Source organism: Punica granatum, chromosome 1 (assembly GCF_007655135.1).
Source record: "Punica granatum isolate Tunisia-2019 chromosome 1, ASM765513v2, whole genome shotgun sequence".
Taxonomy (NCBI): Eukaryota; Viridiplantae; Streptophyta; class Magnoliopsida; order Myrtales; family Lythraceae; genus Punica; species Punica granatum.
Window position 1 is genome coordinate 50,467,462 of NC_045127.1, and position 60,085 is coordinate 50,527,546.

A 60,085-nucleotide genomic window follows, 5' to 3' on the forward strand; every position below is an offset into this window, starting at 1 on the left:
AATCCCAACAAATTTTGTGATAACTGGGCAAGTTATCACAAAATATATTGAAATTATCACCGGTTAAACATAAGTTATCATTCTCAGAGATAATTTATCACTGAATGTGATATCCTCGATTTAATTAGTGATAACTCTAATATATTTTGTGATAATTTCTCTAGTTATCACAAAGTTTATTTGGACACCACATTGAATGATAGCTAAAGGATAATTTGTGATAATTAATAAGTTATCATAAAATGTACCAAGATTATCACTAATGACCCTAAGGCTATCACTTTTAGTGATAAGTTCTCACTGCATGTGATAACCTATTTACAATTCGTGATAATTTCAATATTTTTTATGATAACTTATTTACTCATCATAAATTACCCCTCATGTATCATTAGATGTCATAATCTCAATATATTTTGTGACAACTAGTCAAGTTATCACAAAATTAACTGAAGGTAGCACTAATTGAGCCGAGATTATCACAATAAATGATAAGTTATAGCTAAAAGTAACAATCTATTTTTAATTAATGATAACCTTAGTATATTTGGTGATAACTTGCCTAATTATCACGAAATATATTGATATTATCACAACTTATGATAACTAAATGATAATTTGTAATAATTTAACAAGTTATCACTAAATATATTAAGATCATCACTAGTAATAATTAGTCATCATAAAATATATGGAGATTATCACAAATTCTGATAACTATGTTCAATTAATTATAACTTGTTCAATATTGGAGTTGTCACAAAATATATTAAATTTATCACAATTTATTATAATTAATGGGTAATCAATGATAACTTGAAAAGCTATTGGTAATAATAAATTATTCTATAAATTTAATAAATCATGTTTTATAATTGTTAAAATACTTTTAATGAATATATTAGATTATTTTAATTAAAAATAAAATAATATTATCTAATTATTTTTACTTAATTAGTCACAGGTCGCGTTATGAGAATTCGCCACGTAAGCTTCTTAGTCGATCTCCCAACATATGCTTAATCCGCTCTTTGAATTCCTCTATATTTAATTTAATTACCAATATCCTATTTTTTATTATTAAAGATATATCATTTTCCCTATTTAACTCCCTCACGAATGGCAGAATTCAAGCCTATCTCTTGTTGCAACGTGGTTTATAAATGTATCACAAAGATATTAACTAACGAGTTGAAGGGTATTCTGTCAAATTTCATCTCTCCTATCCAAAGTGCTTTTGTGGATGGTAGGAGGATTGGTCATAACATCTTCCTTGCTCATGAACTGGTCAAGGGCTATTCGCGGGATAGTATCTCTTCCAGGTGCGCTATAAAAGCTGATATAATGAAAGCTTTTGATTCGGTGAGTTAGAAGTTTATTAGGAATATTTTAAAGAGTAATTAAAGTTCCTGAAGAGTTTGGTGATTGGGTGTTGAATGTGTCACGGGGGCTAAATTATCTATGGTAGTTAATGGAAGTATGCAGGGATATATCGAAGGTTCGAAGGGTCTCATACAAGGGGATCATCTTTCCCCTTATCTTTTTGTAATGGCTATTGAGGTCCTCTCGAAAATGCTTGATTCTGCAGCTCAAGAAGGAAAGATTGCAGATCATCCCCTTTGCAGTAAGATACATCTTACTCATCTTGGTTTTGCATATGACCTTGTAATTTTCTTGAAGGGAGATGTAGACTCTTTGAAAGTTGTTATGAATATCTTTGACTCCTTTTATGAGATTTCTAGCCTGAAGCTTAACCCAAGCAAATCAGAATTATTTTGTGCCGGCATGGATGAAGTTAAGGTGCAGGAAATATCGTCCATTAATGGCTTCAAAAGAGGGACTTTTCCAGTTAAATACTTGGGAGTTCCTTTGATATCAGGCAGACTGAGTGATAAAGATTGCAGACCATTTATGGAGAAGATCGCTAGTAGAATCGAGAGCTGGGCTACACAAAAGCTCTCTTATGCTGGTACGCTCTTTGGTTAATTTTTGGTGTAATACTTTTGTTTTGCCAAAGGTGTTGAGAGCAGTAGAGCAAAAGTGTAAATGTTTTCTTTGGAAGGAAAAAAAAAAAAAACTGTAATGCGAGAGGAGCTAAAGTTGCAAGGGAAGTAGTTTGTCTTCCAAAGAAAGAAGGGGGATTAGGAGTTAAGGATTTGGAAACCTGGAATTATGCTAGTAATTTAAGACTCATATGGCTCCTATTCCAAAAAGCTGGATCATCATGGATTGCTTGGGTTAGGGCTTACTTAATAAAAGGCAAGAGCTTTTGGGATCTTCAAATGCTGAAATACTGTTCTTACCCTTGGAGGAAGATTCTATAATTGAGGAAGAAAGCCTACCCCTTAATTCAGCATATTATTAGGCATGGCAAGAGCAAATATTTTTGGTTTGACAACTGGAATTATTCCAGTCCTCTCTTGAGTTCTACTGAGGGTGCTAGATATGGTATTGTTAAGTTCTGAATTGTTGCTGCTGCACTTACAAATTTTAGGGGGCTGAATAGACAGTGCAGGGACCAAAGAAAGCAAAAAATAAGAGATTTACTGCTGTGCACCAATCTTACCGATGGTGCAGATGAAGTGAAGTGGGTTGTGATTGTGAATAGGAAGGGTGTGTATACTATATCAAGCACTCGGGAAGCTTCAAGGAAGATGAACTCAAATATTGGGGTGGTACAAGCTAGTTTGGTTCCATCCATGTAGTCCTAGACATTGTTTTATTAGTTGGTTAGCAATTCAAAATAAGCTTTCCACTCTTGAGAAAGTTGCCACATGGGGGTATTGGTGTTGATACAACTTATTGTATTTTCTGTCATGAAGAAACTGAGACAAGAGACCATATATTCCTTTCTTACTCATTCACTAAGGATGTTTAGAGGAAGGTGTTGCATATGACAGGTCATGGCAGAGATGTAGGTAGCTGTAATCAAGAGTTTTCTCGGGCAATCAATACTTTTAAATTAAGGAAAATCTATTCGGGTTACTACTTTGAAAATTGCCTGGCATGCCTATTTCTACTTTGCTTGGAGATCTCTGAACCAGGTTCTACATGAAGGAACCCCATGAAGGCATATGGCAAGCTATAAAGACTGGGGTCGGCTCTTGGGGATTAAAATCTTCAAGCAAGAGTTAAAGACTCCACTCCAGAGGCAGCTCATTGTCAATTATGGTATTGAATTTTGACTCTTATTAGTTTATCTGGTTTTCATTCGAGGCATGTCTACCTATCGCTTTGAGCATGTGTACTCAATTTTTTGGCCTTGGACTTGTATTTTCGATCATTAATGAAGAGAGCACAACCGAATTTGATCGGAAAAAAAAAAAAGTAAATCTTGGGCTATAGACCCATTCTTTAGTTGAAGCAAATGGGCCTAGCCCAATCTAGATAGATATTCTTCTGTCAGATTTTGTACACGGGCAAAAATAGACAGGCTTTGCGCTTCAATTTTTGCAGAGCCACGAGGACTGTCAAGTCGGGGCTCGAACTAGCGTGGAATCTGGGCTTCCGCGGGCTCATGCTCGAGGCGGACTTTGAGGTAATAGCTCATAACTCGATCGATGCATTGACGGACATGGGCAGGACTACCACTTGCCGAGAGGGTAATGCTTGTACAGATTGGCCGGTGTCCCATGTTAAATTCACGTCCCCTAGAAAAAAGGAAACAGCTTAATTATAATCGAACATGCAAGTGAACATGAAAAGTTCAACGATAAATCTCTATTTTTTTACTAGGCCCATCATCCTCTTTGATAATAGTTCAATAACGACGGAAGTACCATATCCCCAAGCAATAAAAAAATATGCAAGCCCCTTTGAATCATCGCTTAGAAAATTGATAGACGTTGTGCTTCTTGATCGTATGCATTTTTCTTTTTTAAGCTCAATTTGCACATGTTATAATAATTCTTCAGTTGAAATCAAATTAGTGCAGCTAATCTTGTTCTGAGCCCCATGCATCATGTTAACGTCGACAATGAAGATAAGAAGGCCAAATATATATATATATATATATATATATATATATGTTTGTGTGTGCATAATAATGATTAAAAAAAGAGGAATTATAAGTTGTGTTGATGATTCCTAACAGAAATTGATAGCTCTCTTATTTTTAGGAAAAGTACAAAAACTCACATTGTGATTTGAGTTTGAGACAAATTGTATCATGTGATTTTTTTAGGGACAAATAATATCTCATGATTCACTTCGTGAGACATAATGGACCTCATCGTTAATTTTTCGTCACTTTTGGTCTTCAAATTTTTCTTTTTGCCATTATTATTCTCAAAGTTTCAACTTTTTTTCAATTTGATCATAAACTTCGAGAAAAAAAAGGGAAAGGGACCGGTGTCGTCGGTCGGCGACCCCAACCCCACCTCCGAGGTCGCATGCATCGAAAAAGGATGCCGACGACCGTGGAGGTGGGGTCGGGGATTAGGGTCACTAATCGGCGACCTCGACGCCACCCTTGAGGTTTCCAATGTCCTTCGTGAGTGTCGGCCACCTCGGTGGTGGAGTCGAGGTCGCCGATATGCAGCCCAAGCCCCTTTTCTTTTTCTTTTTTTCAAATTGTAAAAAAGTTAAAAATTTGAGGGTAATAATAAAAAAGGAAAGTTTGAGAATCAAAAGTGATGAAAAATTAAATGATGAGATTCATTATATTTTCCGAAATGAATTACATGGTGTTATCACATGGTGCAATTTATTCTAATCTCAAATCATAATGGAGTTTTCATATTTTTTCCCTTTTTAATATTATCATAATCATTGCACGGGATTCCACAATTTTCCCAGAAAATGTGGGGAAGAACAAGACAGGAAGTCCCGATAAGTGTAGTCAGTGCTGACGTGTGATCATGTGACGGGATCAAATTGGCACATCATTCTCCAATCCATGGAGATTATTACACGTGTCATGGAGATTATCCGGTTCACCGTTAAACTAATTGTTGGCTGACGCACATAGAAAATCGCTAGGTTATCGATTGTAAGAAAGAGAAGAACGTAAGAAGGAAGAACTGACCTAGGTGAGTTAAAATAATAGGACACTTTTACTTACGCGACAAGTCAACGAACGATAGGATCAAATCAGAATTTACGTGGTGAAATGAGTTAAAGATACTTACCCATCACACGTAGTTTGGGAGATGGAGACAATTTGCAAGCCCACACACATAATGAAATGATTAATTAAGTTAATGCATATTACATCGAAATACGTATTATTATTTTGGTAACAACAGATATTTCTGGATTAAATTATTAAATCTAAACCTCTTAATTACAAGTTAAAGTTGATCTCATTGTATCAAATTTCATTTTCTCATATATCGAATTAAATTTAGCAAACGATCTGTCCCACAAAATTAATTAACCAGTCCATAAGATGCCAATTGCCAAATCATCTGTCGGCTTTCGTGCGGAAATTTCTACACATCCCTCGCGCAGCCCTATGTATGAGTACGGGCTCGATGTTGACCTGAGTTGTTTCTTTTCCTTGATAGCATCTCTCTCCTAGTCCTTTCCAATTTTATGGCCCATCATTTTCTCCATGGATTTCTCAAATCTCATCCCTATCTCCATGGAAAGAAGGCAAAATAATAATGCGATTTCATGCTGATGTTGAGATGACATACTACGTCCACGAAGAGGATCTTATGTTATGCTTATCTTACTGCTATGAAGTTCCAAAACAAATAATGGCATTTGCACATCTCAATCACCGGTCTCGCATTATTGACCTAAAATTCGGATCGGATATCATTACTGGGACTTCCTATGCCTTTTATTTCCTCTTCCCATATCCTTATTAATTTTCTTTTTTTTTTCTCCCAAAAAATAGAAACTGAATACAAAATCTCATGATTTTCGATGAGAGTGATAGTATTAAATCCTCTTTTTCTAATACTCAGATCTTTAATTGACCATTACGTGATCTATCCTAGATTCTCTCACCTGGTAGCTCTTTTTTTTTTTTTATTAGACTAGATTAGAGTACGAATATTCTTCATCAATTGGCTGATACTAATCCCGCTGAAGTGTTAGTTCCTCTAAGTACCGAGTATTGGCAACCGTTTCTAGCTCAAAAGGGCAGGTGGTTAACAAGAGGTGCCTCAAACAAATCCTTCAGTAACTTCTGGTGATAAGGCGGTACCGTGATACCAACGACAGCACCGCAATCCGGATGAAGTGTTGGTTTGGCTCTGCCCACGAGTTATTTCTACTGGATCAAACCCTTTACCTACAAATAAATTCGGTCCATTTATAGCTCAATTTTCGTTGATTCTTTTAAAGTTTCCATGGCCAAGAGAAGAACTCATCAATAAACTCGATCATGGGGTAGTTGGACACACAAAAGCAAGCCTCTGCTACTGCTAAGGGATGGAAGCAAGTGGACAGAAACAAGTCACGTGAGAACTGAGACGTCTGCTTTGCTTACGTGGCCAGCAAGATTAGATAGGGATCATATGGACAAAGACATATGTGGACATGTTCAATGATCGATCGATATAGGCTGTGGACTCTTCTTTATAAGGGACCATGTGGTTCTTTCACATGCGCAGTGATGTCCGTACCGGTTGGTATAGTGGTGGAGTTTCCATATTATTTGATTGAGTCCCAATTTGTACCTCGAACCCTAATTCCCTAATTGATCTTCATGTTCTAGGAGATCAGGGTGCCTCGATTCCCCCTCAATGCTTAAATCAGACTCTGCTAAGGAGGGCATAATATTTCCTGGAATTAAATAACTTATCTTTAATGATTTATATAGAAGAGGGTGTGAGGTGATAGAATCCCGAGATATTTAGGATATTTGATATATTCCGGAGATATCCGGTGTGATCTTTCTCAAGATATATTAAGAAAGTATATATTATAAGAAATAGATATTATCTCTCACTTGGGTCAGGTGCACGAGCCTTATTTAATTAGAGTGGACGCATGCATTTCTGGACCTGCTTAGTGGACTACCAGCCACCAGGGCGGATTCCATCATTATTGTACCAGTCCATCATTTGCGACAAAGTCGTTTCTACAAGGAGAGTCGGATTCAGGATTGTCCACTTCTTCTTGATCATTTTCTTTTCCATCTCTCTGCCCAACAGCTTGCCCGGTTCAACATGTATGGAGTTCCCTCATTTTTGGAGCTCATAATTATGAACAAGATGCATCACAGTCAATCGATCCCACGGGAACAGTACATTCTTCTCCGCGCTCTATCGACTATTGCCGAGAAAAGTTCATTTGATATACCGTTTAACTTATACACGATAGACACGACAAATAGGAGACGACTCTGGTATAATTATGATCATTTGATATGTTTTTATCGGACAAAAAATTGAAATTAAAATGATTGCAGTTGTGCTTTACTTAGGTACATTTGTAACCTTATAATACTCAATTAATTAGACTCACTATATTCCTTCCATTCTCCCTATTAGATTAATTTTTCTTTCAACTAGCTAGACGAATATTTAATTTTAAGATATTCCGAATCCTTGAAATGGAAAGTTAGGAGTGAAAAAAATAATAATTAAGGAGTCCTTAGTAGTTCTGATGATATAAGTGATGGTAAGACCTTAATAAGATAAACAATGCATATATGCACACATAGGGACAACCATAATGTGCACTTTGACCTAAATCGAACACATGATTCGTTCATCTAATCTTAGTGTTCACATGTTGTGGATAGGATTGATCGTAAAAATCAAATCGTCTAATCTCATCCATATGCTGTCTTTGTAATTGACAATTCTAAAAGCCAATTCATCAAAATTTATGTCATTCTAATAGATTTATTTCATTTTATTTATTTTTCTTTTAATTATAAGTTAATTCAATGGACCTTATACATAAAAAAAAATCAAATAGAGCCGTATAAGTAGCGTCTCTTGCAAAATTAAATATGGAACCTCTCACCTATTTATTTAAGAACGAGCGTCAATGCGCTACATTCTTTTTTCCTAATATATACTAAATTTAAACATCAAGTACTCTTAATATAATCGCGAAAAAAACTACTCTTTCTTTAATTAAGGTGTTCATTTATAGAGTTCTCCATTCTTTATTTCTCCTTTTTGGCGAACCAACGGGGTCGAGGACCATTACATTATTTATTATTTGAACTAGAAGTAATTTTATTTTTTAATTTCCAAAAATTAAAAATATTGAAAATTAAATAAGGAATGCGAGGCAATTGAATGCCCCAAAAATTTATAATTAGAAAATGTGCAAAAATTCAATATGTGACGAGATGGAATACACCGTTGTTTACCAATTGTTTTTAGTTAATTGACGTAATTTTGCTAAATCTTGAAAATTTGCAAATTCAAAATCTGGCTACATTCATTGTACCTTCCACGATGATATGGCGATAACACCTTATTTTCTCCGAAAAGACGTCCACATTCACAGCACATATCTAAGCTGGTGATACAAGCCAATTCCAATGGACTTAACAAAATTCTTCTGTGCTTCCCATGAACAAGTATTCATTTCTTTCTACAAAGATGTGATGTTCTATGTAATAAAAATTTAATTTAACGCATGAGTTATATGTGGAAACACACGCACACACATAATATAAAATTATCTCTTATTTGATCCAATCCAAACTTGCGGGGCCTCCGCTTCGAAATTTTATCTAAATTAATTAAGGCGAATAAATATAACGATAATATAATCCGTACATGCTGGACCTACCCATACGCATTTCAAATAGTTAAAGCTAACACATACAAAGCACGTGCCTCAATAGAGCAAGATTGGGGCCCCTGTCGTCCCCACGAGAGCAATATATAAAGATTCCCACCAGAATTATATCTAATTCATGATGTAATCTTTATATATATAAACAAAGTTCGAGTCGAATTGTCACGTCGTCACATCATCAAAAATAAGAAACGGAACTTTCTCGCTTTGCCACATCATTATTTATATATTAAGAAAATTTTTATATTCTTTATCATTAATTATACAATAGAATAAATAGATTGTATACACATAACCTAACAAAATATATTCAAAGTAACAAAATATTCAGTAATAAGGGCATATAGAAATGAATATAACCCAATAAGGACATTATAATTTGAATGTAATTTACCATATACTATATCCATGGTGATTTCCACAAAATCTTTATATATCACCTTAAGTTAAGATATGATATAATATATTTATGTGTATACATATGTGTGCGTATATAGGCGAAGCAAAACAAAGCCAGATTCGAGTTCTCATGTTGCCACATCATCAAAAATAAAAAATAAAACTCTCTCGCTTTGCCAAGTCATAACTTATATATTGAGGAAATTTGAGTATTCATTTATCATTAATTATGCAGTAGAATGAATAGATTATGTACACATAGTCCCAACAAAATATAGCTAAGGTAACAAAATATGTAGTAATAAGGACATGTAGAATTGAATATAGCCCAATAAGGACATTAGTTATGTTTAGTTTTATAGTTAAATAGAGTTGAGTTTTAATTTTAATTAGATTGTAATGATTGTGTTGAATTATAAGAAAAAGTGTGAAAAAGTAATGAATAGTTGAGAGAAAGTAATGATTGTATTGTTGACTTCTTGTTTCATAATTAATGGATTCACGAGCTTCTAGTTCATTAGTTTTATTTATTTATTCTTAGCTTGGAACATAATAATAATTAATGAGAAATAAATGAGTCCAAGAAGTCATGTTTAAATTAGTTTCATTTAATTGACATTATTGATATTTTTAGGAAAATAGAATCGAAGGAAATGAATAGTATTTCACTAATAATTTTTTTTCGGTTGTATTTTCACTAATTAATTAATTCTCCATAATCTGCAGTAAAAATCATTCCACGACAGATCATATATTTTGCTATCAAGATTTCATCCATCCAGCCTTGGGTTTTTTTTGATAATTCAAATTAACACTACCTAATTAATTTTCTTAATTCAGTAACCCTGTAATTAGATTGTACTTGCCACAATATTGAATATTCACTGTGCCGTTCCCCTCCAAATTTATCGCTCTATCCCCTTTTTATATACAACTCCGGGCATCTCTTCTTCCCCCACCTCAGCCCTTCTCTGTCTCTGTTCTTCATCCCCCCCCCCGCCCCCCCGCGCCCCCCCAAAAAAGAAGAAAAAGAAAGAGAAGGTCTCTCCTCTCTCTCCTGCTTTGCTCAATATGGCGGAGACAAGGAGCCACAGCTTTGCCTACCCGGGCAGCGCCAAGAAGAGGCAGGGCTCTGACGACATTGACGGCGACGACATGATCGTCTCGAAGAAATCTCTGCTGTCGGTGCCCGGGGCCGCTTGGGATGACCCCGCCGCCGCATTGGCCTCGGCAAGGCACGAGTTCGGGGAGCATGGTGGGGTGAACATGTCGATTGAGGCGTCCGCAACCTTCACGGTGATGGAGCCGGAGACCATGCGCCGGATGTTCGCCGGGGAGCTTGGCCCCGACCGTGACTTCTTCATCTACAGCCGCCACTTCAACCCCACCGTTCTCAGCCTCGGCCGCCAGATGGCCGCCCTAGAGGGCACCGAGGCCGCCTACTGCACCGCCAGCGGTACATAATTCATCCACAAATTTACAATCTTCCTATACTCATTTGATATTCAATAAAAGATGAGGACCAAATTGTAATATTTGGCAAATTCTGGGGAGGAAAAAGGGGAACATGAGCTAAATTTTGGCTGGGGACAGGTATGTCTGCGATATCATCGGTGCTGATGCAGATATGCAGCAGCGGGGGACACGTGGTGGCATCACGGACCCTGTACGGCGGGACCCACGCCCTGCTGACGCACTTCCTGCCCAGGGCATGCAACATAACGACGTCGTTTGTGGACATAAGAGACCACGCCGCTGTCAGGGACGCCATCGTCGCGGGGAAGACCAAGGTGCTCTACTTCGAGTCCATGTCCAACCCGACGTTGACGGTCGCCGACGTGCCGGAGCTCTCGAGGATAGCCCACGATAAGGGCGCGATGGTCGTAGTTGACAATACCTTCGCCCCCATGGTCCTGTCCCCAGCTCGGCTCGGGGCCGACGTGGTCGTCCACAGCATCTCCAAGTTCATCAGTGGCGGGGCCGACATCATAGCAGGTACTATATGTACACTATCACACTGCATAAGCAAACATGTATCGAATAATAGCATGAGATACAGGTGATAATAATTATTTTCTAGTAAGATCTTTAATTAAGATTGGGTCTCCTAAAATGAGCGCCACATGCATATAGTAAATTAGGCCGAGAGTGGTCCACGCATTTCCAATGACATGCATTTATGTTTAGTTGTTATTCATGCACTCTCACAGGATACAACGTGTGTCATTCTCGATGCATGTTAGCCGGCTATTGCAGGAGATGACTGTCCAAATTTATCGACATCAATATTTCAGTCTTTGTAACTTGCTTTTTCTACCTAAGTATGATAGGGACTGCCATTATTCTAAGATGCTATAGATATAACTAGTAATGTCATTAAAAAAGCATATCTTAAATAAAGAAGATCAAGTGATGTTTGATGCTTAGTGGAATCTTTGCCCAGTACTAGCAATGTTGACTATAATAAAGCATCGTATGTCTTTATATCTTTTGGCTTCTAGCGAGAGGAATGGGCAATATTGGATTCTTGCTTTCCGATTGTACTCCACATCTTGATCAATTTTTGTCCTTACATTCCACGCTTTATCTTTGATATATAAAATAATATATCTTGTCCCCATATCGCTTGATTTTTCAGATTTTACTGAAATTACTGTGATTTCCGATCCAATTGCACCTGGTGTATGTTCGACTCAGGAATTTGCATATTATGATCTCTGTAAGCCTCAAATTCTGTGTTGATACTGACCGATCGATGGGTTTCGGTTATTGAATGGGTCGTATGGTCCACATCTATCAGCAAATTAGAGGGATGTCTATGTCTAGGGACTGGCCAAGTGAACGTTGCGTTCGTTAAAACTCGAAAGAGGATTTGTCATGTAGCTTCTTGGGTGCCTTACTCTTTCCTTTGTCTTGTCAAGCACATGCATATATGTGGGGGCAGCTAAATTTTGCCTGCTATATAGTCTCTGTCCCTCCATGAAAACATGACAGATTCTTACTCATCTCCGGATACTGGTCGTGAACGTGAATTTATAATCGTAAAGTAACTGTGAATGGTACGGCTGATAAAACTAAAGGAGTCTTTTTAGACCAAGTTAAAGCAAAACTAAGAGTCTTTTTATCTTTTTTCCTAGCATGGTTTGTTTGTTCAAGTACGCGCAAAGTCATAATTACGTATTTCCTTTGTTTACAATAAAATGAATTGGCAGGTGCAATCTGCGGGCCGGCAAAGCTGGTGAACTCGATGATGGACCTTCACCAGGGGGCTTTGATGCTCCTTGGTCCGACCATGAATCCAAAGGTAGCTTTTGAGCTCTCGGAGCGCATCCCCCACCTTGGCCTGAGGATGAAGGAGCACTGTGCCAGGGCCCTGGCATTCGCTACGCGGCTCAAGAAGATGGGGATCAGGGTCATCTATCCGGGCCTCGAGGACCACCCCCAGCACGACCTCCTCAAGTCCATGGCAAACAAGGACTATGGGTTTGGTGGGATCATGTGCGTAGACATGGAGACAGAAGATAGGGCCAACCGGCTGATGCACCTGTTGCAGAACTACGCTCAATTTGGGTTCATGGCAGTGAGCTTGGGATACTATGAGACACTGATGTCGTGCTCGGGGAGCAGCACGAGCAGCGAGATGAATGAGGAGGAGCAAGCCCTGGCGGGCATTTCTCCCGGGCTGGTGAGGATGTCGGTCGGGTACATTGGGACCCTGGAACAGAAGTGGGGCCAGCTTGAGAAGGCCCTCTCCAGGTTGCAGGAGCCTGGGCTATTTGGCAAGAACTAGAAGTGTCATGGGTGTTAAACCTAAGCTTGTTTGGTGGGAGCGGTGACGCGCATCCTGTAACAGCGTATTCGTGTAAAGATGGTCATCTTCAGTACAAGTTATGTTGGTTAATGGAAAATCTACAACTTTTGGTTCTAAAATCCTCTGAAGCAACTTGTTTCGATTAATTTGATTCCGGTTGTGAGAGTCAAAAGCAGATAATCCAATGTAAGAGCATCCAATATCGAAAATCAGTCAATATAATGAAATGGTAGTGATCACACATTCTCGCCTTCTCACACCAAAACCATATATCCACGCTAGTTACATTTTTGTTCTATCAGGACAGAAGAGAATTGGCACGCCACAAAAGAATTTCGAGCCGGGGCTATGCGTCATGTGCATAGCTCATCATTCTTCAATGAGATCTTATATGATAAGCATGTATCACTCATTGGACCCATGGCGTTCCTTAATTGCCGCTAGTGAAGGCTGCCATATCCCACTTCTTCTCACCTTTCTGTTCTCTCCATTCAACTGAACAACCTTAAGCCCTTTGCTCTTCTGTTCCTCCACAAAGTTGTTCACTTTCTTCTCGACATTTTTGGATGGGCCTTTCTTAAGCTTCTCCTCGACGCCCATGAACCTGACTTGCTTCCTAGAACCGTTCTTCCTTCTACTCATTATTATGCTAGAACCTGACATGCTAGACATTCCGTCCCGGCTCTCATCAGCCACAATTTTGATTGACCGCATGATGGAGGAACAATCTGCTAGGTAGACATCATTTGGACCCGGCTTCCTGATGCGCTGACAGAGTTTCCGGACAGTGTGCCGGGGGACAACAAAGAACTTCTCGCCCAGGGACAAGATCTCGTCGGGCCAGACCACGGAGTTCCATGGTCTCCTGAATACGTCGGGCCTGGTGACATAACACGACGGGTACTTATCCATGATCTTTTTTGCCGGGATCGCCATGAAATAGCATTCCACAGTTCCTCCTGCGTGTACAATTTTCAGGGCTGCCAATTTGTCTTCCTGCTTGGGCTGAGGTATTGGCCTAGGAGGGTCATGTTGAGTGGATCGTGCAGTCGTCTTACGGTTCCTAAGGATCTTGTCAAGCATGATCTATGGAAGGTAGGGAAATGAAAAGTACCCCAATGATCTTGGAAAGGGTAAGTTAATTTCTGTTTTAGTGGTCAATATAATGTCGATGGAATTAAGAGAGGACGTCCCTAATGGCCATTGGGCCGGATTTAGTAGAATAGGACACACGAATGCATGAAAGGTGGCGACAACGCCGGCCTGCTTTGTAGGGTCCGAGCAGGACACTTAAATTATACATTTTCCCTACTAATATTTAATTTAACCTATGATTATCATCCCAAAACATTAAACAATATGATTAAAACATCATATTCCTCCAAGCTAATTTGACTAGGAAAAAGCTGGACATTGCTTTCGTTGAGCTGTGACATCGTATGGTATTTCTATGTAAATGTTGATTCTGTCCCATTGCACTCGTAAAGAATTAAGTTCGATGGAAAAGATATCTCGAAAAACTTCAAGAATGACTGATATCTCAATTCCATACAGTATAGGGAAAAATTGCATGTGGTGTATATGCCACAAAATCTCCTTTTCTTCCGATCAAACCTAGACCTGCTCTGTAGGAGTTCAAATCTCATGGACATGAGAATATGGATGGAAGGGGAATTTTACGATGCAATCACTTTTAGGACCCGTTAAATAAGTTATTTACTTTTTTTCTCTTTTTCTAATCACTGGTAGGAATGCAACACTCCTGAAAATTGACTGCACCATAGAATTTCGGGGGACATTAACATTTGGATTAATCCTGGTTGCACTCGTGGTAGTCTGTTGTAAGATTTTAAGCATTGATCCCCTTGAGTATGCTGCGCTGACCATCCATGAAAATGGAATTGATGGCGAAGAATTTAAGTAGTTTTGCTTCAAATGGACCATTCATCCATGGTTAGTCGCTACTTCAAGCGTTGTCTTTGATGCATGGGAGAAGGACGAAGGAATAACTATAAAAGAGCACTGGTGCTCTATTTAACTGGACGTTGTGCCGGGATCGTAGGTTCAGGGAGGAGGAATTTGAATTCCGTTATCAGGTAGGACCTCGCTTGGAACCCAAAATTATGCCCTCATGGATCATCTCCATGGTTATGTCCACAATTCAGGGAGGACCTCCAATGCGTATTAGGTAAAGACCAAACTTGGAGTCCAAGATTGTGCCTCATGGTTCATCCTCCATCTCAATCTTCATGGGAGCTCTAGTGCTCTCTTTGACAGGACAAAAGAACGGCATCAATTCAGGGAGGAGGAACTCCGATCCAAATATTCAGTAAGGCCTGACCTGTAACCTGAAGTTATGCCTTATGGATCATCCCCCATAGTCATGTTCACGAAAGTGTGAAGAGTTTGACTTAAAGGAAGGCCAGGATTAATTCAGGGAGGATGAACTCCAATCCGGATATAATAAATAAGACCTTACCTGGAACCTAATGTCTCATGGGTCATTTTCCATGGCAATGTTCACAAGAGTGTGCTCTGTTTGACTGAACCCAAAATTATGCTGAACGGATCATCCTCCACCGCAATCTTCATGCACTAGGAATTGCCTGACACTTCAAATAAACTGTTCGAACCTTACTGTTATAGGCCTATGAATCTCCTCAAGCAATGTCATCAGCAACTCATTGCTGGAGCACCAGAAATGACTGTCATGATGGAGCGAAGGGCCACCTCAGATCGAGCCCTTGGCTAGTACAGCTTTGGAGTTCACCAGGTTCAAGTCTGCCATGGAGTCGCCTCAAACCTCCCGAAACTATAATTTCATATTTCTGTTCCACCAAACCGAACTATTGAAGTCCTATCGTAATTACAGCTGATAAGCTTCATCAGTTCCTCTCTACAATGTGAATTTTGGGCCAGTTCTGCTAGAGTTTCCTATCGCGGTCACCTTTAGAGCAGCCTGATGAGCCCATTGACGAGCCTGTGCTCCCTTGGCCCTGCCATATTGATCACCAAATTTGGGGCAACTTGCTATTTTCAGATATATAAACAGAACTGAATCTTTTGTCATATTGAATTCAGCACGACAGTGATCGAATAGATGCGATTCAGAGCGCATTTGGGATTTCCAGTTCAAGTTCTGCCCGAGATGGATGGATCCAGATAGAAAAATGAATTTACTTAACAGGAGATTCGGCTCATATATATTCTCAGTTTTGCAGGTGGACAACATTTATCACTCTCTCAGAAATTGAAGCATTTAGGAAAACTGAATTACAATAAACACATCCAATCGACCTGAACTTTGCTACAAAGAAAAATTATTCTCCTGCTGAATGGTTCCTCCGGATCTGCTAATTTTGCTTAACTTATAAGTACAGCCATGATATCTCTATATCAGCTGAAGTTTGGGCACACTTTTTGCATGATCAGCGCACTAGTCTTACGCAAATGCGAGAATATCTCAGCTAAAGCACACATTTCCTAGTCTATTTATCAGACATTATTGCGTTGATATTGCACTGAGCCAGAACATGGATCCATTAGACTAGTCCTCCCGCATTAGCGACTTCTTTGGGGCTAGATGGAAATTGTCGACTCAGAACATGTCCAATACAACATACAATAATTTCAGAATCATATAAAAATGTAAAAAATCGATCACAATACGTAACAATACCCAGAATCTGCGTTTATCTGGGGCAAAACCTCTTACAAACATAGGGCTAATGCTGCAATACCGAGCTCAATTACCTATCTCAACCCAAACCCACGCTCATGGGCCGAGTTGTGCGAAAATAAGTGTAAAACACTTGGGTCTTTGTCTGATTGGGTTTAAGACGACAGCACCAATAATGACGGTGCATTGCCTAAGCTATGCGACATCACTGACTCATCTCTATAGGTAATCCTCATCGTCATTTTAGCCTCTTTTTTTTTTTTTTTGTGTGGCATAGATATATAAATGAGTTGATATATCCATCACGCTTCTGTTATGTCACATATGTTGCTTTTTTAATTATTTAGAATCCATGTGGACAACGTGTATAGCTCTTAAGGGCGTGCATTCAAGTCCATGCGGCATGTGTAGATGAAGCGTCAAAGCCGCGAGGGTGGATGTCGAGAGATACTTGTCGCACAAGGAAAAATTCAAGAGAAAATCACAAGTTTATAAGAGATTGAGTACCACAACTATCAACTCGAGTTTTTAAGTTGAAAATGGGCCTAATCACTTATAGGTCCGATAGAAATTTTATACTTTTCAAAACTGAATAATTCAATTTTTTCTTTTGTTTAGAACGGAACGACTCTACAGGACGATTCGATTATCGGATTTTTTCTCACAGCCCTACGAAGCTGATTTGTCAAGGACTCGAGATGTTGCTTATAGAACTCCGAGGTTTGATTGGTTATAGAACTCCGAGGTATATGATGGAAGAGAATGGATGAAAGCTATATAACTTCCACATTACTGGTTCTTCCTATGAAGGTTATATTGTAGGAAGAGTAGATTACTAACATGAGTAACGGAAACTTAATTGGGCCCCAACTAATTCAATTGAGCCGGATTGGCTCATTAAGAAAATAAAGAAGTATTATCCTAGTAGATACAGAGGATAAGGAAATTAAGAGGCATGTGAAATTCTAGTTGCAATATAAATTATATTGCCAGGAAAAGCAATTTGGTCAACTTTAATGAGAAGTATTATCCTAATAGAGACAGAGAATAAGGAAATAAATAGTCATGTGAAATTCTAGCGGCAATATTAAGCAATTTCGTCAACTTTAATGAGAGTTATTCTCGGACTAATTTAACACATGCTTAAGATGGTTGAGAAGTACATTAACTATTTCGCCGAAGCTTCTTTAATTTCAACAACAAAATTGGAATTTCACATGTCTATCTCTGGAGAATAAAATACTGGATTAGGAATATGATCTATCGGATTATGTCATAATCATCCAGTGGCCTTTTATTATCATCCACCCGAAATTATGAAATTCTTGGTTGTTCTCATTCGTGGAGTCTTTTGTGGTCATCTCCTTCTCCTTATCCTTTCATGACCCAATGTATGGACAATCCAGTAATATGATCTGAAATCGATGATATAATTGAATAGACTTTTCCTTTGAAGACATTGTTACTTGAAATTAAGGAATACTGAGTTCAATTAAAGTTGACCAAATTGCTTTTCCTGGCAATATAAATTAATGAACACTAGAGTTTAACCCCGTACATGTGTGTGTGTATATATATATATAAAACAATCAATGATCATTGAGTATAATACGATCTAAGACTAGTTTTCAGTCCTATGTGTAGCACAAACTTTTCACATGATTATTTTCAATATACTTTAAGATCATTGAATATCATACTTACAATTATCTAATAGGTACAAATTAGCGGTTAATTTTTTAGAAGAAAGTCCATTACATATTTTATGAATCGGATTTGTTAACAATAGATAGCTTAGGCAAAATAAGCAATGTTAATCTTCATATGTGATGGTCTTATGATTTAAATAAGCATATATAATAATACATAGGACAACATCGTTGTAATTACCCAGGGAAGCATCGTATATGGTCTAAAAGATCCCTTTTGTTTGTTTGTTTGTTTTTTTATTTGTCATTTCATCATGCTTATCGTGTATATATCCACATAACGTTCCTTCCGGTTATTAAAACAAATAAAAAATAAAAGCACGTGCACCTCCTGTGTGTATACTGTGTATGTATATGTTTTACATGGATTTTTTAAAGTTTGATAATAATCCATGAGTAGTTTGTCTTTGTAGTTAGATTTTATAAGTGAGTCTTTTGGTCCAAAAGTCTATGGTGTACTATTCTGGTTAGTTGAATACTTGCCAAAAAAATAATATTCCATGAGTAATGGGAACGTATTATCGAAATAATTTAACATAGCATACCATTGATGACCCATAAGGCTATTATATTTCCATTTCCTACTCAATCGACGATGAAAAGAGGATTAAATTATTGCTCTGATTCAGTCATTCATATATATATATATATATATATATTATATAAAATTCTATACTTAGATATGGATTAACATTACACTATGCTAACACCAGGACACGTTGTAAATGGTCATGAATACGAATGCATGTACCGATGGAGATATATAAAATCATATTTCCGCCCATTTGCAGATTGTGAAAAAGAAAAAGAAAAGTGTTTAGTTAACAAATACAATGGTTAATATGGATTGCTCAAGTCCTATCTAGTTTCTGGTGGTGGACGGGATGGAATAAAAGACCGGATTGGACAGGATAATTTTTTAAGAGACAAATCTTGCTTAGGGGATGGATTCGGACGAATTGGGATAGGAATTTATGTGTTATGACAGAATGCCTCTGCTTTATCTTCCAATTTGTAAAATGTGCCATTGTGGAAAATTATGGGCTGGGAGCAGTGGAGAGAAGCGATGGAGCTCGATGCCAACCACCACTATCCTGACGAGCTCGTCGGCAGCCGATCCGGCTCGAACTAGATAGTCGGGGCCCATCATATTTTCAAATATCAAGATACACACCCTAAAATATAAAGAAGTAGAATAAATGAAGAAATAAGAGAGTTTATGCATGGTTCTATTATTGAAGCAGAACCGATGGGCTTGTACAAGGCACGTCTGTGTATAAAGCCCTTCGAGCGCCATCACTGATCGAGACCATGGAAAGGCGACACTTGACGATTGAAAGTTGAGGACCTGATTAGACAAAATTGAAGTTGAGAGGCACAAATGGAAAAAACTCAAATTTACTTACCCCAAAAGGAAAAAAAAAAGATCAAATTTCTGAGTAAAATATTCGTCACTCGGATTGCATATTTCTCGGGGGTTGACCCAACAGTGCAAGTTCATAGAACATTAGAGGAAAATTATTTTATGTGATCGGTCCATTACTTCACATGATAAAGGTCTTTCTTAAGTGAAAAAAATATGAATTGGTGGGATTTAGTACTTATAAAACACTTGCATATATATTAATCATCTCGTCCAAGTGCAAGTAGCGCTGTGTATTTAGTGGGCATTTGGTTTGGAGTAGAGTTATAACTCAACATAATTCTACTCCACTCCAAAAAGAATGAAGACAAAATAATTAAAAGAATTTATTATTTAAAAATTAGTTATAATAATTGTGAAGAAAAAGTATGTAAGAGAATTTATTATAAAATTAAAAAAAAAAAAAAGAGTAATAAATAGTTAAAAAATTTAATATTAAAAATTAATTGTAATAGTGATTAAGAAAAAAGTATTTGAGAGAATTTATTATTAAATTAAATAAAAAGATAAAAAATAATGATTATGTTTTTTATAGTGTTTATGGGAATTCAAGATTTTTTTTCGGTGTGAACCATGATATTTGAAAGCTCAATTGGGTCATGACTAATCCAATTAAGTTGGGTCTGCCCACTAAGAGGTAAAACTCTCCCAACATAAATTTCTTTCATTCACAAAACTCAAACACGATACCTTATTAAGAGAAATAAGTACAAAGTAGAGAGGGTTATTTCCTCTCATACTTTAGGCAGCTAGGGCAATTTCCATCTTTGCATAAGTTATCCATTTTAATTTGCATATATAAAATAATATATCCATATCTATATCTATATCTATATATCTACTATATATAAAATATATAATATAAAAGTACGACAAGTTTATTTAATTTTTAATATTCCAAAAATACTCATATACTCTGATGAGTTTTTCTCGTACATTTTCGGCTCGTGATTTTTAGTCTCATATTTTCAGTATATATATATTTGTTGGCTCTTTCTATTTATTGTTCATTTTAGATGTTTTATTGCCTCACATATTTCTCAATCGAGTTACCCCTTCATCACATGTATGTTTGTTCTATTATTATTTCATAACGATTTATAGTTTCAAAATTTCGTTACACCATATGTTCGTTTTTAATGTTTGTTGTCCCAATAGCTTCATACATTCTTTGTCTCATCACTATGAATCAAGTGATTGTTTTCTCATGTTTCCTTAATTTTTGTTCAAAAAAATATTCGTATCATTTGTTAATTTTTAGCTTTCTTTTCATAATTTTACTCGCATACTTCTAGTGTGCACGGTTAGTGTGACTTGTTTTCACACACTTTCGACTCTCAATTTATCGCTTATCCTCAACATTCGTTGCCTCACATGTTCTATCATATATTGTCTCAGTCGAGCTAAACTTTGTATATCTTTTCTAAAGTACGACCATTCCCAAGGTATTTTTCAAACTTTTTTTCCTTTTGCCCTTGGAAAATTAATAATCTTTTAATCTTTTGCTCAAATAGTATGAATACTACTAAACATCACATCTTTTCAATAGAATGACATCCTTTCATTTGTTTTAATAGAAAAACTAACTTATAAGTATTCTTTCTCATGACCTTTCAATTTCAAGGTACCCTTTTATATTTCTTCACTATAAAAACTACATAACATATCTTTCTCATAATTATTCACTCTAACGAACGCATCAAACATGAAATAACTTCTTCATTTAACATTCATGATTCCCCTCTCCTCTTTCATATTTACATTTGTAATTTTTTCTATTTTCTCTTTCGATTTTTAATTATTTCTCCGTTTACTTATTCTTATTCTTTGACTTTGCTAATTGTTGGAAAAAAAAATTCCCGCATTCTTTTTCTTCTACCATATTTCTTCTATTTTTGTTAGTTTCAAAAATTAATTTATACCTATTCTTTCTCATGATCTTTCGATTACACTGCACCCTTTCATACTTTTTCATTGTAAAAACTACTTAGCATGTTCTTTCCCAAAAATTATTTACTCTGATGAACATATCAAATATGTAATAACTTCTTCATTCAACGCTCACGGTTCCTTTCTCCCTTTTCCCATTTACATTTGAATCGACGGATTTTCAAAAATTTTTACTAAGAATTTTTAAAAACTATTTTATAAATGGTTATATCTGATGAGTTATTGACATATATCATGTGATAAATTCATTTCGAAAATACCAAAGAAATTCAAATAATTTTTCGATGAACTATTCAAAATTTATATTAATTTATTAAAAAATTATTTTAGACATTATGCCGTTGATAATTTCTTTCAAAGTCCCAATCAAATTTTTTATGGGATATTATGGATACAAAGGAATGCATTGGGAGAAAAAGAATTTCAAAGAACAGAGATACCATATAATTAATTTCTTTTTATTTTATTTTGTTTTCTTTTATCCCGGGTTTCTTCTTCTCTCCATACTCTTATTCTCTTCTTTTTCTTCTGTCTACAAGCATTGGCTACCATTCTATCCATTGCCATTGTAGTGCATGCCGCCACCATCTGCTAACAATGTTACACAAGTTTAGAGTCCTCATGCTATCAATGTCTTTTTTTCACGAGCTCAAGGTGCATTTTCGTTCTTGCTCCTCAAGTTTACATGTGTAAAACGAGAGAGATAAGTTGCTTTCAATGTAAATCTAATATCGATTATTATTACAACTTATCAATTTACAACTGAAATTAAAAATACACTTGTGCCTCAGGTGTGATCTAAAGTGTATTGTTTGTTTTCTTATTTTATTTATTAAGTATAAATTATAATATATAATATAAATTACTAAAGCAACTTTATATATAAATAAAATCGGGTCCAATCAACTTTCTTCCGATTTTCTTACTTTAAAACTTAAACCCGACCCTTAAAGTCATCAATTTTTGAAATTTTTTGATCAATTTGGGTAAGGTTTTTCTGAATTTCGAGTTATGGGCGTCATTGCAAGACTATTCGTGAAAATAATATTTCTATTAATTATTTTGCAAACTTTTATTGAAAATTTGAATTCACTTCTCTATTTTTCCTTTAAGATTTTCGATTGAAATGAAAGATCAACTAAGGAAAATATATCAATTGAAAATATGTCCTTGAAATAAATTATTTTTAATTGCATTAATATCATTTTTCTAAAATTATTTCTATTATTTTAATCGCACTTATCAAATTTTTATTGTTCATACACTAGATTTTGCACCAGCGCCACGCACATTGTGAAAATAATAATTTAAAATGTTGCCTATATATTTTCATCATTATATACCATTTGTAATTCTAAATAGCTGTGCTATTATTAAAAAAATTTAAAAATATTGATAAAATTGAAAAAAAAATTCTTTTAGTGAAAGAAAAGAAAAATTACTTAGGTTGAGATAGAGATAGAATGGGAGTTGAAGAGAAATAAGTAAAAAGTAGTGGAAGATGACAACATGTCAATTGATGGAGGAGCGAGATAAGAGAAATGAGTTTAAAATTTGAGCAGTTTTATAGTTTTATTCTTGCATTCAATTTTACTTTTCTTCAATAGCGTAAAAAATAAAGGGAATAATTTTATAAAATGTACACAAACTGATACATATACTTAGATATAGTTATTTGTTAGTATATGCTAATTTCGTATATTCTTTTTTATGTTACACATACATAAATACTATTATCGATATATATACAAATATACGTTTCCATTGAAATTAATATAATTTATTTATTTTATTAAATTACAAGAAATATTTTTTGTAAATATTATTAGTTAATTTTAATAATTTTTATTTTGAATTTAATATTTAAATACTCATGGGTCCACTTGGTAGATTTTCAAGTACCGTATCTGCAATGTTAGTGCCATATTAGAAAAATTCATTAAAATTGACAGGACAGTGATGACATGCTAGATGTGATATAAAGCTCATAATTAGTAATTTTCATGCAATTAAAAAAATTCGTGATAGAAATAATAAGAAGGGCAAATTTTTTGCCCTTTTTTTTGTCACCGAACTTCATAGATATTATTAAATATTTATTTATTTATTTATTTATAACTTAAAATAACAACATATTTCTAATTAGAAATTGTCACAAATTCATTCAAAAGAAAAACTATTAATTTACTTATAATTTATTTTTTAAATGGTTTTATTGATTTTGAACTCATGAACATCTTACAAGCATATATTATGTCTTTTGAGTATTATGTATTTTAATCTTATCAAAGAAGGTTTCACGTGTAACTCACGTGTAAATTTACTAGTATATATAAGAACATGATCAAAATATAATATGCAAAATTACACTTTTGCTATTTTGAAAACTAAAATTAAAATTCATTTATTGACTATTTAAATTCCAAAAATTTCAAAACTAATTTTAATTATAAAATACTAATGCATATTTTGTAATATACAGAAAAAAACCCGTGGAATGCACGGATATTAAACTAGTTTAAATTAAAATTCAACAACTAGAAGTAGCTACTTTTAAAAATTTTAAAAATAATTAAATCCTAACTTCTTAACTTAGGTTAAGTTGATTTAATTTAAAGTTTAGTTAAAAATAGAGTAGACTACCACTGTCGCCATCCACTTATTCATTAGCCATCGTTTTTGCCCATGACATATTTTTGCCACCAATTAGCCCCAAACGTTGGCATTCCGTCTACCATTTATACTATTCCGTAACAGAACAGTGACGGAAAAGGTAACGCTGTCCATAAATTTTCCGTCACGGAAGTTAACGGAAGGGTATAAATGGTAGATGGAATGCCAACGTTTGGGGCTAATTGGTGGCAAAAATATGTTGAGGGCAAAAACGGTGGCTAATGAATAAGTGGGTGGCGACAGTTGTATTCTTCTCTTAAAAATAATTAACTAAATAAGAGTTAACAAGTATCTTAACGAGTTATCAATCAAGAAATTTCTTGAGATTGAATCAGGACAAATCCTGTGCAGTTGCAATGTACGCTCTTATAGCTTATATATAACTTCGTTCAGCCCTTCTTCCCCAACTCAGCTCTTTGTCTCTGTTCTTCACCAAAACGGAGGAGGAAAAAATAAAAAAAAATTTCTCATCTCTCTCTCTCTCTCTCTCTCGCTTGGTTCAATATGGCCGAGACAAGGAGCCACAGCTTTGCCTACCCGGGCGGCGCCATGAAGCAGCGGGGGTCCAACAACGACATCAACAATGACCACATGGTCGTCTCAAAAAAGCCAATGCTGTCGGTGCCTGGAGCTGCGTGGGATGACCCTGCTGCAGCATTGGCATCGGCAAGGCACGAGTTCGGTGAGCACGGTGGGGTGAACATGTCGATAGAGGTGTCCACCACCTTCACGGTTATGGAGCCGGAGATAATGCGCCGGATGTTCGCTGGGGAGCTCGGCCCTGCTCGCAACTTCTTCATCTACAGCCGCCACTTCAACCCCACCGTCCTCAACCTCAGTCGCCAGATGGCCGCCCTCGAGGGCACCGAGGCCGGCTACTGCACCGCGAGCGGTAATTCATATTTCATCCATTCATTTTACAATCTCCCTATACTGGTTTGTTATTCTGCAAAACAATTAGGACCAAATTGTAATATTCCGAAACTCCTTGGGGGAAAAGGGAGAAAAGAGCTAAATTTCGGCTGTGGTCACTGGACAGGTATGTCTGCGATATCATCGGTGCTGATGCAGATATGCAGCAGCGGGGGACACGTGGTAGCATCACGGACCCTTTACGGCGGGACCCACGCCCTGCTGACGCACTTCCTGCCCAGGGCATGCAACATAACGACGTCGTTCGTGGACATAATGGACCACGCGGCGGTCGGGGACGCCGTCGTCGAGGGGAAGACAAAAGTGCTCTTCTTCGAGTCCATGTCCAACCCAACCTTGACCGTCGCCGACGTGCCGGAGCTCTCCAGGATAGCCCATGACAAGGGCGTGATGGTTGTCGTAGACAATACCTTCGCTCCCATGGTCCTGTCCCCGGCTCGGCTTGGCGCTGATGTGGTCGTCCACAGCATCTCCAAGTTCATCAGCGGTGGGGCGGACATCATTGCAGGTGCATACTATATACATTTCATTTGCAAACATATATCAATCGATGGGATAGTTTAGGTGATAATGTTGATCGGTGCCTCGTGTTTTACTGATAATCCTTGCCACTGTTAAAGCATGGCACACATAATTCTTACCTGCGACTATTAAACTATGCACATTATTAATTCTTACCTATACCGCATCGGCGAATCGTGATATTTACCGTGAATTCTAAAATAGTTCAATAAACTTATTGTAAATGGTTCGACCAATAAAACTAATTACATAATTTCTTTAGATTTGGTCGAGGCTAAAAAATATATGATGTCTTATTTATGTATTTTCTTTAATTTCTTCTCGAAATGAATTGGCAGGTGCAATATGCGGGCCGGCAAAGCTGGTGAACTCGATGATGGACCTCCACCAGGGGAGTTTGATGCTCCTTGGTCCGACCATGAATGCAAAGGTAGCTTTCGAGCTCTCGGAGCGCATCCCCCACCTAGGCCTGAGGATGAAGGAGCACTGCGCCAGGGCTCTAGCATTCACGATGCGGCTCAAGAAGATGGGGATCAGGGTCCTCTACCCGGGTCTCGAGGACCACCCCCAGCACGACCTCCTGACGTCCATGATGAACAAGGACTATGGGTTTGGCGGGATCATGTGCGTGGACATGGAGACAGAAGAGAGGGCCAACCGGCTGATGCACCTGTTACAGAACTACACTCAATTCGGGTTAATGGCGGTGAGCTTGGGATACTACGAGACCCTGATGTCGTGCTCGGGGAGCAGCACGAGCAGCGAGATGAATGAGGAGGAGAAGGCCCTGGCGGGCATTTCTCCCGGGCTGGTGAGGATGTCCGTAGGGTACACCGGGACCCTGGAGCAAAGGTGGGGCCAGCTTGAGAAGGCCATCTCTAGGATGCAGAAGCCAGGTCTAGACCTGTTTGGCAAGAACTAGAAGTGGGCAGGGCCATATCTGTTGGTAAACCGTATCTTGTAACATCGTACGCATATTCATGTAGAACTGGTCGCGTCAAATGCAAGTTATGTCGGTTAATGTAAAATCTAGAAAGCTTAGGTTTTAAGATATTCTCTTTTTAGTGGAAGCCCATTATGTAATTTTCTTCAATTACTCTGATTCTTGGGTTGTGCTAGACGAAAGCGAAAAATCCATGTTAAGAACATATATAATCCACATCGCTTTGCTCTTTTCTTCCTCCACAACATTGTTCACTATCCGATCCAAGTTTTGTTTTCCCAGAGGACGCTGCCTCAGTGATTAATAGAGTTGCAGCAAATTTTACACGGGCGTCTTTAGCAATTGTTGACCCTATTTCTAGGAGAAGGTGTGGTGCAACATAGGGCGGAGTAAGCCTTGTGCCAGTTGGGTAGAGCTCAATACGGATGGCGCTTCTAAAGGGAACCCTGGCAGTGGAGGATTTGAGGGATGACTGCGGTGCCTGGCTCTTTGGGTTTGCACAGCATGTGGGCATTACTTGCTCGTTCTCAGCTGAACTGTGGGCTGTTCGGACGGGCCTGCAATTGGCTTGGGATCTGGGACATAGGAAGGTTATTCTCGAGGTTGATTCGGCCGCTGTAGTACATCTTCTTCAGACAATGCAGGATTCAGCAAGCACAAACGGGGCCTTGCTCCAAGATATACGGTCTCTGTTAGATTGGTATTGGTCGGTAATGATGACTCGTACACTGCGAGAGGGGAACCTATGTATGAGTGGACCAGTTGGCTAACTATTGCGGGATATTGGGATTTTGTACAATTTATTTATAATATGTTTCCATATATGAGTGGAACTATGCTCTTTCTCTGCAGGTTGGAATTCCTAGCCTAAGTCTTTGCCCTCTTGGGCTTCATTTCTTGTTATTTGGGGATACTATAGGAGCAACCATGCCTAGTTTCTATATCGTTTGGTTTAATTTCTAATGAACATGGGCTCTGCCCCCCCTAATTCACCAAAAAGAAAAAAAAATCACTTTCTTCTTAACGTGATAAGATGCCATGTCTTTCTCGAGCTTAGTTACAGGACAGGTGCTTAGTTATCCATGATCCTTTTCACCGGGATCACCATGAGATAGCAATCCACAGTTCCTCCCTGCGTGTACAATTTTCAGGGTTGCCAATTGTATTCTTTGGGCTCGGGCTGAAGTACTGGGCTAGGATGCTCATGTCACGAGACTCATGCTGTCACCTTACGAGTCCTAAGGATCTCGTCAAGCATGGTATATGGAAACTAGGAGAATGATTGATGTACCTAATGATCTTGAAAAGTGTAAGTTAAGTTATTTTCCTTTTTCACAGACCTCCATTTGTAAACGAAAAAAAAAAGAAAGTTAATTTTCTTTTTATTGGTCAATAATGCCAATGAAAATAAGAAAGGACAGTCGCCTATGCAATGTTCATTTCTATCCTTACTATGATTGTAACATATGATAATTATCCTATGACATACCATAGTAAACAATGTATCATCGAAGCATCGTATTCCTCAAAGCTAAGACAATTATAGGAAGAACTTGACATAGCATTTATTTAGCTGCACACCATATTGTATTTCATTTTATAGATGCAGATTCGCCCCACTCATCACGCTTATAAAGAACCAAGTTTGATTGAAAAATATCTCGAGAAACTTCGAGGATGACTATGATAAATCAACCTCATATAGTGTAGGGGAAAAACTATACTTGTATATGCCATAGATTTTTTTTTTGGGCCAATATATATGCCGTAGATTAATCTCCTTTTCTTGCGATCAAATGTAGACCCGTTGTGTAGGTATCAAATCTGCTAGACATGAGAATATGGACATAAGGGGAATTTTTATGATGCAATTACATTAAGAACCACTGAATATTTAGTAGTTTATGTTTTAACATTGAAAGGAATCCAGTGGTTCTAAATATTTATTTCACCATAGAAGTTTGCGAACATTAGGAAAACTTAGCTTAATGCTTGTTGTTTTGGAGGTCGTCTGTTGTAAGACTTTTTAATGCTAGCATTGATTCCTCCAAGTATGTTCCATTGACAAACATCCACCAAATGGAGGCCAGGGTGAAGAATTAGAGAAGTAACTTTGCTTCAAATGCATAACGATATCAGAACCGGCTTTTCAGTTTTTGTATAATGTCTCCAGGGCCAGGAATGCAGCCATTGGACCTAGGAAGTCCTAACGTCTAGGGCAGCCAGGAACTTGAAAGGCAATCTGTATTTTGGGGTTTGATGATGTAACCTCGCTCGTTTCAGGATCCGATATTTTCAATTGAAGTCGAGATGCGACTTATCTCACATTAAAGAATTTCAACAGAGAAAACTCACATATAAAAATGTTGGTATGCAAAAGATAAATACTTAATCCAACTCAAAAGATGTGCCTAGTAATATAACCAACAATGATATAAGAAAATTCGGCCAATAAAATAAATGATATATAAAATATTACCTCATAAATTTTTTAATTATCAAGTTGAATTTTATTTTTCGTAATTATCAAGTTGAATTTTGTGCCAAGTCAATAGTAATTAATAATATTTACAATTATCTATCCTTTGGAATATATAGATTTATTATTGAGTATTTGTATAAATTAATGAAAATATTAATATAGGGAATAAAAGGCCTACGTGGAAGCTTGTCATAGTACAAATGGTAGACTCTTGTTGAAGGAGTCCGAGTTACTATATATGTATATTTTTTAATTATCACGTTGAATTTTATTTTTCGTAATTATCAAATTAAATTTTTTGTCAAATTAATAGTAACTAATAATTATTACAATAATCTATGTTTTGAAAAATGTAAATTTATTATTAGTATTTTTATAAATTAACGCAAATATTAATATAGGAAACATGAATGATTGATTGACCACGAGCTGAGTGCTACCCAAAACTCTTATACGGAAACTTGTCATGGCACGAACAGTAAACTCTCCAGATGAGTTTAAATTACTATATATATATATATATATAATTACCAAGTTGAATTTTATTTTCGTAATTATCAAGTTGAATATTATGCCAATCAATAGTAATTTATAATATTTGCAATAATATACACTTTGGAAAATGTAAATTTATTATTGAAGTATTTATATAAATTAATGTAAATATTAATGTAGGAAACATGAAGGACCGCTCGACCACGAGATTTGAGCTTTAACGTCCATGTAAAAACTTGTCATAGCTAGAATGGTATCCTCTTGTTGAAGTAGTCTGATTTGCCACATATATATATATATATATATATATGTATGTATGTATGTATGTATATGTATATGAGAAATGGTAGCATTTCTTCTTTGCTTACCAGTTTTTGCCCCTTTTTTAATCCTCAAACCTGTTCATGCCCTTAAGGGTATTTATTTATCACACCCTCAAGCAAAAAAGATTTAGCCGCCTGCTACTTATTACCATTAGCAGACTACTTATGAATATTATTTTCCCCCCTTGAAACTCACGAATTTGTCTAGATTCAAACAAATGAGATTAAAAAATAAAAAGTTTCTTTTCGAATTAAGATCACCCAATTAAGTTTAAACGAGGCATCACCAACAGACACCTTTGTCCCTCCATGACACGACCGACAATCTCTCTGGGATGGTAGTAGCCATTGGTGAGGACCCACCCTATCACCCACCTTCTCTACCTCTCATCTTTTATTGTTCTTTGTATTTTTTTTTATTTTTAATTTGATAAAATATTTTTTATTCAAATAGAATGTCACGCCAGTAGAACCAACTTTTTTCTTAGTTTTTATATGCAAAAAGCAATTAATGGAGTTTAATGAGCCAATTATATGACCTAGTTCTAGCAATAAAATCGCTCTTGAGATAAGTCCTCCACAATCCCGAGGAAATATCCCACAATTAACCTTTGTCTGACATGTCCTTAAACCCCACTCCCCATGCACCCGCCCGGACACCTCCGGGCCCTCGCCCCACTGATTCCATTTAGATCGAATTTCATAATCATTTCATTTATTGTTTTTTATGAATAATAAGTATAAATTTTCTGATGAAATTAGAAACTATATTTTCTATAGTATCAAATTCAAAGTATATTCGTTTTACGCGTCTTTTATTTTTATTTTCACTCAAACTTTATTGTAATTTTTATAACTTTATGTATTCATAAGACTAATTATATCTTCCAGTGTTTTATAGAAGTTTCTGATATTAATTTGCTTAGATTAAATATCATAGAAGTTCCGATCACATTGAATTGGAAGAACGTATGTAAGATCTCTGTTTCGTAGACTAATACAGTGGACAGATTTTTTGTTTTTCTCGATTAGGATGCTGGAAAGATTTAAAAAGAAGGAATTTGGAAAGAAAGAGAAAAATAAAAAGTATAATAACAACATTAAATGCACCAACGGAGACTGATGACACGTACTCTTTCGCTTTAACTTGGCAGAATTCTCGGCGCAATCAATCGGAGGAAACAGCAACTCTCTATATATAAATATCGATATATAATGTGAGTAAGCCCATATTAATACCATTAAATAGTATGCTTATTTAAGTTCCAAGGCCGGTCTAGTGATAAGGTTATTAAAGCGTTTGGGTGTGAGAAAATTTTAAATGATCTTACCTCATAATGATACGGTGAAAAAGAATTAATAACATTATTTTATTTAACAAAATTTATCATAATTAATCGAATAATTAACACTTATTATTTAATTTATTATAATTTAATTGGTTCTTTTTCATATTATGTGACGAGGTAGAATCACCGAATAATGTCTCATTCGCTCTAGATCCCAAATTTATTCTCAAGAGGTAACGTGCAAAACTCCAATTTCGTTGTGGCAAAGAAGCCAGCGAAATAATTAATATTGACAGCAAGAAAATTAATTCGAAATTAAAGCCTTTGCTCTAGAGCCCGCAAATTTATTCTCAAGAGGTAACGTGCGAAATTCCAATTTCGTTGTTGCAAAGAAGCCGGCGAAATAATTAATGTGCTTCCAAACCAGCTTAAGCATGTCTTCACAGACTATTGACAGCTAGAAAATTAATCCGAAATTAACTCACATTAAAGTTGACCAAATTATTTTTCCTCGTGGCAGATTTTTTTTTCCCGTAACAAAAGGAAGTCCACTAGTGTAATACACTACAAAAAAAAAAGGGGTCAAACTCAACGTTTTTGGCCCAACGCGAAGCAAAATATTGGGAAAAATTGGAAGGGTCTATCCCGACTTTTTGAAAAATGTATGGATTGACAACCTTTTAGCCGGCATTTTGAACAATCTCGGCCTTTGTTAACCCTATGCTGACATTTTTTAGTTTAGCTCATGCAAAAGAAAAGTCGCATATTGTTCATCATATCATGACGTTTTTGAAACTTTTCTCAACTTTTCAAGCGTCGGTCTTTGTCATAGATGTTGTTAAAGTCTATCTAACATATTATCATTTCGTCAATGAATACTGTCAAAAGTATTATCAAAGTACAAAAGTATAAGAAGTAACATGTTATCCCCTTATTATATAATATGTTGTCATTGGTATTCATGATTCATAATGGAAATGATAACATATTATTTCTTTATGAAAATATGTTATCATATAACACAAGATGTTATCGATGATGATACTGATAAAATAAATCTTTGAGATTAACTTTACATTGGTCTTCAATAGTTGTTCTTTATCAAAAGACATATTTATTTACGAAGAATGTTTTAAATAAACTTTGAATATGCTCGATTGAGGAAACTATATGGCTTCAAGTCTTTTATGGGATCACAATTTCAGCTATTGGAGTACAGCTCCGATAGGCCCGGTTAAGAAAGCATTATTGTGTAAACTCACAGTTGCTCTTAATTTATCAAAAGAATAATTTACCATCTTACTAAGAAATAAAATGCGGTGCAATGTTTTGAAAAAACATTTCACAATAATGAATTTTTTAACTTTTGTAATTACCTTCTCCACATTTCATATGAAAACTTGACACGTGTTTGCTATGACCGAGATAATTCAAGACATAACTCAACACGTTGATGCTCTTTAATGTTTAATTGCATGAAAGAAAATAATCATTTCATTTGAATTTGAAGAGTATGAAGCTAATCGAAACCCAATTGTCAATGATAGAATTGAGTTGTAAGAGACTTGTTTCTCCTAAGCTTAACTAGATCAAACCCAATGTCAAACTACACCATGGTAATTGGCCGCATTAAACAACTTTTGAATTCCTCATGCTATAAATTTCCATGAAATCAAAAAGAAAAACAACCCTGATAAGCATGACCACATATTATATAGCTTAGACAGACCTCAATATTATTGTCTCCATAGCGTTTGATAAGGGCTGGTCAAAATTTGCACTGATAGCAATGTTTTGCTGCTTGTTGAAGCAATCTCCACCCTTAAAATTAAAGTCGCATATTAGATCCCTTGTTTTGGATATTTTTCATTTTTCGAATTGGAATTGTTCTTGGATTTTAAGGAACGATAATCTTCATGCTCACGACTTGAGCCGCTTTGGTTTCATGTCAAATTTTGATACCCTCTATATGTATGGATGTTATCCTTGTACTTCAAACTCTTAAGTCGCTTATTAATCCATGTACTATCGAACTAATTACTTTTAACTATCACAAATCCAAACAAATATTAGTTAATGTTATGTTATGTTAATAAAATTAAACTACAACGAGAACTTAAAGAAAATAAGTCGATGTTAAATTTTTGAGGTATAGCAATATGCAATAATGGTCTTGGGCAATACGTTGTCACCGTCTATAATATGTCGCACACTAGTATTCGTGCATCATAATAGACGAGGCAACATGTTGTTTCCTTGGAGGACAACACATTGTCACTTGCAAACGACATGGGCCTGCATTTAAAATGTTCGGCTAAGGCTGTTTGGGCTGACGTTTCATGAAACTTCGCCTAGTCGACATCTCATAAACGCCAGTCACTGTCTTAAATTTTTTTTTACCCAACCATTGAAATTTTTAAACCCAAAAATTTAGCTCCTCCTTTCTTCTTATTAATTGCCTTCCCCCTTAGACACGTTGCTTCCCTTCCTCCTCTTCTCCCCTCCTCATCTGCACGTCCAGACTCCTTCCCCATCATACCCCCCACCTCCCCCCTCCTCTCAGATCCGATAGCGCCGACACCTACCCACTCGGCCTCTCTCCCTCCTCCCTTCACTACCGCAATGCCCTCGTCAGGGCTTCTGCCAAAGTCACCCCAAGGGGGAACTAACGATTGTGCCGGAGCCGCCGCAACAAGAGAAGAAGAAGAAGTCGACCATGCAGCTGGGGGTGGTGTTCGGACTGTGGTACCTACAAAACATCATATTCAACATCTACACCAAGAAGGGCCTCAACGTCTTTCGCTTCCCATGGTTCCCCTCGACGTTTCAGCTCCTCTTCGGGCCCGTCTTGATGGCTCTGCTAGGTACCTAAGGCTGCAGCTCTGCACAAGGTTTCTAAGCTCTTCTTCCTAGCCTTCCTCGGCCCCAGCCTCTTCCTCACCGTCGGCTACAACTTTACATGCGTCTCCTTCATCAAGTCCACCAAGGAGAACCGTACACCTGCTAATCTTCGGTTGAGACTAGGAGGAAGCGAGATGTCTAGTCGAGAAAATTGTATTGTACTCAATTTTCTCAATTTTTGATATCATTACTCATGTCTTGATATTTGTTCAAGTGAATATTAGCTCATTTTCATCATGTTTCCTCTGTTGATAATAAGTTTATATCGATTTGTAGCGTGATTCTGTTGAACGATGGTAATTTTTGTGATTTCTAGGGTATAAAAATCTGTTGTTAAAAAGTTGACAACCGGTTGTCAGTGATAACGTTAGTGGGCAATAGGTTCTCAATTTATTGAAAATGGGATGTCACATTTTTTTAACAAAAAATGGTTTAGGCTGACGTTTTTTGTGTTGGCCTAGGCCTGATTTTGGTGATGAAATCAGCGTTGCCCTAGGCAAGGGGTTTGATCAATATTTCTTGCGTCGATCTAGGCAAGATTTTGGCCGACGTTTTGGAAACATCGGCCTAGGATGGTTTTTGCTGACTTTTTTTAAAAGCGTTGGGATGCATTTGCCAACGGAGTCTACGGTGAAGTTTTTCAAAACGTCGAGGGAAACGTCGCCGGTGTCTAGGCCGATGTTTGTGGTGTCGGAAAAAGCCGAAAAAAATGTCGGCCAAAATCACTTTTTTTTGTATATATATATACAATGAGATAAAAATCATAATAATAAATCAATATATCCATATCAATATATCAATCAATATATAATATATAAAAGTAAAAGAGTAGAATTGTAGGAGTTCTATTCGAAAACCCTCAGCTCCCGATGAAATAAGCTTATGGTAAGAGGACTTCTCAGTTGCTCCGGTAATGACCTCTTTTCTTCATTTGGCTCCCCGGGCTCAATTCCACTCCTTAAGTAATCGATTCGCTGAGTATTTTAAATCAAGATTATGTAATCAATCTGACTTTTCTTCTGCTGCACGATGTTTCTATGTTCCTTCAGTCAGTATTGAAGCTACTATAAATCAGCCTTGCCATGTGCTGGTCGGAGTCTGATATGTATGTATGACATATGGAATTTATTATCATCGACCAATTCCGAAGTGTAAATTTAAATTATGAGCTAAGATTCGAGCCAAGTAATTTTATGTGAACTTTTTGCGTGTATATATCTATATATGTATAAAGTTATATTCCACGTAATAATAGGGTTAAAAAGGTAAATTTATATAGGAAAAATAATATCATATAACGTAAATTTGACGCTATTTTCAACAGCTAGTACGTTTTTAAAACTTGACATATCATAACACAAATATGATTTTTATGTTAAATTTAGCACACCATTTAAGAGCAATTAGAAAAACGGATGACAACCTGAGTTGGCCTTCATGATGGGCCCACTTTGCACAACTACGCATAACACGTGGACAAAATAATAATAAAATAAAAAATGAAGAATTATAACAATAAGAAGAAATCAATGAGAGAAGGGAGGAAGGCGGCAGGGTTCCCCACCGAGCACCGACCGCTGACCCCCTACCCCCCAAACAAATTAGCCGAGGTCGCTGGAGAACTCTTGGACCTCCGACGACCTCGACTGAGGTGGGGCGGTCGGCGGAGGGGAGCCCTCCCCTTCGATGATGACCCCACATCAGTCAGGGTTGCTGAAAGCCTGAGAGGTCTCCAAGGACCTTCCCCGAGGGGGTAGCCCGGTGGAGGGGAGCACCCTCCCCTCCTTCTCTACATCTTCTTTTTTTAATTAATTTTTTTAGTGTTTTTTATCCACGTGCCTAAAGTTGGGGTCAATTTAACTTTTCATTTATTTTTTGTAAAGGTCTCTAAAAGTTGTGCTAGATTTAACATAAAAAATGTAGTTGAGCTATGTCATATCAAGTTTTTAAAAAGTGTTAGGCGGTAAAAATAGCGTCAAATCCGTACTATATGATGCTATTTTTCATTTTATATACAGTATATGGCCGTGAAGGTAAATGTCTAAATAATTAGGGTGTGATTATACCAATGACCTTCTCCAACGTGCATACGGGTGTCATAAGTACATATATGGTGGCATCTCTATCAATTTATAAAGGGCAGTATAGTTGTAATTAAGATTAAGAAGCTGCTTAGTGTTATTGCCTAAGTTCCTGTCAGTAGCCGCTCTAACTAATATAGATGCTACCCCAAGTTAATTCTCGACATATACATATACAGGCCATAGCACATTGGTAAATACATATAAACTAGCCTTCGGCACACGTGATTACTTTTGCGTTTCCATGTAAATTCGAGGATTGGAATTTATTAGCTTTTGTTTTGTTTTGTTTTTTTTTTTTCCCTTTTTTGGTAGAATACACTACTTAACTCCGAAGGTTTTTTGCTGTATTAGTTTAAGTTGATTTAATTCTAAGTTTTAATTAAAAACAATTAACTAAATAAGAATTAACAAGTATCTTAAACGACTTATCAATCAAGAAATTTCTTGAGATTGAATCCCGTGCCGTTGCAATGCACGCGCTTATTGCTTATATATAACTTCGTTCATCCCTTCTTCCCCAACTCAGCTCTTTGTCTCTGTTCTTCACCAAAACGGAGGGGAAAAAAAAAACTCTCATCCCGGGCGGCGCCATGAAGCATCGGGGGTCCAACAACGACATTGACAGTGACCACATTCCCGTCTCAAAGAAGCCGATGCTGTCGGCGCCTGGAGCTGCGTGGGACGACCCTGCTGCAGCATTGGCATCGGCGAGGCACGAGTTCGGGGAGCACGGTGGGGTCAACATGTCGATAGAGGCGTCCACCACCTTCACGGTGATGGAGCCGGAGATAATGCGCCGGATATTCACCGGGGAGCTCTGCCCCGACCGCGACTTCATCTACAGCCGCCACTTCAACCCCACCGTCCTCAACCTCGGCCGCCAGATGGCCGCCCTCGAGGGCACTGAGGCCGCCTACTGCACCGCGAGCGGTAATTCATATTTCATCCATTCACTTTGCAATCTCCCTATACTGGTTTGTTATTCAGTAAAACAATCAGGACCAAATTGTAATATTTCTGGGGTGGAGGGAGAAAAGAGCTAAATTTCGGCTGTGGTCACTAGACAGGTATGGCAGCGATATCATCGGTGCTGATGGAAATGTGCAGCAGTGGGGGACACGTGGTGGCACCACAGACCCTGTATGGCGGGACCCACTCCCTGCTGACGCACTTCCTGCCCACGGTATGTAACATAACGACGTCGTTCGTAGACATAATGGACCACGCGGCGGTCGGGGACGCCATCGTCGAGGGGAAGACAAAAGTGCTGTACCTCGAGTCCATGTCCAACCCGACGATGACCGTCGCCGACGTGCCGAAGCTCTCCAGGATAGCCCATGATAAGGGCGTGATGGTCGTCGTAGACAATACCCTCGCTCCCCTGGTCCTGTCCCCGGCTCGGCTCGGCGCCGATGTGGTCGTCCACAGCATCTCCAAGTTCATCAGCGGTGGGGCAGACATCATTGCAGGTGTGTACTAATGTAACTTCATTTCCAAACGCATATCAATCGGTGGGATGGTTTTAGGTGATAATTTTGATCAATGCTCCGTGTTTGATTCGGGGAGACTTGAAGAGTCAATTTTATAAGATGAGAATATTTCATTCAGCATATAGCATAATATTTTTAAAACTTTTCACCACATAGCATACGTTGTCATATTTTCATCAGATTGCACAATATTAAAAAAAAGATTCACCACGACATTAATGCTGCGTTTGGTTTCAAAATAGGATTTTAAAATCAGATTTTGATTTTGAAAATGAGTGGTATATATGGGGCCACCTTTTGACTTTGTATGAGTTATTTTGTTTTGTTGTGAAAAAAGAATAATATAAATGAGATTCACCGTTTGATTTTGTATAAGTTATTTTGTTTTGTTGTGGAGTTATTTTATTTTATTGTGGATAAAATTAAGTTAAAGTAGGATTTTAAAATCCTACGATCGAATCTAACAAGCCATTAAATTTTCGTCAATTGCTTGATGGAAAGTTTAGGTGGCCAATGTTTTTTGCCCGCCCATGCACTGCTGGACATTGTTATGGGCCCCATTCTCTAAGAGCAAGCACATCTCTCTCTCTCTCTCTCTCTCTCTCGCGTTATTCTCCATTCTCCATGTCTTCTTCCTCCCAATCAGCCGCCGCCTCACCACCTTCCTCCTCCCTGTCACTATCACCAACAGCCATCGGCCACCTCCCATGTGAAGCTCGAGAACTTGCTACCCAACATGTCCAAGGTCTAGAGAGATGATTTGAGCTCTTAACAGGTTTGGATGAAACTCGGAGGAGGATGATGACACCTCGAATGCGCTGATTGAGTCGAGCGGGGTCCATCGAGGACGTTGGCTGACCATAGGAGGCATTTCCACTTCCACCATCACCTTCCCATCTCCATCACCATCACATCAAGTTCCTATCTCCGTCGTCTTGCTTCTTCTTCTTCTTCTTCTTGATGCCTCCAACGCACAAACGGGATCAGCTCCCTCCTCTTGCCCCTATTAGTTGTTGTTCCACTGCCCCAGGCCAAGCTACTGCTCCGCCTCTCACATCGTTGTTGCTGGTCACTGCTCATCCATCCTTGCCGTTGCCGCTTGCCGCACCTACATCCTCGGCATTGTTGCTTCTCTTCCCCTCTCTGTCATTATAGCTTCAACCCCTCCTGAGCCGTTGTCGTTCGTCCTCCGCCTCCCTAAGCTGCTGCCATTGCTATTTCGCCACCCTGCGCTGCTTGTTGCTCCGCTACTCTATTGCGTCTCATTTGCATTCTTGGCTGCTCGGGGCTGGTTCGATTCCTACCCCCTCCTTCCTCGGTTGCTTTGCTCCTCACTTGGCAGCGGTAGCCGAACACGAAGGAGAATAGGGAGGAGCTGCAGCAGCTAGAGGTGGGAAAGGACGGCTAACGGCAGCTAGGACGGGGGAAAAAGAAGAAGATGAAGATTGGGTGATTGCGATAGAGATGATGATGGTGGTGGAAGATGGTATGGAGATGATGATGGTAAGTGGCAGTGGAGGACCTGAGGTGGCATGAGATGGAGAATCGATGATGGTGATAAAAATCGAAAAGGGAAGGGTGAGGTTCTGCGCGTCTGTGTTTTTTTCAGGGATGAGAAGACGAAGAAATTAAGGAGGAAGAGAGCCAGATAGGGAGAGTGATTGGGGCGGGTGGCGATGGTCAACGGTCAATTGAGAAGAGTTCAGCTGTGTACGGATGGACATCAGCCACGTCCGCTTTTCTTCAAGCAATTCACCAAAAATTAACGTCTTGCTGCGCGGTAAATTTTTTTAAAAATATTGTGTTAATCTGTTGAAAATATGGCGAGATATATTACATGGTGAATAGTTTTAAAATATCGTGCCATATAATGAAATTTTTCACTATATAGTGGTATCAGAGCCTTTGCTCTAATCCGTAATTTCCAATGTGGACATCCATATTATATATATATAGCATCGAGGTATTACAGGTAAGCATGGGGTGATATATTTACAGATTGACAGATATAGTCCTTGTGAGACTCTTAAAACATGGCACATTCTTCCCTATGAAACATCGGATCGAACCGTGATATTTACCGTGAATCTTAAAATAGTTTAATAAACTCGTTGTAAATGATTCGACCAAACAAAACTAATTATTTCTTGGATTTGGTCTAGGCTAAAAAATATGATGTCATTGTAACCCAAAAAGAAAAAAAAAATTATGTCATATTTATGTTTTTTTTTAAAAAAAATTTCTTCTTCGAAATGAATTGGCAGGTGCAATATGCGGGCCCGCGAAGCTGGTGAACTCGATGATGGACCTCCACCAAGGGAGTTTGATGTTCCTCGGTCCAACCATGAATGCAAAGGTAGCTTTTGAGCTTTCGGAGCGGGTGCCCCACCTAGGCCTGAGGATGAAGGAGCACGGTGCCAGGGCCTCGGCATTGGCGACGCGGCTCAAGAAGATGGGGCTCAGTGTCATCTACCCTGGTCTCGAGGACCACCCCCAGCACGACTTACTGAAGGCCATGATGAACAAGGACTATGGGTTTGGCGGGATCATGTGCGTGGACATGGAGACAGAAGAGAGGGCCAACCAGCTGATGCACCTGTTACAGAACTACACTCAGTTCGGGTTAATGGCGGTGAGCTTGGGATACTACGAGACCCTGATGTGCTGCTCGGGGACCAGCATAAACAGCGGAATGAATGATGAGGAGAAGGCCCTGGCGGGCATTTCTCCGGGGCTGGTGAGGATGTCTGTCGGGTACACCGGGACCCTGGAGCAGAGGTGGGGACAGCTCGAGAAGGCCATCTCTAGGATGCAGGAGCCAGGCCTGTTTGGCAAGAACTCGAAGTGCACAGAGCGATCTATGTCAGTAAACCGTATCTCGTAATGTCATATCATATCCATGAAAAACTGGTCGTGACAAATGCGAGTTATGTCGGTTAATGTAAAATCTTTCTAATTAATAATATCCTCTCCTTATTGAAGCCCATTAAGTAATTTTCATCAATTATACTCTGATCGATTCCAGGTTGTGCTAGTCGAAAAATCCAAGTTAAGAGAATTCAATCAACAATGTTTTGCTCTTTCGTTCCTCCACAACGTGATTCACTTTCATCTCAACACTATAAGATACTATATCTTTCTTGAGCTTCTCCTTGAGCTAGCCTGAGCCCATCTAAACTCATTATTCCGCTAAAGCTACTAATTCTCACATCGCTCTGCCTGTCGAACATGTTTCTAGACATTCCGTCCCGGCTCTCATTTGCCTAGTTTTTGATTGATCACGTGGCGGAGGAACGACGTGTAGGGTAGAAGTCATTGCAGCAGGTTTTTTGATGCGCCAGCAGTGTTTCCAATAGTGTAGCGGGGATGACAAAGAACTTTTCGCCCGGGGACAAGATCTCATTGGGCTGGACAACCGATTCCGACGGTCTCCAGAGAAGGTCAGGCATCATGACATGATAACAGGACGATTCCTAAGGATCTTGTCGAGCATGATATGTGGAAAATAGCCAGGGGACTGATCATTGTTGTACCTAATTATTTTGAAAATTGTAAGTTAATTTAATTTCCTTTTTTATTGGTCAATATATAATGTCTATGAAATTGAGAGAGGGCAGTCGTATATGAAACATTCATTTCTCTCCTTAATTATATGATTGCAACATATGATTATTATTCAAGACATACTATAGCAAACCATATCAAAACATCATATTCTTCAAAGCTAAGATGATTATAGGAAAAGCTTGACGTAGCTTCTATTTAGCTGTACACCGTATGGTATTTCACTGTGTATAAATGTAGATTCCCCCCACTCATCACGCTTATATAAAGAACTAAGTTTGATTGAAAAATATCTAAAGAAACTACGAGGCGCGTGTGACTATGACATTTGAACTCCATGTAGTGTAGGGAAAAAATATGTGGTGCATATGTCGTAGATTAATCTCATTTCTTGCGATGAAACCCACATAATAATTTCAACATAAAATTTCGCAGACATTAGTAACACATAGCTTAGTGCTTGTTGTTTTCGAGGTACTCCGTTGTAAGACCTTTCAATGCTAGCATTCATCCTCCCAAGGATTTCCCATTGACGACCATGCATCAAATGGAATTCAGGGGTGAAGAATTAGAGAAGTTCTGATTCAGATGCAATCACGATATTGATCAGAACCGGTTGTTCAGTTTTTATACACAATGGCTCCGGGGCCAGGAATGTAGCCACAGTGGACCTAGGAAATCCTATTATCTATGGCAGCAAGGAACTCGGAAGACAATCTGTATTTTGGGGTTTGGGGATGTAATCTGCACTCGTTTCAGGATCTGATATTATAAACTGAAGTCGACATGTGACTTAATTTAGTGTCTTGGAAGATGGTTCTGTGCGTGGATATTCAAATACTGAGAGGTTATTCGAACATTGTCTTTAAAACTTGCAGGTAGAACAACGATAGAATAAGAATAACTAAGTAGAGCTGTAGTGCTCTGTTTGAGCGTACGAAAGACCTTATCTGGAACCCAAAGTCATGTCTTTTGGATCATCCTCCTGCAGGCATTGTTCACGATAGTGTGCTCTGTTTGAAAGGACAAAAGACAGGGATCTTCAAATAAAATAAATGATTTAACCGCATTGTGCCGGTATCACATACGTTATATATATGAGTCATATTATTTGTTTGAAAAACCAAACAATATATAATAAACACGCCGAGTTCGGGAAAAAGGATTCCTGACCTGAACCTGTCTAAACACGCTACTAGTTGAAACACAATATTACATATATTACTCACCTGTCGTTGTATGTTAAACAAAGGCCTAACTTCAGTTTATTATAATTTCTAATTTTGACCATCATAAAATCAGAATTTATATTTTGGTATCTGTGCATTAGGTCTCATACTCTATCAAGATGTCATTTGAGCCCGTTATTTAAAAATTTAATTAGATCACTTAATTGGGTTACTAAATAAAATAGCACGTAATACATAACCAAATAATATATATTAGACAACATCATGGAATAACACTCAACACAAATTGATATATCTTTCCTAGGATATGTCACAACAATATTCACATGATCGATCGATGATTCTTTATAATTCCTACCTAAAGATATTAAGTAGTCCCGGTCAATCATTCAAGAAAATATGCAATTTACCTAAAACATGAACAAAAATTCACTTGCCATATAAAAATATCCGACCAACTTTCTGTTTGCTGCCTATATAATGAGCAACTCTAGTGTCTCTAATATAAATAATCTTTTTTCAACAAAAAATATCAATCATCTTATAAGATCGAGAGCGAGCAGGCCGAGAGAGACAGAGAGATTTGCTTAAGAAAAAATAAAACAAAAAAAGAGCAAGTTTCAAGTTGTTGTCCTCCATTGAACACCACTTCAAAACATATGCTTTCCAGTATATATATATAACTAGTTAAAATTTTTGTTGATTTCTATTGGATATTCTCCAATGTCCATACTTTTTGATTTTCTACGAAGTCATTGTTTAATTTTGTGCATTTCTTTTGTTTGTTTGAATACAGAGCTCTCATGGCTGGTGTTGGTTTTTGTATTAGAGAGGATTGATATAGAGGTAACAATTGCTTTCATTCTTGGTCTTTGTTTTGTGTTTATAATTATTTGTTGGATTTCTTACAATGCATTAGTGTTTTGAGCAAAGGTTCTGCATATTCAACACGAAATGAAATCCTGAGCAGAACAAAATGCACAAAAAGGAAGAACAACTGGTAATATCTTATTAATTTTATCTATGGGTTTAATTTTTGTACATTAGAAGAATATTAACAAATAAACGAAGAAATTCTTTTTCTTTCATTTTCTATCAACCTTTGTTTATTTTCAATTAACGTAAACATGTAAAATAACTCTTTCAAATAATGACGTTTGATAGATTTTTACAATTTTCGATAAACTTTCTAAATTATTTATTCTTTCCCTCAAAACTTTGGCATATTTTATCTATTCGTTTAGATCGTTCAAATCTACATTTAATTCAATCATCAAATGTTTTATGGTTCGATTATAACTCATTTTCATTAATGCTTCAGGATCATCGTCTCCTTGAAACTAATCACTATTTAAACTTTCATTTTCTACATTATGATTTCTCAATCTTTCTATTTCTTCGTGGGAACCATTTATCAATTTACATCAGAAGAAATTTAGGGTATTAGCATTTTGTCGAAAATTATGTGCTTCTATATTAGACGCAAAACAGAAAAATTACAGAACAATAAATCAGATTTATTTACTGAAAATACTTTATGAAGAAAAGTTAACATTGAGAAAACTTTACTTTTTTTTTTTGTTTTATAAGAACATTGGGAAAATTTTAAAAAAGAAAAAAAATAGTAACCGTTATCACATGATTATAATATTATTGTCAGTATAAAATCGAGTCCAATGCCCAATCTTTTTGGAATAAATTGCACAATGTGTCAAAATCTATTCAGTTTTTTTTTAGTGCGTACCCTAATATCCTGCAGTTTAACGGGTTCTGACTAATTCAGTTCGAGACGTATCTGTCCATTTAGGATAAAACTCTCACAATCAAGAATTTTCTCCATTCATAAGAACCTCTTCAGTTTATTCATGACAAAATTTGCCGATTATCCTATAAGAGCTGACTGCCCATAATTATATGCATACACGCCCAATTATTACAACATAACAGTAACGTTCATTCTCTAGCTATATTGAACACAAGGTGCGATTGATCAACATGAAGAATTGACGTGTAAAATTGATCATAAAACACTTCCGCAAATTTTTGTGCTAATTGCAACTGCGGTCAAGAAATGCCGCCTTCGACTCATAAAAGTAAAGATGCTCATCGGTAAGTTGAATATTCATTCTAAAAACAATAATTTGTTTGGATTTCACTGACCAAGAAAAAATGAGGCGAGGTAAGGGAACGAAATAGAAAGAAATTTAATTTTTATTGTTTGGATAGATTAATTGAAGATTAAAAGTAGGAAAAGAATAATTTTAATTTAGTTAATAAATTGACTTGTATATCTTTTTATAATTTGTTATTGTAAATTAGAAAAATAGGAAAAAGAGTATTTTTAAGTTTTAAATGTTGCAGTCGATTCTTTTACCTCCAAATCCAACGAATTTAGAGGAATTAATTAAAAATATAAGACAATCCCCTTTTTTTGGGTAAGTTAACGGGGCAAAAGCCCTTAAGACATACCATCAATAATTTTGGGCCAGTTCTTCTAGAGTTCCTCTTCGGGGCAGCCTGATGAGCCCAAAATGATAATTTTATTCCTCAAATAGACTTGTAGTCATCATTACAACGTGAAACTCTCGAATCTAAATTTAAAGGAGGTGGTGGTCTTTCGACTCGATCCTTCGGACACATCCTGCTTCGTTCTTGGGTATCCACCCGATCTACACCTGGATTTGCCGATCTCTTGACCAAATTGAACTGGATTTCCTCAAAGCTCGAGAGACCATTCTTGATGTCATTCATAATTGGTCAGGTAGTTCATGGGCCATTTTGTAGCAGGCAGTCTCATTTTATTGTTTGTCGACCAACCTGTGTTCCCTGGGCCTGTTTAGGCACACACCAAGTTTGCAGCCACTTCTTGTTTCAGGCATAAACACCAGTGAAGCTTTGCTTCATGTCCAATTCGGCGCTCAAGTGATCGAATTAATTCGGCGCCGAGCGTGGAGATGGATCCTCAGTAAAACTAGATGACTTAACCAATCCCTTTTGCTGGAAGGACATTGATCCTCTCATATATGAAGCATGAATCTTGGAAAACTGAATGGGAATGAACACATCCGAGCTCGTGACGCATAAAATGGTTCTCCTGCAGAATGGATCCTCCGACTACGCTGATTTTGCTTTAGTTATAAGTGCAGCCGTGTTATCTCTATATATATCAGCTGAAGTTTGGGGCAGGAATTCTGGTATGATCAGCAGCCGTGTTATCTCTATATATATCAGCTGAAGTTTGGGGCACGAATTCTGGTATGATCAGCATCCGTCTTATGCAGATGCTGCTAGGGTAGCACTGCCAGAGCATCGGTTTCCAGGTCTATTTACTAGACGTTGTTGCATTAATATCCCTGGATATCATATGATTATCCATTAGTCTCTTCCTCTTGCATTACCAAACTTCTATGTGACCGATGTGAGACTTAGTAAATATATATCGTATTATACAACAATCATAAATTTAAAGGATTGATCTCGACATATAAAAGGTACTGCACACAATATAACTCTACATCTACCCTCGGCAAAATGTCTTATGTAGGCAACGATCATGTTTTTCGCTTTCATCGGATATCTATGCCCTCTGGTTCACTTCATGTAGAATCATGTAGGGCACAAATCCCCATCCATTAGCTCCATACTCTCTTGCTTTTGGACTAAATACATTTGAAACTGAGCCTTCAATTGGTCCCATCTCCTTTCAGTCTCCCTCTCCATAACTTTGAATTATTTCTCTTTCTGAAGATCAAAGAACTTCAAGTAGATCTTTTTTGTATGGTATCAGGATAGACAAAGCAAGTGCCATGTCAAACAACCACACATGACCTCTTACACCTTGAAAGATCAGAGAAAAGGATAGCTCGATTGATCAAAGCTTCTATCCCGAATATTGCGGATGCAGTTCTTCCCCATCATTCTCATGTCTCCAGATCTATCCATAAGTATGAGGTTGCATGTCCACCCCACCCCCCACAAACAAAAGAAGACACCACGAGGTAACCTCAGCCTAGGCTAAGACTAATCTCGCCGCTCGAACGTCAGTTTGGCTTTGACCACGAGGTAGTTAAAGTTACATTATGACTGTGTCAACTTGTATCGGCAATACAATTTGTCACACCATCTAGATAAATAATATATGAAGTATATGATGCACGAAATGTGAAGGCTCCCTTCCGTTCCCAGATAAGCCTTCTCTAGAATTATTCTCAAAAATTCTGTTTATCTTATGTTTGGAGTTACAAAAAAAGATGTATATGCTTACGTAAGTAAATTAGATTCAATTAACATCTTAATTAATATGCATGTCCAAAGGCCCCTATGTATTTTTCCAAATTGAAAAAGACAACTATATTTAATCCTTTTGTTATTTTGGCTAGCTAGTGTGAATTATAAAATTCTCAACTTCGCAATTTTTTTCTAATTTCTAATTTTATGTTTTACCAAATAAGTTTAGTGAAAATTATATTGCACACTAATTTTGTAAAACTTTGTTACTTTGTAAATTTTTTTTCTTTTTCATTTTTGTTAAATATTTTTTCGGTAGATTATTAAAATATTAATCTTTTATGTAAAAATATTATTAGCATAACATACATAAAACAACCCAATATCTTCCAAAAAGCCGATCATGAACTTCGCATATTTAAATATATCAAAGTGTGGGCATTGCGTAGCTAGTAGGGATTTTGACTTATTAGTCCAATAATGTATTTGATGTATATTTCAATTTTCAACTCCATAACAAAATAAATATCCATACCAGACGTAGATCGAGCATTCACCCAGAAAAAAATTATATATACTAATATAGTGATATCTTAAAATTTTTAGTTACAGGAGAGGTTCATGTCTTAATATAACAAAATAAAAATTCTAAATACTTAAATAAAAGAGCACGCGTAATCCCACCTGAGCATCAAACATGTGACATCTTGATTATCAGACGAAAACGTGCACTACCATGCCACATTATCTTTAATGGTGGTATCCTAAATTTATTAGCCGAAACAAACTCAATTTGAGCTTGACTTGTTAGAAGGAACGAGATACAATTTTAGATAGCTTTAAATCTCCAGTGTTGTAAATAAAATTCGTTCATCATAAAGAACTACATAATACTTTGTAATTATTTTTATTAACAAATATTTAGCATTTTCTTTTGGTAAATAGCATGTATATATCCTGGCGAGATGTTACAGCTCAACCGCCAGAGTCATTTCATACTGCTGTCCGGGCTTCCTTTGCCACATGCCAGCTTCCACTCGTCTCTGTCTGAGAATCCCTCATTTTGATATTTTCTTCTTATATTACAAAAGGATTTTTCTTTTTTCGGTTATAAGGAAGGTCGGTGTGCCTATTATAACGAAATAGAAATGTTAATATCTAATAAAAGGACACAGATAATCCTACTGAATATCGAATTTAGAATCTCTTGGTTATCAGGGGAGGATGGACTCCATTGCACTACATATATTACAAAAGGATTTTTACATCATCGGAAAAATTATGTAATCCAAGCAAAAAAAATTATAATTACTCTGAGATATACGAAGAAACCATTAGACAATATCAAAATTCATATATTTGGAGCAATTAGTTGGTTGAATTGATTCGGGATGTATTCTCATAAATAAAGTCTTAGATTTGACCGTTGAATTTCATCCTTAATGAGTCAACTTGATGCGAACTGAATTAGTCTAAATCCATTTGACTTTTGAATACCACTGTGCACGCTAAGAAATTCATGTATTTGATTAAGAGCAATGGTTAACCAACTTATTATTGATTAGATAGTCAATCTAACTTCATTCAACGTATTTGCATAATTTTATTAGTTGTGCATGCCAACTTGATCTATGCTTCTGTGTCCAATGATGTAATCAATACCAACTTCATGTCGTCTTAACTTTTTAACTCCCTATAGAGGATATAATATACACAAACGGCAACACGAGATGCAAACTAACATTTCAGTATATCATATTAAATTACGTACTGATAAGTTAAAGTCAGAATCTAAAGGTTACACGATGAACACATAAAAAAAATCCCGAACGAGATTCAAACTCATAATATATATATATATATATGTATGTATGTATGTATATACATATATATTATTGCATATTAAATGTGCAACATTTTGAGATGAATCCAATTCCCTATAGTCACTTGAATCGTTTGGGACATATCCGAGATATAATGCTGATCGTCCAAAACACATCGACAAAGAGATTTTGGAAGGGGCAAAAAGGACAAAGATGGGAGGAATACAAAACAGAGCAAAGCCAAAGGGACAAAGATCCAAATCAAAGGGTTTGGTTGGAGAGAGTGGATGCCCTTTCCTCATAATGGATCCACTTTAAAAGCAAATGTGTTGGACATTGATTAGGACTGGTCAAAGTACCCCCTTGGCACAGTGGAAGAAGCTCCCAGATCCAGACCACACACATCGACCATATCCATCAAACAAACGTTGAGCGTGGTCCCGATGACTCGATCGTGTATCTTCATGGCCATATTCTAAATTCAATACATATGTAACTTTCGAATCGTATTTCCGGATCTTATTTGATTTGATGACATGCAATAGATTTAAATGAGTATTTTTACATAACTTGAGAGAATACAACTCATTGGTACTGTTTGTGAGATTTACATCCGGAGATTGCCCCCTTAACATATTCACGCTTGTTGCCGAATCGCCCTTGGTACACTCATCTCCATAAGTATGGTCACTTTCTTCAATTGCCCATCAGTGTCTAGTCTATCTCATTTCATTTTACGGTAAGTATAGCTTGCTTGCTGACGGTGTAGTTTATCAATTACACTCGTGCAATTAAAGAGTACTTGGATTGACTAGACAAAGCATAACCCACATGTTGATACTGACTAGTTTTCTATTCATTCAATAATAATCATCTCTTTCAATTTAATTTATGCGTAATTTTTTTGGTAATAGATCAGGATATATCCTTAACCTAATCGCCGAGACTAATATCTCTAGGGCGTCGACTCTGTTTTGACCATGAGACTCGGCTTTCTGGGGATGATAAGTCTAATAATTGCAATTTAATCGGTTCTCTTGTATGATGAATTTCACTAATATCTAGCAAATTGATCCGTCAATTGTTCGTGTCAATGTTGAAATTATTAACTTATTTAGACACACTTTCGCCCCATTTTCTTCTACTTTTTTTTTCCCTTCCCTTTGTCGTGGAAAGAGAACCCAAAAACGGATATCAACTCGTACTTGCTCCAAAGATGACAAAATGACCAAACTGCAAATTGAATTATATTTTCTGTCTCTTCAAGAAAGGCTGCAGCCCCTCACTTAATCTTACTGATTAGTTAGGAGTCATACTAGGATTTTCTTTTGTAATTGCAGAGTGCATCAAATCCATTCCATTGAGTGAGACATGTCAAATGATATACCCATATTAAACAAACATATCGTCAAGTACATGCAATTCAACTGCAACCGCTCTTCGGTTCGGGTTCTAATAAGATTTCCATCTCATCCTACGAGACACCACTCTTGAAGAGAAAATATCTTACTTGTGATCTACGTACAAACATGTGTAATGTTTTCGGATTACGGGGCGAAAGCATATAATTAATCTGAACTAAGTTATGCAAATCAACGTTGGTTGATTTAAGTAGTTCGTCACTTGTTTTCCTTAAGTGATGACTTGCGTTCGAGTCTTGTGAATAGAGAAAATCCAGGCCGAAAGAATTTTACTCATTCATGGACCGACCCAGTTCGAATTGAATTAGTCGGAACCCTTTAAATTTCTGAATATCAGAGTACACACCGAAAAACCAAGTTATGATGTGGTGTATACAATAACTTACATGCTTGTTTAGATTCCGAATAAGATTATCGTCGGTGGACTACCTAGAGCGATTTATTTTTCCTTCTCTAATTTCCTTACTACGGGGTCCTGAGGAGACCTCACTTGTAACCAGAACGTTATGGATTTGTTGATTAATGTCAACTTGCTCAGAGATTCTGTCTAGACAAGATGATGGATCCATATTCCTCGTATTTTCTCAAGTGGGCAATTTTTTTTCGTACTAAAATTTAAAGTCCCTTTGAATAAAAAAGTGTTGCGGATTCAAAGAAAAGAAAGGACACCGGAGATTCCATAAGCAACTTGCGTACACAGAAGATATGGCTTTTGTGCTTGAAAAAGAATGTGGAGATTCTTCATGGGATTTGGAAGAAGAAAATTATTAAAAAAAAAAAAAACAAAAGAAAGGATGAGGACCATACTTTGATTGTTAGACAGAAATTGATTTGAATGGTGAAAGGGTGCCCGATTAGCTTTTGATCATGCTTTTTTAGTTCTTACATTTGTGCTCATGAATTTGCAATATGTCCGAATTTTGGTTTAACTAGTATATAGGATTGATGCAACGCATACTCATGACACATTTAAAATAAAATCGATGAACAATGGGTCATTATATTAAACGTTATATATCGTCAATGATCTCGATGGATTTAAAATAGAAAGAAGGAATATCGTAAGTACCTCATGACTAAAATCAACTTGATAATTATCCTATGATTGGGAGGAAGGGAGAAAGACGGAGATGGATTTAAGCGAGAATCAATTTTACCCAATAAAATGAGGATCTTTTGTGATTTCACCATATAATAGAAAGAAGGGAGAGGAGAGGGAGGAAATAAGAGACGCAGTGCGGCATATGAGGAAATAAGCTTAGAAGATTGCAGCGCCTTGGCGGTGATTGTGACCTTTGAGAGTCGCTATTTCCAGTCAATCTGGTCTGAGCCTGGGAGAATACTGTAACTATCCACTGATATAAAATATCTTGTCTCCACACACACCCCCCAACAAAAACAAAAACAAAAAAAGAAGAGGAAAAGTCCAAAAACGAAAAAAGATTTTAACAGATTTTCAAGTCCAAACTGGCAATATTTTTTTCCCTAGATAGAGCAACCCTTGCATGTATTTACATCTTTGTTTGATAGTCTAATTGGGGCTCCACATGCCTTTTTTTGTTTGGGGTCATATGTACATATGAAAGGAGGGCCATAAGTACAAGGTCTGCACAAGCACAATGTATAATCACTCCACCTACTACCCCAATATCTTGGGGATGACCTATAAATTATAAAAGATCCAAAAATTTAAAAAAAAAAACAAAAAAAAAAAACAGAGAAGAACTACTATATGATAGTATTCAATCTCATAGAAGCCTTGGTTTCACTTTCACAGTCAGAGGATTTGCCATTTCACTGGATAGCTTGAGTACCTCACTGAGATCTACCGGGTCCTGACCCGTTCGGACCCACTCGAACTCGTGCAACAGATGTGCGACCCAATAGCTCACTGTGGTCATCCCCAGTGCCTTCCCAGGGCACACCCTCCGACCCGATCCGAAGGGGGCCAACCTCAGATCAGATCCAAACACGGATATCTCCGTGCTGCCGGCATTTCCAGACACGAACCTCTCGGGCCTGAAGCTCAGTGGGTCATCCCACACTTCTGGGTCCCTTGTGATGGCCCACATGTTGACCATCGCTGTAGTGCCTGCGGGCACGTGGTAGCCGTCTACGGTGGTTTCCGTGATTGCCAGCCGGGCCCATGACAGTAGCGGACCTGGAGGGTGGAGCCTGAGGACTTCTTTCACGACTGCAGGTAGGTAGACCAAGGACTGAAGATCGGATTCGACCAACGGCCTAGATCTTCCCACGACTCGGTCGAGCTCCTCATGGACCTTGGATTGGACGTCAGGGTGGAGCACCATCCTTGCCAGGATCCACTCTATCAAAACCGCCACGGTGTCTGTTCCTCTGAATATCATCTCCTGTATTAATGTCAAAAACGTTCACATCACATGAAGTCCTCATCGAATTCAACCGTGCCACAAAATAAATTATACGCCTGGGGAAAGTGAAAGAACTTCTGCCCGGTTTACTTTTATCATAGTTCCCAACATCTTTTGGCTCTTTTTAAATGTCAGCGACTAAGGTAAATGAAACGAAAAAGGACACGACAACAAATGTTGAAAAAAGTGGCAGTGTCATTGAAAGAGAAATTGACTAGCGAATTTTTATAAAGTTGTGCAAAGTCCAACGACTAACATATCAGAAAGTACAGACTTAAGAGTATCGTGACGATTAAGGAATGATTTCAGTGCAAGGACACTCGTGGAATTATGAGAGTCCAACTTTCGTTAATAATGGATTCACGATTCTATTTTAATTTACACAAATTTCTCCGGTTAAGCTGTCGATAAACTGTTGGATCAACTTTTGTAAGGGCATAATCACTCAAGACATGAATAATAATTTAAGAAATTCTGACTTTAGTTTAGAGTAAGTAGATATGTGCAGTTGACTCATATTTTTGGTTTGACTTCCATTCTTCAAACTTTTCGTACTTCTTTATTTATCTCTTTATTTCTTTATATTAAATTCAGAGGTGTCTTAATGTAGTAGCGTTAGACGCCAACTTAGAATCAAGAAATCCTTATTCAATTTTTATCGGTAAGATTTATATTCCCTTTATTTCGTTTTATTTCCTATCAGGATATTAAGTTCACGACCCTCCTTTAAAAAAAAACACTTAAGTCTACCTTATAACGATAGGCCCCCGTTTATAATAGAAAAGAAGAAAATTCTGACTTCGTCCTCCCTTTTGAAGAAGAAAACATTGCAAGAAAAAAGTATTTACTTACCCACAGAACGGCGATCATGTCGGAGTCCGCTAATTTATCAGGTCCTTGAAGCGAGAGCAGAACGTCCACGAAGTCTTGGCTCTTCTGGCAATATTTTATCTGGTTCCTATGCTCCTTAATGATCCGGCCCACAAACTTGTTCACCTTTGGCGCCAACCTTGAGCATCGAAACCGTACCTTCTGAAGGTCCAGTCCGGCGGCGAGCCATGGAACATGGTCCGACCAGTTCAGCTTCCCTAGCAGCCCGTACCCTTCTTCGACTAGCCCCTTAAGTTCGTCGGCCTCTTCACTGCCCGAATTTAGGTCGTACTCCTGCCCGAACACGGAGCTCATCATGTTGTTGAGCGAGGCACCCTTGATGATCTCGCGTGGCTGGAATCTGTTCCCACCAAAACTGGATATGACCGACATCATCTGGGCTGCTAGCGCACGTCTCCGTGGCTCCGAGTCCAAGATCTGCCTTGGGCAGAAGAGGTGTGTGGCTGCAATCCTGCGCAAGCTCCGCCAGTATGCTCCGTAGGGGGCGAACCCTATCGCGCGGTTGAACATGAGGCTGTAGGCAGACTCCTTGATGGGTCGGTCCGCGAAGTGTGAACTATTGAGAATCTCCCTCGCGACGTCCGGGTTGCACGTGATTATAACCCGCGTCTCACTGAGGCTGAAGGCCATCAGCCGCTTGGCACAGGCCTGCTCAGCGGCCTTGGCAAGCTTGTGGTGTGCCAAGCCGGACATTAGGCCCATGCTGCCAAGAAAGGGCACCCCACGGGGGCCGGGGATGACCTTGGCCCGGCCACCACACACAACCCTCCTGCACCAGTACCGGCCCCAGGCGGGCCCACCTGGGTGGTTCCAGTAGGTCAACGCGAGGCCTAGCAATGCGAGGCAGAGAACGACGAGAAGAATGGCGATGTTTCGGGAAGACAAAGGGGCGAGCTTGGAGGCAAGGGCTACAACCCACAAACTATCTATTTGTAGTGTTTGAGTTTCCATGTTTGTATAGAAAGATTGACACTCAGCAGAAGGATTAGAGCGAGTGATGGATTTTTGGAGGGCTTTCCTTTTATGGGTTAAAACTAGGAAGGCGAGGCCTGGCCTTATATAGAGAAGTTGGGACAGCAGTAAACCTTAGAAAACACAAAGTTGAGGAAGAAGGTGTAACGCATACAGCACCCTCTCATCAATTAAGAAGAAGACCTATAACGATGGTATCATGTAGAATTATATTACAAGACATATAAAAAATATTACTTTTGATAACGATAAATTATTTTTGTCAACAATTTTTTGTTTACATACTAAAAATTAAAATAACAAATTCGTATTAACTTGTGATATTGCTATATGATATCACCGTTACATACAAGACTTTCTCATCAATTAAGAAATTATATATTTAATTCATATAGTGAAATTACTTATATGTCTTTATTAATTATTAATATTTACATTTTATTATACTGTACTCAAGGTCGTAGATTCTTTTTATAACCGAAAAAGAAAATAAAGCCGCATGAGCAGAGGTTGGGACCGTACCGTGTTAATCATCATTACAAAATCATATAGATATATGACTTATATAATATATATATATATATATATTATATGTATATTTATGGTTACGTTGCGGGTACTGATCCGTGTGCGCCGCCACGATCACATAACGGAAGCAACAGAGCTGCTGTTCCTGCTGCTTGACTTGGGCTCACGCTCCTCACCTTGCGCGTGGATGTTAAGCGCCTCATGTTTTGTATGGCCTATAATTGATCGTCATGGCATTGGGACGTAATAACCTAGACTAGACTCATGTGTGGTTTTTCTTTTTCTTCTCATAAATGATTCTCTGCACTCATAGTCATCGTCCCATACCCTTTTCCTACTCTTATCATGATTAATGGTGATTAAGATGGGTTGAATGTGTTCTTAAGTGGAATATTTGCATAAAGCTATCGCATCTATCTAGAACGAGCAAATAGTCGAACGACTCACTCTCAGCTGTAAATACTAAGAGGTCTCCTGAGTTAATCATCACTAAATGCTGAGCCCTTAGAGACCAACTAGAGATGCACATATTTCACAATAATAGTGACCCATTGATGAGGTCCGATAAATAAATTTGAGTGGTTGAAAACATTATTAGTAAACGATAATAGCATATGACGAAAGGAATCTCGTATGGATCCTTTAGTAAGCCGGATCTCACAAATTATTGGGGACTCCTGTTTCTATAGAGGTACTTGGATATGATTCAATGTTAATGCTGGGATACCTTGATGATACCATATCGATCTAGTTAGTCATTGAAGCCACTGGTTTTGTTTTATTTTATACGTGAAGGCTCGAGAGATGGTGATCATTACAAATAATCTAATAGGGAGGGCTTCATGGCTTGGTCCATTCTTCTGAATTAGAATGAATGTCATGAGATCAATCTAGAGTTATTGCTGGCGCTTCTTGTAAACATATATATAAAATGGGGTTGGTTTAATTTCTAAAGGAAGATCAAAATGGCACTTCGAGACACAAGTGGACAAGTGTGGTGGAGGTGGTGATACATGCGAGTGACTCTCTTTTTTAGTTGAACTTGAATATATATATATATATATATATATAGATCGGGAATTTTTAAATTCAAATTCAATTTAATGCTTCTCATATCAGTTCAAACAGATCATTTATATTGTATTTAGCTTTGAGATAAACACAAATATTTAAGAAAATGCATATACTCATTTACCACTAAATCCAGTTATTTATTTATTTGTTAATTTTTTTCGGTAAGCGATGAATTTTTTCGGTAAGCGATTATTTGTTAAATTTTTTCATTATTATTATTATTATTATTATTATTATTATTAGTATTATCATTATCATAATCTAATAATACTAAAACTCTTGTTTGCAGAAGCATTAAAGGAGAATAGGGCACATGTCCATTTTCTCTTTTTCCACTTGTACCCATCTTTTCCTCATTTTCAATATTTTTCTACAAAGTTTTATTTTCCCCTTTTTATCCCTTTGTTTGATTTATTTTCAATCCTTCAAAAGAATTTTAAAATTTCCATATCACTATGTCTATAATTAACCAAAATAGGTCACACCCTGCAAAAGTGAAACCGAATATCTTCGTGATACCTCACGTGCATATTTATTTTTCACAAAATCATTCGCCGCAACTTTTGTTTATAGAAAAGTAGTGGAGAATGAAAGGAAGAAATGAGTGTTGTTGGTGCTTTAGAATAATTTTTTATCTTGATGGTCTTAACCGAATTTATCAATTCTTTTTTCAACTTTTCTTTTATTTTATAGCAAAAAATTAATAAATAAAATGGATTAATTTCATTAAATAAAATGATTAATCTAAGTATTCACATATTTTAAACTAATAGTACAGACCAAAAATTTGGTTTTAGGGGTTAATTCGGTACTTTACATAATAATATAGATGCTTATCAAAACAATCATAGAATATTATAATTCGAGAAGTAACCACATAAGCATGTAAATAATATGCTAAAAACTAAAATAGCATGTAAATTTTTGTTGACAAAAATTTGGTTTGACGTTTGTCATAATTTATTCCAAAAATAAGTGTTTAAAATAACCATTCATATGTTATTAGATTTTTCATATACTCAAGAAATAAGTTAAAATTTTCTTTCTTATTATCTATCTATTATTCTCATTATGCACGTAGGAAAGGAGTTCTGTATGGTTGAGTAAAGTGTTTGGACTCGCAACATAGAATCTAGCTAGTTACTGTTATTATTATTATTATTTTTCCCCCCCTAATAATAAGGGTTGCACACACAACTAGCAAAACTACTTTTAGAAAGGAAATAAATATCTGAAGAAAGTGGGAGCATAAGAAATGGGTGAAGTGAGAGGGCGAAGTACACGTGGGCGATTGGCGGTGCCGATGAGTGTGCTATCGTGGCTTTCAGGAATAGCCCTCGTATCCCCTGCATGGATTTTATTGTCCCCCGCGCATTAGCTTTTCCACTATTAATCCTAAGTTGAAAGGATTAATTATCTCTGCCGCATTAAATTATATTCATTTAACTTTATCCTATATCGATTGGCATAAGGTAACACATGCGTAGACTGGTAAGCTATTCGATCAAGTTGCTTAATGTTTATGTGTGCACAACTTTTTGGAATCATTTGTATTATTCATGGTTGTGCCCCGTAGTTTACATATAATAAAATTTCCTCTATGACATTGTTTTCTAGTATTCCTATATATATATATATATATATATGTATGTATGTATGAAGAATCTTAACAAGGCGACCCCAAGATATTCTTTATGAGATAGGGAGAAGTGCAGGCTTCAATATAAAAGGTGTGGCAATGAATTTGAGCCCATCTTATAAAGGTTTTTGGACAGAGACTTTACAAGGCACAATAAATATTGCAAAGGGCACAATTCACATAGTGTACCGAGCATATTCCCATTGAAAGATTCTCTTTCTTATTGGTGAATAATGGAATGTTTAATTAAAACGGTGAATGTATAACTAACGTGGATTAGTTAAAGTGGTTAAGTACTTGTTTCTATTAAATAAAATCTCAAATTAGAGTTTTGGGAAAAGAATTAATGCTGAAAAAATTTTATCTCTTCGTGAGTTGATATTGCTCAAACTGAATTATTGGGAGTCTTTGAATTTTTGGATATCAATGCACACACCGAGAAAAAAATGATAAATATATTTATGTAAGGAGAAATAGCGTAAGTAAACTCTTTAGAAGGTGGTTGGTGTAAAAAATAAAATTTTTTTAATGCATCATTTTATTCGAAAGGTCAATGGGTTCAGACTAATCAGTTCGAATCGGATCAGCTATTTAAGGAGTACAGTTCTTCCAATCAAGAATTTTATCCATTTATAAGTCTCAAATAAAAAATGTTGCTTAAGAATATATATATATATATATATATATATATATATATATTTGGATGGTGAGATGAGTTCAAGAACTAATTCAGAGGAGATCAAATGTGACATGAAGTCCTTCTCAAAATTTTATAAAGGTTTGACGTAGCATAACCAAAGATGTATCATCCATCGGGAATTGTTAAGGAGAGTTGTTAGAGAGATAAGAGGCTTTGGTTTCTCAGTTAATCACCCAAGATAGTTGTACGGGACCGGCTACATCCCTAGTTGAATGTTGATCCAACAGTCCCAAGGAGTTAAGAGACGATTCAACTAAAGGATTGGATAAATTTTCCGGGACTCTTACCTTTCGTACAATTAAATCTTAATCATCAGCTGCACTCCTAGATCTTGAGTCATGATGTGGTAATAGTTGTAACGATTCGCCCATCATCAAATGTGCCATCGCTTTCACAAAAAGAAGATACATATTGGAGGCGTTTTTCATTTTAAGAATGGGACAATTCGGGGAGTGCCCTTGCCATAGCACCAAACCTTCTGCTTATTTATCCACGTGTACATCTCAGCCAAATTGATATATATGCTATTGTCATAGTCGAAGTGCCCTCGAAGTTCGGGGCATAACTGTTGTTATTAGACGAAAATATCTTATAGTGATCGAAAAATTTTAGATTCACCATATTAGATTTGGATCCGTCATTGATTCTAGACTAGGAAGGAGCCCGACCTATGCTTCGAGTCTCCGAAAACTCATTTTATCCACAATTAATATTTTCATATGATCGAAGTATGAGAACGAATATTAGTAATATTATAAAGTATACTATCAAATTAATATACCGTAACTCTTTAAAATTGATTGAACATTCTAATTTCGAAATGTATGATTTCTATGAACATACAAGAATGTGGAGGAAAAAAAATGAGAAACTTAAATTTATAAGATAAGTATGAAAATGTAAAAATTTATATAAAATTTAAAATTAATGATGAAATAGCTTTTACATTAAATGGAGAGAAAAAGTGAAGAATATATTTGAATCAAAAGTGCAAGATTAGAAGGAAAAAATACAACAAATTAAAAATTGTAGTAAGCTATAGAAATTAAAAGAAAATAGTAATACAGCTGACAATTGAAAGAAAGGTCCACGGAGTCATGTAGCTCCCTGTTATTAAGAATAATAGGTAATTTTTTTCCATGACTTACGGGTGTTACGTTAATCAGGTCCCTAGCTTATTCTTTGCATCAATTTGGTCCTTTAGTTTGTCAATTTGTATCAATTTGATCCTTGTTACATCATTTAGGTCCCTCAGTGAAGAAAGTTGCATCAAATTGGTCCTTGTTACATCGGTTAAGTCCTTCACTGAAGAAAATTGCATCATTTAGGTCATCTTATTATATCAATTTGTTCTCATGTCACATCATTGAGGTCTTCTATGGCATTCCTTTAATTGTAAGTGCTGCCGTTAAATGGAGGGGGGTGGTCACTGTTACATCAGTTTGGTCTAACGTTACATTAAATAAGTCTTTCTTCATTTTTCTTTTTCTTTTTCTCATGTTTTCCACCCAAAAGAAAAAAAAAAAGGTCCTACAAAAAAAAAGACATAAAAAAAGGTCCTACCCCAGCATGAACCCTTATCGGGGCTTGCGAGCCCCGGGCTTGTCGATTTAGAGATTGAGAGCCCTTGGTTCAGGAACCTAGCCAGGGGATTTGCGAGCCTCGGGTTGTCGAACCCTGGGGTGATCAATCATGTAGAGCTGCTTGGAGGGCTCGAGCTGCTCCTCGAGCCAGGTCAGTCCGGAGAGACCATATTCAACCTTTGTGAGGCTAGATCTGGTTTCTCTAGCTCCAATATAGCTGAGAACACGTCTCGATGGGCATCGGAGGTGGTAGTCC

At 37.3% G+C, this 60,085-nt stretch overlaps 5 protein-coding genes across 9 annotated transcripts; 4 read left to right on the forward strand and 1 right to left on the reverse strand.

Moving 5' to 3' along the window:
• Nucleotides 1–1,134: 1,134 nt before the first annotated feature.
• On the forward strand, nt 1,135–3,925 carry LOC116193097. Of its 5 annotated transcripts, none has more exons than XM_031521969.1 (4): nt 1,135–1,322; nt 1,469–1,969; nt 2,495–3,171; nt 3,457–3,925. In XM_031521969.1, the coding sequence occupies exons 1-3, from the start codon at nt 1,244–1,246 to the stop codon at nt 2,500–2,502; spliced, it is 588 nt and encodes a 195-aa protein (XP_031377829.1). In that variant the 5' UTR covers nt 1,135–1,243; the 3' UTR covers nt 2,503–3,171; nt 3,457–3,925. The 5 variants fall into 5 exon arrangements, 3 of the variants coding, with proteins under 3 accessions (XP_031377829.1, XP_031377756.1, XP_031377903.1); XM_031521896.1 differs by having other exon boundaries at nt 1,137–1,322; nt 3,058–3,171; XM_031522043.1 differs by having other exon boundaries at nt 1,137–1,322; nt 1,589–1,969; nt 3,058–3,171.
• A 6,184-nt stretch (nt 3,926–10,109) lies between these two features.
• On the forward strand, nt 10,110–13,050 carry LOC116192418 (methionine gamma-lyase-like). The gene is made up of 3 exons (XM_031520967.1): nt 10,110–10,576; nt 10,714–11,115; nt 12,333–13,050. Exons 1-3 carry the CDS (start codon nt 10,192–10,194, stop codon nt 12,908–12,910), a joined length of 1,365 nt encoding a protein of 454 aa, XP_031376827.1. The 5' UTR covers nt 10,110–10,191; the 3' UTR covers nt 12,911–13,050.
• An 11,733-nt stretch (nt 13,051–24,783) lies between these two features.
• Nucleotides 24,784–26,935, forward strand: LOC116196705 (methionine gamma-lyase-like). The gene is made up of 3 exons (XM_031526568.1): nt 24,784–25,257; nt 25,405–25,806; nt 26,159–26,935. Exons 1-3 carry the CDS (start codon nt 24,870–24,872, stop codon nt 26,740–26,742), a joined length of 1,374 nt encoding a protein of 457 aa, XP_031382428.1. The 5' UTR covers nt 24,784–24,869; the 3' UTR covers nt 26,743–26,935.
• Nucleotides 26,936–36,872: 9,937 nt separating this feature from the next.
• On the forward strand, nt 36,873–40,808 carry LOC116195815 (methionine gamma-lyase-like). The gene is made up of 3 exons (XM_031525187.1): nt 36,873–37,267; nt 37,405–37,806; nt 40,092–40,808. Exons 1-3 carry the CDS (start codon nt 36,928–36,930, stop codon nt 40,709–40,711), a joined length of 1,362 nt encoding a protein of 453 aa, XP_031381047.1. The 5' UTR covers nt 36,873–36,927; the 3' UTR covers nt 40,712–40,808.
• Nucleotides 40,809–51,392: 10,584 nt separating this feature from the next.
• On the reverse strand, nt 51,393–54,413 carry LOC116193459 (cytochrome P450 78A3-like). Its single transcript, XM_031522163.1, has 2 exons — nt 53,295–54,413; nt 51,393–52,421 (listed from the first exon to the last, which is right to left on the reverse strand). Exons 1-2 carry the CDS (start codon nt 54,282–54,284, stop codon nt 51,801–51,803), a joined length of 1,611 nt encoding a protein of 536 aa, XP_031378023.1. The 5' UTR covers nt 54,285–54,413; the 3' UTR covers nt 51,393–51,800.
• Nucleotides 54,414–60,085: the final 5,672 nt, after the last annotated feature.

Bases quoted from the DNA above. Each gene is read 5' to 3' on its own strand.
- LOC116193097 (XM_031521896.1), top strand. From the start codon at position 1,244: ATGGTAGGAGGATTGGTCATAACATCTTCCTTGCTCATGAACTGGTCA. The intron at 1,323-1,468 runs GTGCGCTATAAA...TATCTATGGTAG, and splicing joins CGGGATAGTATCTCTTCCAG to TTAATGGAAGTATGCAGGGA.
- LOC116193459 (XM_031522163.1), bottom strand. From the start codon at position 54,284: ATGGAAACTCAAACACTACAAATAGATAGTTTGTGGGTTGTAGCCCTT. The intron at 52,422-53,294 runs GTAAGTAAATAC...ACATTAATACAG, and splicing joins ACATGATCGCCGTTCTGTGG to GAGATGATATTCAGAGGAAC.
- LOC116192418 (XM_031520967.1), top strand. From the start codon at position 10,192: ATGGCGGAGACAAGGAGCCACAGCTTTGCCTACCCGGGCAGCGCCAAG. The intron at 10,577-10,713 runs GTACATAATTCA...GGCTGGGGACAG, and splicing joins CGCCTACTGCACCGCCAGCG to GTATGTCTGCGATATCATCG. The intron at 11,116-12,332 runs GTACTATATGTA...ATGAATTGGCAG, and splicing joins CGGGGCCGACATCATAGCAG to GTGCAATCTGCGGGCCGGCA.
- LOC116196705 (XM_031526568.1), top strand. From the start codon at position 24,870: ATGGCCGAGACAAGGAGCCACAGCTTTGCCTACCCGGGCGGCGCCATG. The intron at 25,258-25,404 runs GTAATTCATATT...GTCACTGGACAG, and splicing joins CGGCTACTGCACCGCGAGCG to GTATGTCTGCGATATCATCG. The intron at 25,807-26,158 runs GTGCATACTATA...ATGAATTGGCAG, and splicing joins TGGGGCGGACATCATTGCAG to GTGCAATATGCGGGCCGGCA.
- LOC116195815 (XM_031525187.1), top strand. From the start codon at position 36,928: ATGAAGCATCGGGGGTCCAACAACGACATTGACAGTGACCACATTCCC. The intron at 37,268-37,404 runs GTAATTCATATT...GTCACTAGACAG, and splicing joins CGCCTACTGCACCGCGAGCG to GTATGGCAGCGATATCATCG. The intron at 37,807-40,091 runs GTGTGTACTAAT...ATGAATTGGCAG, and splicing joins TGGGGCAGACATCATTGCAG to GTGCAATATGCGGGCCCGCG.